The 72,089-nt window shown below is 40.8% G+C and overlaps 3 protein-coding genes and 1 pseudogene across 3 annotated transcripts; 1 reads left to right on the forward strand and 3 right to left on the reverse strand.

Annotated features, from left to right (window-relative positions):
• Positions 1–16,046: 16,046 nt before the first annotated feature.
• Positions 16,047–16,961, reverse strand: LOC139152962 (olfactory receptor 14A16-like; annotated as a pseudogene).
• Positions 16,962–26,571: 9,610 nt separating this feature from the next.
• On the reverse strand, positions 26,572–27,480 carry LOC139152877 (olfactory receptor 14A16-like). Its single transcript, XM_070726232.1, has one exon. The coding sequence runs from the start codon at positions 27,478–27,480 to the stop codon at positions 26,572–26,574; it is 909 nt and encodes a 302-aa protein (XP_070582333.1).
• A 17,891-nt stretch (positions 27,481–45,371) lies between these two features.
• LOC139153204 (olfactory receptor 14A16-like) lies at positions 45,372–46,283 on the reverse strand. Its single transcript, XM_070726839.1, has one exon. It carries the CDS (start codon positions 46,281–46,283, stop codon positions 45,372–45,374), a length of 912 nt encoding a protein of 303 aa, XP_070582940.1.
• Positions 46,284–65,322: 19,039 nt separating this feature from the next.
• Positions 65,323–66,237, forward strand: LOC139153463 (olfactory receptor 14A16-like). The gene has a single exon (XM_070727425.1). The coding sequence runs from the start codon at positions 65,323–65,325 to the stop codon at positions 66,235–66,237; it is 915 nt and encodes a 304-aa protein (XP_070583526.1).
• Positions 66,238–72,089: the final 5,852 nt, after the last annotated feature.

Consider the following 72,089-nt stretch of genomic DNA (forward strand, 5'->3'; position numbering starts at 1 on the left):
TAAGAACAAATAATAAAATTCAGGGATTATCTATAGGGAAAGAAACATATAACGTACAAGCTTTTGCAGATGATTTGACTTTTATAACTGAAAATCCCATAACAACAATACCTAATTTGATTCAAATGATAGAAGAATATGGTAAAGTCGCAGGCCTAAAAATAAATAGGAACAAGACACAACTTGTACTTAAAAATATGACAGAATCACAGAAAAGACAATTGGAATGTATCACAGACATGAAGATAGCTAAGAAAGTAAAGTACTTAAGAATTTGGATTACATCTAAAACTATATCTCTAAAAAATGATAATTATATAAAATTGTTTGATGAAATTAAAAAAGATTTAGAAATATGGAACAATTTGAAATTATCTTTCTTGGGAAGAATTTCAACGATCAAGATGAATGTTTTACCTAAGATCTTTTTAAAATATATATATTTATATATATATTTATTAAATTTTTCCGTTTTTTAAAAAAACAGTACATAATCATATTTACAGATGAATCTACATCATATAAACATTCCTATCGACATTGTCTTTTAATAGCTTTTAGATTTCTTAATATTTTATTTCAATGTTTCTTTTAAGTTTCTTTTTTTTTTGTCCATTGGTACCATTTTGTCCAGGTTCTATAATAGTCCGATTCTTTTCGATTATTAAGCTCCATTGTCAATCTGTCCATCTCTGCGCAGTCGTATATTTTCTTGATGATCTCATTGTCTTCAGGTATTTGCGGATTTTTCCAGTTCTGTGCAAATACAATCCTTGCAGCTATTGTAATATGCAAGCTTAAATATTTTACATTTTTAGGATGAGTCCCTCTCATAATACCCAGTAGAAAAAACTCTGGCATATATTCCATTTTTGTACAGTATTTGTTATTTGACACAACCAATTATTTATTTTTTTCCAATATTTTCTTGTCTCTGGACATAACCACAACATGAGGGAAACCATGTTGGCTGTCACATCACAGGTCCCTGTTCTTACAGAGTCAACTTAGAGGATGGATGAACCTGGTAGCATCACATCAACCAGCAACATGGGTGCTTACAGCTGGATGACACACCTCCCCCTGTAACCACCCTCCTGAAATAGCTCCAAGACATGTGTTCACCTAATGTCAGTTCATTCATCTCAGTCATATCACTGGTCGATTCACTAGCTGTTGGCCTCCCAATACAGATTCCAAGCCCTGATACTCTATCCATCGCCTCTCCAGTGCCAACTGTCACTCCACAAGCTGTTCCCAATGCTTCCCAAGAGTTGTGCAGTTCAACTAGGTTGTGGAAGCACCCAGCTTATCTGGGTGACTATGTTTGTGCCTGCTGTGAAGGGAGTGGTGTTATGTTCCTTTAGCCACTGCTGCAGTTGCTGATTGGTTAGAACCAACTCAGCTGCTGAATGGGAAAACTTTTACTTCTCATTGTCTGCCATGTTGATAGCTACAATATAAATTGCTGTCAGACAAGGTTGACGTGATTCTGTTCTTAGAGACTCCCTTTGGGTTTCTGTTGTGCTGTTCTTCATTTGAGCCTTCATTAAATGCTTCAAGTTAAATGACACTTGCCTCATTATTTCCAGTATTTGGACACAACAAAACTGGCATTAAAATACCTTTTAAAGGGTATGGGCTCATTCCCAGATGCCACACAAAAATATGAATATGAAGTACTTGAATTACAAAGTGATGCCCAGACAAATTATGCCCGACCATGGTATCCTTCTGCGCCGACTGGAGGGATTAGGGATTGGAGGGGTTGGGAGTGGAAGGCACCATCTTATGGTGGTTCTCCTCCTACCTCTCCAGTCAATCACAGTCAGTGTTAGTGGGGTGTCGGAGGTTGACTCCTAGATCCGTCCCTTGTGGGGTTCCTCAAGGGTCATTCCTCTCCCCCCTGCTGTTTAATATCTACATGAAACTGCTGGGTGAGATCATCCAGGGGAACAGGGTGAGTTATCATAAATATGCTGATGATATTCAGCTTTACTTCTCCACCCCGTGTCCAATCAATGAAACAGTGAATGTAATGTACCGGTGCTTGACGGCTGTTAGGGTCTAGATGGGTGCTAACAGGCTTAATCTCAATCTCAACAAGATGGGGTGGCTGTGGGTTCTGTCCCCCATGGACACCTCCATCTTTCCATCCATTACCTGGGGGGGATTTTTGATCCAGTCAGACAGGGTCCACAACTGGGGTGTCCTCCTCAATCCACAGCTGACAATGGAACATCGTCTTACGGCTATGGCAAGGGAATGTTTTCCCAGGTTCACCTGGAGCACCACTTGTAGCCCTATTTGGACAGGGAGTCTTTGCTCACAGTCGCCCATGCTCTTTTCACCTCGAGGTTCGACAACTGCAATGCTCTCTACATGGGGCTACCTTTGAAAAGTGTTTTGAAACTACAAATTGTGCAGAATGCAGCTGCATGTGCAGTCATGGACCTCCCAAGGTATACCCATGTTTATTCAGAGATCTGTAGACTACACAGGCTGCCAATTGGTTTTTGGGCACAATTTAAAGTGTTGTTTTTGACTTATAAAGCCCTACATGGCATCAGACCAGATTTCTGATGGGACCGCCTTCTGCCACATGAATCCCAGCATCCAGTTAGGTCCCACAGAGTCGGCCTTCTCCAGGTCCCATCAACTAGATAATGTTGCTTGGCAGGGCCTAGAAGAAGAGCCTTCTCTGTTGGGGGGCTCTGTCAGCTCCCCCCGAAGATGCGTACTGCCCCCACCCTTCTTGCCTTTCATAAGAACTGGAAAACTTATTAATGACATCATTAGACCCCAGCCTCTGACCATTGAATGTTTAGTATGCTTGTGGTTGTAATTGTGTGGATGATTTTTAATGTTTAGCCTTTTTATAATGTTTTAATTAACTGCTTATATTAAATGGATTTAGCTATATTATTGTACACTGTTTTGGTCACTGATATGTTGTTAGCCCCCCTGAGTCCATGGAGTAGGGCAGCATACAAGTCAAATAAATAAATAAATAAATAAATAAATAAATAAATAAATAAATAAACAAACAAACAAACAAACAAACAAACAAACAAACAAACAAACAAACAAACAAACAAACAAATAAATAAATAAATAAATGTTGAAATATTTTATTGAATAAAACTGTGCAATTGCAGAGCATACTTTACACAGGAAATTATACAAATAAGCATGTAAATAAGACTAATCAATATAGGCAGTAGTGGGATTCAAATAATTAAACTGGTTTGCTCAAGGTCAGGTTAACTGTTTTGGGAGGTGTGGCCCATCCCGCAGCTCCACTGCATATGTGGGGATGAGCCTCCTGCAATGGCCAACCTGACCCTGGGCAAACTGGTTGTTAAATTTCCACTCTTTTCTGAGGTGAGGTTTCTGAGGAATGAGGAGGGTGCTTACCATAGAAGCAAAAAAATGATGATATCGAGAGCTTGCATGGGAAGGTAAAGAATTGTGGCAATTATAGAAAGGGTTGGCACTGCATATAGGAGTTGTTGGTCAGTCTGCAGGCAAAAGTGAAGGCAGGCAATTAAATTGTCAGCATAATGGAATCTGGAAGGTAGGGGAGACTGCAGAGTTAGTATGGCCAGGCAAATTATCCCCCACACTCACACTATAAAATTGGATCCTGAACTATTAGCTAACAATTGATTCCCTATTTTTGTATATTTTTTATGTTTTAATTTTTATGCTTACTGTTTTTAGTTAATTTAATCTGGTTTTTTTTAATTGATGGATAACTGGGGTGGGTGTAGCAATATGTTTGGAATGAATGATTGGTATGGGTGAGATGGGTGGAGTGGGTGGTATTATGATATGGATGAGTGAATGGGAATGGTATGAATGACATGTTTGGCCCACCTGACGTAGGAGAGGCAGGAGGGGAGAAGGCACCTATCTCTGGGGTGGCAGAGTGTCAGAATATCTCAGTGCTTCTGGGGAGAGGCAGATATGGCAGGAGCCACAGAGCTAGCCATTCCTGGGGAAGGAGGGATCGCTGCTTAATAGCGATCCCTTGTTCCGGCTCCATGAGCTCAACCCAGAGTACTGGTGACAGGTGTAATCTTGGCCCTGGGCTCAGACTGCTGCTACTCAATGCCAGGTCAGTGGTAAATAAAGCTCTCCTCATCTGGAGGAGGAGACTGACATGGCATGTGTGACTGAAACCTGGCTGGGCCCAGAGGGAAGAGTTCCTCTCTCTGAAATCTGCCCAGTCAGGTTTCAGGTATGGCATCAGCCTCGACCCCAGGGCAGGGGGGGAGGAGTGGCTATAATAACCAGGGAGAGCCTTTGCCTACATAGACTCATTCCTCCAGAGATTGCGGGTTTTGAGTCCCTACTAGTGAAGTTGGACTAAGGGGTTCAGGTGGGCTTGTTGCTCATGTACCTGCCTCACAGCTGCGTGTCAACAGCCCTGCCTGTGCTGCTCAAGGAGGTAGCCAGGCTGGCGGTAGGGTTCCCCAGACTTATTGTCTTGGGGGATTTTAACCTACTGTCACTTGGTGAAACCTCTGGGCTAGCGCAGGAGTTCATGGCCACCATGACAGCCATGGACCTGACTCACATAGTAGAGGGTACGACTCATGAGGGGGGGCATGCACCAGACATGGTATTCATTTCTGAGCAATCAAATAATGATCTGAGACTAAGGGGCTTAAAATTGTTGCCTTTGTCGTGGTCAGACCATTTGCTACTGTGGCTTGACTTCCTGGCTCCAATCCTTCCCTGCAGGGAGGTAAAACCAACTAGGTGGTTCCACTCCAGATGCCTGAAGGACCCAGAGGGCTTTCGAAGGGCGCTTGGGTTTATTCCAGATGCACTCGTCCACAGTTCGGCAGAGTCTTTTGCTGTAACCTGGAATAAGGCTGCAACAGAGGCTCTTGACCTGATTGCGCCATTGCAACCTTTCTGTGGTGCTAGACCCCGGAGAGCTCCTTGGTTTACCAAGGAGCTCCAGGAGTTGAAACGCCAGAAGAGACGTCTAGAGAAGCGATGGAGGAAGAGTAAGTATGAATCCGATTGAACACTTGTAAGAGCTCATATTAAGACTTACAAAGTGGCGCTCAAGGTGACAATACGCGTGTATCATGCTGCCTTGATTGCATCAGCAGATAAAGTCGCTCAGATACGGGGGGACCTCGACTTCGATTGGATAACAGAGTCAACTGGCAATGAGTCAGTGAGTTGACTGGGGCCTGCACTTGTCCATCTGTCTGGGAAGAGTTTGATCTGGTGACACCTGATGAAGTGGACAAGGCCACTGGAACTGTGAGTTACACCACCTGTTTACTGGATCCGGGTCCCTCTTGGCTGGTTTCAGCCAGAAGGGAGGTGACATGGAGCTAGGTCCAGGAGATTATCAATGCTTCTTTGGGGAGGGGGTCCTTTCCAGCTCTTTACAAGGAGGCATTTGTGCATCCCCTCCTCAAGAAGCCTTCCCTGGACCCAGCCATTCTCAACAACTATTGTCCAGTCTACAACCTTCCCTTTATGGAGAAGGTTGTTGAGAAGGTGGTGGCGCTCCAGCTACAGTGGACCTTGGAAGAAGCTGATTATCTAGGCCCTGAACAGTCAGGTTTCAGGCCCGGCTACAGCATAGAAACTGCTTTGGTCGCATTGATGGATGATCTCTGGCGGGCCCGGGACAGGGATTTATCCTTTTTCCTGGTGCTTCTTGACCTCTCAGCGGCTTTCGATACCATCAACCATGGTTTCCTTCTGCACCGACTGGAGGGGTTGGGAGTGGGAGGTACTGTCCTTCAGTGGTTCTCCTCCTAGCTCTCCGTTCGGTTGTAGTCAGTGTTAGTGGGGAGTCAGAGGTCGACCTCTAGGTTTCTCCCTTGTGGAGTGCCTCAGGGGTCGGTCCTCTCCCTCCTGCTGTTTAATATCTACATGAAACCACTGGTGAGATCATCCAGGGGCATGGGGTGAGGTATCATCAGCACACTGATGATACCCAGCTGTACATCTCCACCTCATGTCCAGTCAATGAAGCAGTGGAAGTGATGTGCCGGTGTCTGGAGGCTGTTAGGCTCGGGATGGGTGTCAACAGACTAAAACTCAACCCTGATTAGGTGGAGTGGCTGTGGGTCTTGCTTCCCAAGGACAATTCCATCTGTCCATCCATTACCCGGGGGAGAATTATTGACCCCCTCAGAGAGGGTCCACAACTTGAGCGTCCTCCTTGATCCATAGCTCACATTAGAAAACCAACTTTCAGCTGTGGCAAGGACGGCGTTTGACCAGGTTGGCCTGGTGCACCAGTTGCAGCCCTACTTGGACCAGGAGTCACTGTTCACAGTCACTCATGCCCTCACCACCTCGAGGTTTGACTACTGTAATGCTCTCAACATAGGGCTACCTCTAAAAAGTGTTCGGAAACTTCAGATCGTGCAGAATGCAGCTGCGAGAGCAATCATGGGTTTCCCTAAGTATGCCCATTTTTCACCAACACTCCACAGTCTGCATTGGTTGCCGATCAGTTTCCAGTCACAATTCAAAGTGTTGGTTATGACCTATAAAGCCTTTCATGGCATCGGACCAGAATATTTCCAGGACCGCCTTCTGACACACAAATCCCAGTGACTGGTTAGGTCTCACAGAGTTGGCCTTCTCCAGGTCCTTTTGACGAAACAATGTCATCTGGCGGGACCTAGGGGAAGAGCCTTCTCTGTGGTGGCCCCAACCCCATGGAATCAACTCCCCCCAGAAATTAGGATTGACCCCACCCTCCTTGCCTTTCATAAACTCCTTAAAATCCACCTCTGTCATCAGGCATGGGGAAATTGATTCCCCTGGGCCGTTTCTGTTTTATGTATGGTTTATATGAGATGTGTGATTGCTTTTTATATTATGGGTTTCTAAATTGTTTTAATCAACTGGATTTGTACTGTTTTATTGTTGTGAGCCGCTCCGAGTCTTCGGGGAGGGGCAGCATACAAATCTAATAAATAAATAAATAAATTGTGCCGCCATGGAGAAATGGACAATGGAGCAGCTGGCCTGAGGGAAGGAAGAGAAGGATGAAGAAGGAAGAAGGAAAACAGCCTTCTCCTTCCATCTTGCCAGTCACTCTGTTGTCCATTTTTCCATTCAAGCGCAGTGCAGCACCCAGTGTCCACTTTGATAGCAGGATGGGATTTAACAACTGAAATAACCGAGAAACACGGTTGCTAACTTTAAATCTTTATGCTCTGCAGGAGACTAACTAGACGCGGATACACTTTCACTCAGACGCGAGCTAGAGAGAAGCGCGTAAGCCCAGTGGCACTTTCCTTTTATACAGTTCGCCCGGCAACAAGCAATGCCTGACAGCTCTACAAAGATTGGCGCCAAACCGCAGCAGCCAATGAGAAGGAGGTAAACACTTCTATTTAAACACAGCCATTTCTGCTTAACAACTATACTTTAAAATTTTACCCAGTTACAGAATATTATGGAATCTTCTGGTCATAACACCCCTCCCCCTTCTGGATGGATTATTACAGGTTTATTCGGACAAACAAGTAATGAAGTCTTCGAGCCGAGCAGGCTTCCTAGGGGTGCGTTCTGACTGGCGTGGTTCATTCAGGACCTGGACATCTACTGAGGACGATGGTTCTTCTGCAGGTGAAGAATTTCCACGGCTGGAGCTTGGCAGAGCTGGGGCAGCGCTGGAATGGTCACTAAACCCTGGTAAGTCCCAGTCTATTTATTCCTGGGCACGGCTGGGTCTGGTATAACTCCCTGTGGGGAGCGAAGGATTAGAAACCCCATTACTATTGTCAGCCATTTTTTCTCTGATGCTGGCTGTTTCCAGTCTCCCCTTTACATGGTCTATGTGCGTCTGCCAGAGGCGTCCATCACTTAGTTTGACAATATACGTTTTAGGACCTGTTTGCTCAGTCACTATCCCAGTCTCCCACTGTTTGCCCCTGTCAAAATTTTTCACATACACATTTTGACCCACAAACACTGACCTTTCAGGGGTTGTTACACAATCTGGCTTCATTTTAACATAAGCTGGGTGCAGCCTATCTAAAGGAGACCTCAATCTCCTCCCCATAAGTAGTTTAGCTGGGCTCCTATTGATAGTTAGGCTCGGTGTTATGTGCTGAGTTAATAGGAAGGTGTCCAGTCTTTCTTGAATCTCCCCTGGCGATGACCTTTTTATGGCCTTTTTGGCCACCCTAACATACCTCTCCGCCATACCATTAGCCCAGGCTGCGTGGGGTGAGACCAAGGCATGTCTTACTCCCAATTGGGCTAAGAACAGCTCCAGCTGTCTCGAGGTGAATTGGGGCCCATTGTCCGAGACTAGGACATCTGGACACCCATGGGTTGCAAACAACCTCCTCAGTACATGTATAATTGCAGAAGAAGTGGTGGACCCTAACAATATAACATCTAACCATTTGGAGTATGCATCCACCACTATCAAAAACATATTAGTGCCCACCGGTCCAGCCAGGTCTATATGTACCTTGACCAGGGCCCTTGGGGTGCATCCCACTGTGCAGGGGTGGTTTTAGGAGGATTTGGCCTTGTTTCCTGACAAGGGCTACATGTGGCCACCCAATCTTCAATTCCCTTGTCCAACCCTGGCCACCATAGATACCCTCTGGCCAGAGCTTTCATCCTGACCACCCCAGGGTGTCCTTGGTGCAGCATGTGCATGACTTGAGGCCTTAGTGCAGTGGGTATAACTACCCTGTCACCCCACAAAATACAATCCTGCATCACAGAGAGTTCCAGCCTCTTGGTCTTAAAGTCCAGCACCGAGTGGTCTTCGCCATTTGGTGGCCACCCTTTCAATATGTATTGGAGGACCTTCCCCAACATCAGGTCCTTTCTAGTTTCAATGGCCACCTCTTTGGCAGTAATAAGTGAAGGTGCACCTAAATCAATGAGGAGAACATCCCCTGCAGGGGCAGGGGCCTCCACCCTTTGCCCTAATGGACAGCGACTAAGACCATCAGCATGATTAATCATTGAGCCCCCCTTATGTACAAGGATATAATCATATCCTGCCAAAAAAATAGCCCAACGGGACATGCGGGGGGACATAAACGGTGGAGTTGGGCGCCCGGTGGCTAAGAGCCCTAACAAGGGTTTATGGTCAGTGACCAGTTGAAATGGCCTCCCCAATAAGTAGTTGTGAAACTTTTTTACCCCAGCTACCAATGCCAGTGCCTCTCTATCTATCTGGGCATAATTACATTCTGCCAGGGACAATGTCCTTGAAAAGTAGGCTACTGGGGCTTCCTGGCCATTTGGCAAGATGTGGGCCAGAACCCCTCCTACTCCACAAGGGGAAGCATCGCATGTAAGCCTAAGTGGTAAGGTGGAACTATATTGTACCACGACACTTTGCCAGGTCAAGAGGTCTTTGATATCATTAAAAGCCTGTTGTTCTGTCTCACCCCATCTCCATGGCGCTCCCTTGTGGAGAATTTGATGAAGCGGGTCAGCTACGGAGGCTTTCTGTTTCAGAAAAACAGAGTAAAAATTTAATAGCCCCAAAAATGCTTGCAGCTCTGTTCTAGAGGTGGGGGCAGGGGCATCCTTAATGGCTTTGATTTTCTCCTCAGTGGGGTGTATGCCTGCTTCATCTATCCTAAAGCCTAGGAAGTCCACTGATGAGGTGCCCCACACACACTTTTCTGGCTTTAGCCTTAATCCCTTAGCTTGTAACCTAGCCAGAACCTGTCGAATTCTACAGTGCAGTTGGTCTGGAGTGTCCCCTGATATTAAAATATCGTCAAAGTACAGGACCACCCCCCTAATTCCCCAGAGCAATCGTTCCATGAGTCGCTGAAATATACCCGGGGCCACACTGATTCCAAATTGTAGTCGAGTACATTTGAAAGCCCCCCTGTGAGTAACAATTGTTTGTGCCAAGGCTGTGGCATCGTCCACAGGGAGCTGCTGGTATGCCTGTGCAAGGTCCAGCCTTGCAAAAATTTTCCCAGACCCCAGGGTATGCAGCAACTGCTGCACGACAGGTATCGGATAGGAGTTGTGCTGTAATGCCTTATTCAAGGTAGATTTATAATCTGCACAAACTCTCAGAGAGCCATCAGGCTTCAGGGGGTGGCAAAAGGGGTCTCCCAGGGGGCATGTTCGACAGGAACCAAGATACCCTGAGCCTGGAGTTTCTGCAATTGGGCATCTAATTTATCCATTAGGGGTAGTGGTACCCTGCGAGGTTTTAACCAAAGGGGGGGAATAGCCGGATCCAAAGAAAAAGAAATGGGAGGCCCCTTATAGGTACCTAACCCCGTTTTTAAAACCTCTGGAAATTCTTGGACAAAATCAGGCTCCTTCACGCAAGTCACTTTATGAAGACCAGTGACAGCTAACCCCAAAGGAGCCATCCAATCAAGTCCCAAAAGGGAATGATTAGCCCCCTCAATAACTAGAATAGGCAACATACAATGTACATTTCTAAAAGCTATAGGCACCCTAGTGCTTCCCAAAACCCGGATCGGGTGCCCCTGGAAGTCTTTGATGGCAATGTCCAGTGGTTTTAAAGAGTCCAGGGACAACGAAGGCACATATAGTCTCAGCTTATGTCACGGCATTAAAGTAAATTTAGAGCCTGTGTCCAGCTCCATGTGGCATGGTTGATGATTTAACAGGAGAGGGACAATAATTTTATTAGGGGCGGGTGGGTATGTGCCACAGTCCGTGGATGTGCGGTTACCTCGGTTGCTCCATGGTCTCCGGTTCCCCCTTCCTTGTTGTCTGAATGGCCGGTATGCTCGTTGAGAAGGAAAGGTGGGCAGCAGGTCTTGATTGAAGGGGATGTCGTCGGGTAGGATGGCTTGGCAGACGGCGGCAATGTGGCCTCGTTTGTCGCAGTGGCGGCAGAAAGCATCCTTAAAGGGACATCTCGAACGGGCATGCTGACCCCGGCATCCGGCACAGGCTGGAAATGATGGGCGAGGTTGTCTTGCAGGCGGTCATCGTAGCTGGCAGCAGTGGTCTTCATATGGGTCGAATTCAGATGTGTTGTAATCGTGTTGATGATTAGCAGGGGCGCGAGGAGCCTCAGCGATCTTAAAAACTGTGGCCAGCTTGTCGTTTGACTTAAGGTCAGCTGCAGCGGCTTCAGCGACTTCCGCGGTTTGAGCTGCCTTAATTACATCTTGTAGGGACGAGTCGTCAGCTGCCAGCAGTTTATTCCGGATAGAAACATTTCTCATGCCAAATATGATGGCATCAGTTAACCTAGCCTCAGGATTGTCAAATTGACACTTGGCTAAAATAGTTCTGAGGCGAGTGGCAAACTGATTAATAGTTTCCCCCTCAGCTTGAGCCATCCGGGAGAACTGGTGCCTGAAAACCCTGGCAGGTTTCGTTGGTTTAAAATGAGCTGCCAACTTAGCCATCAAAGTGTCCCAAGGAACCGAATTTGCAGGTTCTGGGTCGGTCAAGGTCTCTGCCAGATCAAAAATTTGAGTCCCGCAGTAGTTCAGAAATAAAGCCCTTTTCCGGCCGGTGTCAGCATCTTTTATGCCGGCGGCTTCAAGGAAAATTTCAAATTTAGCCATATAGGCTGTCCACGTTGACCTCTCAGGGTCAAATAATTTGGGCGGCTGGATGATTGAAGGAGTTGCCATAATGATTTTTTTCCATTTAAAAAAATCGCCTCTAGACCCTCGTCGCCAGTGAAATAACCGAGAAACACGGTTGCTAACTTTAAATCTTTATTCTCTGCAGGAGACTAACTAGACGCGGATACACTTTCACTCAGACGCGAGCTAGAGAGAAGCGCGTAAGCCCGGTGGCACTTTCCTTTTATACAGTTCGCCTGGCAACAAGTGACGCCTGACAGCTCTACAAAGATTGGCGCCAAACCGCAGCAGCCAATGAGAAGGAGGTAAACACTTCTACTTAAACACAGCCATTTCTGCTTAACAACTATACTTTAAAACTTTACCCAGTTACAGAATATTATGGAATCTTCTGGTCATAACAACAACCACTTCACTTGAACCTGTGTGAAATGAATACCACCACCACCATTAATTATAGGTGCATAAAGATAGAAGAAAAAATTATATCCTTTTAATTTAAAGCTCCCCATTGTCAAAGAAAGGTACTGATATTGCCTAGGTGATACCACTAAGCATATGGCATCTTCCAAAATATACTTACTCAACTATTGGTGAGTCTTCATTTAAGTATAGATGTTACATGCATTTAACTAAAATAAAATTTTAAAAGTATTGGATAGATGATGGCATAGATAGCACAAACCTTGATAAGATATCTTTTCATGAGCTTGGATGAAATCCTTCTCAGGCACATTTCAAAAAAACATCATCCTGATGTACATTTATTTATATTCCTTTTTGTTATATAATAAAGCATGTTGTCATGCCAAAGTCCATCATTTAAGTTAGAGGCTTTGGCCTGCCACAATTAGAGTAGTACTGTGGGAATTGGGAGGGATGGTTGCATGAGGGAAACACACTAGCCACAACGAATTCCTTTCTTGAAGATCCAAGGTCATCCTTTGTTCAGCACCAGTGGAAGTATGAAAGATGTCCATGGGCATGCAGACAACTGGACTGATCTGCATGATGATCTTGTGGGTGTGGGAGGAAGGATGAACCTTTTGGATTTTGATTTACAATTTTGAATTACTCATTCTGCTTTTTCAATTCTGTTGGCTGTCAAAAATTTATGGTAGTTAGTACCAGCTTACTCAACCTGCCCACCCTGTATGGTTTCTCATTTTCCAAAGGAGTTATAAGGGAAAGAAAAAATGCTTTGGTGAATGTGTGAAAAATAGGTTGACATAGAGTTTATTTATTTAATTTTTTATTTATTTGTTTTGTCAAGTACATATTGGAGGTATGTAAAGATATCATACATAATACTAGTAAAAAGAAAAAATAAGAAAAAACATTAGATATAATAATATTCATATACATGATACTAGTAAAAAATATATAAAGAAACATTAGGACAGGGGATGGAAGGCATGCTGGTGCACTTATGCATTTCCCTTACTGACCTCTTAGGAATCGGGAGAGGTCAACAGTGGATAGTCTAAGGGTAAAGTTTTGGGGGTTAGGAGATTACACTATAGAGTCTGGTAGTGAGTTCCATGCATAAACTACTGGGTTACTAAAGTCGTATTTCTTGCAGTCAAGTTTGGAGCAATTTACATTAAGTTTGTATCTGTTGTGTGCTTGTGTGTTCTTGTGGTTGAAGCTGAAATAGTTGTTGACAGGAAGGACTTTGTAGCATATGATTTTATGGGCTATGCTTAGATCATGTTTAAGGTGACATAGTTCTAAACATTCTAAAACTAGGATTGTAAGTCCAGTTTCGTGGGGTATTCGGTTGTGAGTGGAGGAGTGAAGGGCTCTTCTGGTAAAGTATCTCTGGACATTTTCTAGAGTGTTTATGTCCGAAATGCAGTGTGGGTTCCAGACTGATGAGCTGTATTCAAGGATTGGTCTGGGGAAAGTTTTGTATGCTCTGGTTAGTAGTGTGGGATTACTGGAGCAGAAGCTACATAGGATTAAGTTATCAAATATTGAAGCCTTTTTGGGAATGTTGTTGCAGTGGGCTTTGGCATTTAGGTCATTTGATATGAGTATTCCAAGGTCTTTTACAGAGTGAGGATTGTCTGTAAGGTCTTGTTTATTCAGCTTGTATTTGGTATTCAGATTCTTTTTGCCAATGTGTAGGACAGCATTGGTTGGTTGAGATTTGGAGTTGCCAGATATTTGACCATTCGAACACAAAGTCAAGGTCTCTGGAGATTAGCAGTGGTTATCAGTGGTGTTGAAAAGTTTTACATCATCGCAAAGAGAAATAAAGCTTAAAACCAGAAATCAACAAATCAACGTTAAAATCAGGAGACAACGAGATCTACTCCTGTGTTAGGAAGCAACTGACTGTAAGCCAGTCGCACTCCCTCTCCTTCAGTGTCAGGAAGGAAACTATGGCAAACCCCTTCAGAAAAGCCTTAACAAGAAAAAAATACTTGTCCAGGTAGATCAGGCAGACGTTCCTACCTTTTGCCACTACCGGAATGCTCTTAGAGAACAGTGCAAACACATATGCATCCAGCGGTTGGGCAGGCACTGCCATGTATGAGATTTGGCTTCTAAGCCTGTGCCAGAAGCCAAACTTTGTGTGCACGTGCGAGTAAGATTTCAGTGATTTTCACCAATATTTTCCTTTCCAAACAAGCGCAGAAGCAAACAAACACCAAAAATGGGTGAAATCTTGCGTGCGCGAGCATTCTCATGAGATTTTGCTTCCAGCACATGCGCAGAAGCCAAATCTCATGCAGGCATGCACATGCACACCTCAGGGGCATGGAGATGCATGTGCATGCTTATTTCCACTAATGGATCGGTGATCCCATCCATACTGGCTGCAACCCACTACTGAGGCAAATGCCATGAATTAAGTCTGATTTAAAGGTACAGAATATCAAAAGAATGATAAGTCTGGAGAAACTAAAGCTTTCATTTGCCATATTATGAGCAAGCAATAAAGGGGAAGCCATTTAATACAAGGAAGCACAAAGAGAATAAAAACCTCTTCTCCATTACACTTCTTTTCCACAATTGCATTACTCCCCAATACTCACTTATGAACAGAATACAAACAATGTTAAGAGAAATTTTCAAATCTCCACTATTTGGAAAGGACATATTTGATATTTTTAATTTCTCATGCTACAGATAATTGGATTGAACAGGGATGGAAGAAGATAGTTCAGAATAGTCAACCCAAAACTAAATAAAAATGAGTGTTAGGAAATAGATTTCCTGCTTTTTCATATTGCTGTAGTTACAAAATGTTTATCAATATATAATATCATCTCTCTCATCTTGTGCATCATGCTATATGTCAGATTTTTCCATAGCACTTCTAAAGGAAAAGCTAAAACAAGCTAAAACCTGTTTTGTGTAGTGCTTCATGCACCACATTAGAGATCAGGACACAGCATAAGGTTCAGTTTTAGGCCCAGTAATTTTCAATATCTTCATAAATTATGTAGATTGAAAAATAGAAGGGGAACTCATCAAATTTGTGATTTCTTCTCCAAACCCCAAAAATTTAAACCTTACGCTATCTATAGTCAACCTCACCCCATGCCTAAGAGGTCTGTAGGGGGCATGCATAAGTACATCATTGTACCTACCATTAGTGCCCTACTGTCTTATTGCCTAATTTACCTGTACCTACTTTGCTAGTTGTGTTATCTGCTGAATGAATGAACAAATGAGTGAAAAAACGAACAAATAAACAAATAACAAACAAAGAAACAAAGAAATTTGCAGATGACACCAAGCTGGCAGAAATAGCCAACACTACAGTAGATAAACTCAAAATTCAAAAGGATCTTGACATACTTGAACACTAGGTCTATCTAATGAAATGAAATCCATTATAGATAACAGTAAGGTTCCACACTTAGGCAAGAAAAGCCAACTGTACAGGTATAGACTAAATCAAGCTTCCAAATCTGTTATTCTATAAAATTCTATAGATGTTAAAATCTCCCATTTATACTTAAAAGTGTTTTAGAAGGCAGCCTTTGACGGCATTACAAGTTTCTTTTCATTGGATGGGTGATTTTGATTTCCTGGAACTCTTGATGACCCCAGGAAAGTTTAATTTCCCAGTACTTATTGGCTCTAGGCAACCTCATTTTATCCTTGCTGGTTTTTTATCTTGTTCTTATTTTATGAGCCATTCTTAAACACAGCATGTTTTTAATATTCTAAAAGGCTAATTCCAGTTAAACTTCAGAAGTTGGTTTCTTGACTGACATATCTCACTGACATCTGCTAAAATTCAGAATAAGATTCTATATTACCACACTGTTATAGTATCAGTAGCATTTCATCACAAGAGTTTTACAAATAATATCTTGAGTTCCATGATTCTCCTGTTTGGGAGGCTGTATTTGCCTTCATCCCAACTCTCCATTTCTATCTTTATTACTTTATTAAGAGAAGGAAAATAATGAAAAAATGTATAAATATAAATAACATTAAACAAATTAATTAAAACATCCAAAGTTGAGAAAGGACACTTTTGATATTTTTATTTCTCATGCTATAGATGATGGGATTGAACATTGGTGGAAGAAGGGCATACACAACTGTCAACCCAAAATCTAAATAAGATGGAGTGCTAGAAGGAGGTCTCAGATTGGCAATGCATCCACTTAATAATAACATCCACACTACCGTAAGATGGGGAATACAAGTGGACAAAGCTTTCTGCCTTCCTTTTTCAGAAGGGATTCTTAATGCTGTCTTGAAGATCACTGCATAAGATACAATTATAAAAGTAAAGCAACCTAGCCCAGCAATGGCACTGGCCACAAGAATTCCAACCTCAAGTAGATTTATATCAGAGCATGATAGTCTTAGCAAATGTGGAATTTCACAAAAGAATTGATTGACCACATTAGAACAAAAAGGGATGGAAAAGGTGCCAGTGGTATGCAACATTCCATAGAGGACACCCATAACCCACACTATAATTATTATTTCAATACAGTATTTCCAATTCATCACCATCTCATAATGCAATGGATTACAAATAGCAACATATCGATCATATGCCATGACTGTCAGGAGGAAGAAATCAGAAGACCCAAAGGTGAGAAAGAGAAAGATTTGAGCAACACAATCAAAGTAAGAGATATGTCTGGTGTCTATCACATAATTTATCATGGATTTGGGGACAATGACTGAAACAATGCCCAAATCCTGCAGAGCTAAATTCATGAGAAAGAAATACATGGGGCTGTGTAGTCTATGGTCTAAAGCAATTGCAGAGATGATTAGAAGATTTGTTGTTACAGTTGTCAGATATAACACAAAAAAGAAAAAGAAATGCAAAAACTGCAGATGCTGATTTTTTGAGAATTCCAGAAGCAGAAAGTAAGACACTGTGGTTTGGTTCTACATGTTTTATTTATGATAGAGCTGGCAAAACTACAAACAAAGAAAAGAGGGAAATTTAGTTAAAGTTTTGGAGGCAGCATTTTGATATGTGATGAGAATACAAAACATCAAGAAGCATAAACATAATGAACAGAGGTTCAGAGCACTGAAAACAGGGTTGTAGAATGGGGATATTCAAATACATTATTTCCCATTTTTACCCATCTGCATACAGAAACAATCACCAAACTCAAACTCAGTTTGAAAAGACAGTATCCCATCCAATATAAGCCCAAAGTGTTTGTAGCAGAGTTTGAACAGAAAATGAGCCACATTTTTATTCTGACATCTCAGCATTTTTTTTCAACACATTCAACAATAATACCTAACTTATTTAAAAACAGAGAAATAGAAACAGATTTTACCCCACTTTTCTTTTTTTCAAATACAGATGGATGCCGAGATGATTTTGCCATTCCTAATTTAAGTGTTAGGGATTAGTTCATCCATGAAGTTTTGGTTCACATTTTTGAAATTATAACTTTTTTATTCTTCATAATGATCATGTGAAAAAGATAGCAAAGTTATATATTTGGTTAATTCATTATTTAAAGTCTACACAGAAATCTCTCCAAAGTTCTCTTCACCACTAAGTCACTGCTATCCAACTAATTTTCATATACTGAAACATCTATCTGCAGTCATATATATTTCTATTATGAATGTTTATTAATTTTCTTTTATTTCCCTCAAAAGTCTTGTACACCAAAATGAAATTGACTTATATGTGCTTGTTAACATAGTTAGCAAATGTAAATAAAACTGACTTCTCTATGCTCATTACCATAATTGGCCATTAAGAAAACAATAGCTTCCTGGAGGACCAGTTATAATATCACACAGAATAATAATATCTCAGATTCACTGTTCTACAGGTAAAAATTGTGAGCATGAAAACAGCTATTCTTACATAATTTTGGGGTGCTAAAAATGAAAATAACATTTTAAAATGTACATTGGCTCTAGTTTCCATGATATAAGTAATCAACTAATGAAGTATGAAGTTTATAAAATGAATGATGCAACTTATACCATAGATTACATAGTCAGTATTGGTGACCAATAGAAAACCACCACACGTACTAAGATGATGGAATATTAGCTAATATTACATCACCAAATTCTATAAAAGTCATAGTATCTGTTACTTGGTGAGTTAAATGACGTCTTTAAACATTGTTTTATGCTAGTAAATTTAGTTATTCATTGAATCTGTTTAAATAAAGCAGATCATTTCTGCTATATTTGTGGTGAGGTTACTTTTGCATCTCAAACGCAAGGAATCACAACCGTGATTAAGAAAGCCTACAACTTCATTTCGCTCCCGCTAGATTTGTCAAAATATATACATCACTAGAGCTGGGAGGAACCTCCTAGGAAATTTACTACCCCATCTTATCAGGAGGCTTTAAACTAGATCGGAGATGGCCAGGTGACCAAACTAAGAGACTGAACAATGCACAAAATAAGGAAGGGGAGCAAGTCAAGCCTATAAATCAGTCAGAGGATTAAAAATGTCCACCCAGAATCAGACACAAACAACTAAAATGCCTGTACACAAACACATAAACCCTGGGGAACAAACAGGATGAACTGGAATTACTAATGCAAGAGGGTGAATATGATCTAATTGGAATAACAGAAACCTGGTGGGACAAAACACGTGGCTGGAACATGCAGATAAAGGTTTACAATCTCTTCAAGAAAAATAAGTCAAATAAGAAAGGAGGTGGAGTTGAACTATACATAAAAGACCACTACACTGTCACAGAACTGTATCCAACCAAGGAAGATAATCCTCTAGAAAGCATATGGGTTAACATAAAAGAAAAAAAGCACAACACTACTATAGGAGTATACTACAGGCCACCAAACCAAACTGATACAATGGACAACCTCTTTACAAGGCAACTAACAGAAATATGCAATAAGTACAACACAACAATAATGGGGGACTTTAACTACCCTGACATTAACTGGAAAACCAACTCAGCACCAAACAGAAAGTCTAATAGATTTCTCACCAGTCTTGCAGAAAACTTTCTAGCCCAAAAAAGTGGAAACAGGAACCAGAGGGTCTGCAATACTAGATCTAATACTAACAAATAGGGATGAAATGATACAGGGAATCAAAGTAGATGGGACGTTGGGTGAGAGTGACCATGTCATCCTAAAATTCAATATAATACAATCACTAATTGCTGAACCCAACACCACTACAGTCTCAGACTTCAGAAAAGCGGACTTCAACAAGCTTAGAGACAACCTGGAAAATATCCCCTGGAAGGAAGTTCTAAAGGGCAAATTCACGCAGGAAGCCTGGGAGGTCCTCAAAAACTCAATCACAGATGCCCAACACAATACAATCCCTGTGAAAAAGAAAAACAGGAAAACTAAAAAGAAACCAGCATGGCTAAACAAAGACCTCACAGACAACCTTAAAAAAAAAAAGGCCAAATACAAAAAATGGAAAGTAGGACACATAACTAAGGTGGAATTTCAACAAACAGCAAGAATCTGCAAACCAAAAATAAGAACAGCAAAGGCCCAACATGAACAATACCTAGCAATGAAAGTCAATGACAAAAAAGCTTCTTCCACACATAAACAAAAGAAGAAAATCAAGGAAACAGTCACTACACTAAAAAATGAAGACGGTAAAGAAATCACAGACAACAGAGATAAAGCACGGCTGCTCAATGCCTCTTTTACATCAGTCTTCACACAAAAAGGAACCAACTAACCAATAAACAGCCACGGAACTGAACTCAACATAAATAAAAACAAAATAAGGGACCACCTGTGGGAGTTCAATGAGTACAAATTGCCAGGACCAGATGGACTATATCCCAGAGTCCTGAAAGAACTGGCACACACCATCGCAGAACTACTTCTCCTCATCTACCAAAAATCCTGGACCACAGGAGATCTACTGGAAGACTGGAAATGAGCCAATGTAGTCCCCATCCACAAAAAAGGTAAAAAGACTGACCCAGGTAACTGCAGACCAATCAGTCTGACTTCTATACCTGAAAAAATACTGGAGAAAATAATCAAAAAACAACTTTGCCACTACCTAGAAAATCCTCCCCAGTCTGGGGGGAACCCTACTTAGCAGTAGTGACTGTGAAAGGGATCTCGGAATCTTGGTGGATAATCAACTAATCAATGTGCAGCAGCGGCTAAAAAGGCCAACATAATTTTCATTCTCTCTTTTTTCTTTACAAGTAATGAATGGTATCTTAGCGGGAACTGTTGCTTGATAAATATAATAACACATATATTTAAGTCTCCATATTGAAATTATTTGTTAGTAATTATTTGTATTATATAGCATTATATACCATATTTATAATAGTATAGTATAGAGTAATAGTATACATAGGAAATAAGGCATATATAATAGTATACACAGAAATCAATATGTGGAATATATTCATTCATTCATTCATTCATTTATTTATTTATTTATTTATTTATTTATTTATTTATTTATTCGATATAGTCAGACTACTGGGGGAAAAATAAAAAAAAATTAAATGCAACCAAGATAAATTGAATACAGAGATACATTATTAAATGTTTAAATATTATTTCAGGAAATAAGAAGCTACCATGTTAGAACGCATTTTTACAATTGTATAATTAAGTTTAATTGATAATAGAATCAAAATTAAGAATATGAAAAGCAATACAGGTAATAAAGAATTGAAAAGCAACCTTCAAAATAAGACAGGTAGATAAAGTTTTACGAACATTATTGAATAGTAATTTGGGGGAGAATATTTAAAATATTAAGGGAACAAAGTAAAATAATCAACAAAATGTCTACCATAACTTCTACAACCTTAAAAACCGGAAAAAAGCAGCCTCCAATCCAGCTATATCTATACCTTCCCTATCTAACCAACATTCCACTGATGATGCGCTAAGTAATAAAAAAGTTAGTAATGTACCCCTTATTCATACCATGAACACCACTCTAATTATGATGCAGGAGACCATTATAAAACTCCAGTAGACAATGTCTCTGAACCATAAAGAGTTAAATACAAATATTCAAAAGTTAAATGAAAAATTAATACAGGGAACAATTTAAAAAATGAGAATACAATTAATGGAAATCTAACTGACTGAAAAGGTGGAGAAAAAGTGGAACATCTGGATAAGAAGGTTGGGACAACCAAAAAGGAGTTGAATAATTCGATTATAAATCTTGAAATGTCTCTGCACTACATCCTACAACATCTTCAATCTCCAAAGACCTAAACTAGGGTCCTTTTTGTAGACTTTAGTTCAGCATTCAACACCATCATACTGGACATTCTTTTAACTAAAGTAAATCAGCTAGCGGTACCTGAACACACTTGTAGGTGGATCACAAGCTTCTTAACAGACAGGAAGCAGCAGGTGAAGCTAGGCAAAATCACATCAGATACCTGTAAAATTAGCATAGGGGACTCAAAGGCTGTGTACTCTCACCACTTCTCTTCTCTCTATACACCAATGACTGCATCTCAAATGATCAATCTGTCAAACTACTCAAGTTTGCAGATGATACAAAAGTAATTGACTTCATTTGAGGCAATGATGAAACCTCATACAGATGGGAGGTTGAACAACTAGCCTCATAGTGCAACCAGAACAATCTAGAACTAAACACACTCAAAACCATAGAAATGGTGGTAGACTTTAGTAGAAACCCTTCTATCCTTCCACCTCTCACAATACTAGACAACACAGCATCAATAGTAGAGACCTTCAAATTTCTAAGTTCTATCATATCTCAAGACCTAAAATGGTCACCTAGCATCAAAAACATCATCAAAAAAGCACAACAAAGAATGTTCTTTCTGTGCCAACTCACGAAGCTCAAACTCCCCAAGGAGCTACTGATACAGTTCTACAGAGGAATAATTGAGTCTGTCATCTGCACCTCTATCACCGTCTGGTTTAGTTCTGCAACCCAACAAGATGGACACAGACTTCAGAGGATAATCAAAACTGCAGAAAAAACAATTGTTGCCAACCTGCCTTCCATTGAGGGTCTGTATACTGCACAAGTCAAAAAGAGGGCTGTGAAAATATTTACTGACCTCTTGCATCCTGGACATAAACTGTTTTAACTCCTACCCTCAAAAAAGCACTATAGAGCACTGCACACCAAGACAACTAGACACAAGAATAATTTTTCCCGAGTGCCATCACTATGGTAAACAAATAATTGCCTCAGCACTGTCAAATTATTTACTAAGTCGGCACTACTATTAATACTAGTTTTCCCCTCTCATCATTCCTATCACCCATTTCCTCCCACTTATGACTGAAGAACTGTAACTTGTTGCTTGTATCCTTAAGATTTTTATTAATATTTTTTCTTGATTGCTTATTTGACCCCTATGACAATCATTAAGTGTTGTAACTCATGAGTCTTGACAAATGTCTATTTTCTTTTATGTACACTGGGAGCATATGCACCAAAGACAAATTCCTTATATGTCCAATCACACTTGACCAATAAAGAATTCTATTCTATTCTAAAAAAAAGGGGGACCGTTTCTTATTTTATCTATGCTTCCAAAATGTCTCAGAAATAAAAGATGAAGAGCCGGGAGAGTTGATGACTGGAATAGTGACAGAGGTACTCAAGAAAGACATAAAAGATGCCATTAATGAAATATGCATTTCATTAATGGTTTACTGGGTGCACACTAATTATGCAAAATGCCACAGTCTCCACAGGAAAATCCATGTTAGATTCGTGAGGGAAAAAAATCAGAGATCTAATATATATAATCACAAGAGACCTCCATCCCATTCGGTACCACTCCTTGTTTTGGTCAAGAATCCATTTCTGAACTGTAATGATTTAACCCTCTGTGCCCAGTGACTAACCATAATTCTGACAACTGCAGATTCTCCATAAACTGTACACAAAAATTTGTGAATGTTCCCAACAGTTCTTTATTTGCAGTGAGAAATTCAATGATGACACACTGCTTGTAACGTACATCACTTACAGATGCCATTTCAAAACACTGTTGCAGCAATTCTATCTGTCTGAAGAAACACAAAATTTACACACGCACTTCTGACCATTCAGATAATGTATATCTAAAGTTTCGCATTAATACTATTACTGTAGGCTGAGAAAAAACGTGGTGCATTACTTTCTGGGCAACCCTCATATAAAATTGGCTTATATCCCATTAATAAAATTCATTCAATATACTTGTAAAGTTTCCTCTAAATACATGTAAGTGTTAACAAATTTGACAGTTTTATTACCTCCAATAATACTCAAAACAAATATGGAAAAAAGGGGAGGAAACCCAAATTATTATATATTCATCAAATTCCCATTACCCATTTTCAAACTTCCAATCCTCTTTTCTAAACTCTCCAATTTTCTTTCTTGTTGTTTTGTACCATTTTTCCATTTCATCAGGGGGAAGTTGGTTCCATTAAAGCCGGGGCAGCAACAGAAAAGGCTCTCCCCTGCAGTTCTTCCAATCTATACTGTTTAATCAACAGGACCTGGAAGAGGCTGATCATGTGCAATCTAATCGGCCTCTGGGAGGTATGTATATTTTTCCTGTGCCTCTGTTTAGTATGTATGAACATGTATGGCATATATACATAGGATTAAATAGTATATTTTGGATGTTCAGTAGTAGTAAATAGACAGGGAAATTGTATCTTGTTGAGGCCTTTGAGGTGAGGCCAGGCAACCTAGCCCTAACCCTTGATGTGAGTGATGTCAAGTTGGCCAAACACACTCCAGTCACATGACCACCCAGCCACATGACCACCCAGCAATGGTAGTTTTCCAAGATTGTTTCAATTTAGTTTTTGAACATTTCTGAACAACAAAGAGCTGTGGTGGTGCTGTGGTTAGAATGCAGTACTGCAGGCTACTTCTGCTGACTGTTGGTTGAGTGTAATTTGGCAGTTCAAATCTCACTACGCTCAAGGTTGACTCAGACTTCCATTCTTCCAAGGTGGGTAAAATGAGGACCCAGATTGTTGGGGGCAATGTGCTGAATCTATAAACTGTTTAGGGGGGGACTGTAAAGCACTGTGAAGTTGTAAATAAGTGCTATTTTGTTACCAGACCAGGTAACATCAGCAGCAGAATTTTCTTATCCTATTCTCTTTGGCTTATAAATGTCTTTTGTGCCAATTGGTCATTTGAATCATTGTTTGTTTGAAGCTATATTTAATTTCTGAGTAACTGATTGGTTCTCCTGTTGATTGGTTGTTCAAATGGTTTGGCTTTTTACATATTCACATACTTGATCTAGATCAATATGCTTGGATGGATTTGGTTGACAAGAATTATGTTATGAAATGTTTGGGATAGACATTGTGGAGGAAAATGTCATAATATGATTTTGTCATCCAAACCTCAATAAAATACACAACCAACCACAACACAAAGACAAGCTCTGGCATATATCAAAGGAACATCCAGAATGGCTGCCAGAATACTGTAACTTCTAGGAAATATGATAGCTCACAAATCCACAATTACATTCAGAAAAGATCTATCTAAAGTCAAAGACAAAATAGAGAAGGAAAACAACAGTAATTTAGAATACAAAAGAATTGCAATTATTGTAACCAATTCTGCTGGGACAAACAGGAAGGGAATTAAAAGCAAGGGTTCATGCACCCAAATAGCACTTTTTGTAGGGTATAGTTCATATTCTTACTTCTTGTGTTGTAGATGGATTGAAATGGGATGAATGAATGGGATATAACCAGTATATATATAGATAAAACTAAATAGGATGGGGTGCTAGAAGAGATCTCAGATATGCAAGAGGTTGATGGATTAGAATGAAACAACCACACACAACAAGAAAAAACCCCATAAAGTTAAGTTTATTTAGCAAAGCAGAGCAAAATCATAATGTTAGCAATAAGTATAAGGTAAACAAGAAATATCATCAAAAAAGCACAACAAAGAATGTTCTTTCTGCGCCATCTCAGGAAGCTCAAACTGCCCAAGGAGCTGCTGATACAGTTCTACAGAGGAATCATTGAGTCTGTCATCTGCACCTCTATAACTGTCTGGTTTGGTGCTGCAACCCAACAGGACTGACACAGACTTCAGAGGATAATCAGAACTGCAGAAAAAACAATTGCTGCCAACCTACCTTCCGTTGAGGACCTGTATACTGCACGAGTCAAAAAGAGGGCGGGGAAAATATTTACTGACCCCTCACATCCTGGACACAAATTGTTTCCACTCCTACCCTCAAAACGGCACTACAGAGCCCTGCACACCAAGACAACTAGACACAAGAACAGGTTTTTTCCGAACGCCATCACTCTACTAAACAAATAATTCCCTCAACACTGTCAGACTTTCTACTAAATCTGCACTTCTATTCTACTAGTTTTTCTCATCATTCCTTTCACCCATTTCCTCCCATGTTGACTGTATGACTGTAACTTGTTGCTTATATCCTAAGATTTTTATTAATATTGCTTCTTCATTGCTTATTTGACCCCTATGACAATCATTAAGTGTTGTACCACATGATTCTTGACAAATGTATATTTTATTTTATGTACGTTGAGAGCATATGCACCAAGGCAAATTCCTTGTGTGTACAATCACACTTGGCCAATAAAAATTCTATTCTATTCTATTCTATCCACAGATAAAGGGAAAGGAAGAAGTCAAGGTATCAGGCTAAACACCAGAGGACTGAGAGTTCTATTCCATTTTAGGAATGTATCCAGCTGTATACCTTGTATGCCTGTATCCAGTCCCTTTCTCTCAGACCTTGAAAGGAGGTAATGACAAACCTCTTCCAAAAAAAATGTTGCTAAAAAAAATATAGGGACTTATCCAAGCAGTTGCCAGGACTTGAGGCTGCCTGAAAGAAGCAGAGTATCAACGTTTATGAGAAATGACAATTTCAGGAGGGAAATGTTTAAAAGGATTATTTTGTAAACTCTGAATGTTTAGCTAGCCATATTATGGATTAATCAATCAATCCAAAAAGAATTGGAAAGGAACTTGGAGGTGTTCTAGTACCCTAGCTGCTGTGGCTAGAGGTGGAGCTCTTGCTTTACAAACAAGAGGTTGTGAGTTCAATCCTAAGTAAAGGCAGATGTAGGGTCTTCTGATTCTGCAGGTGTTGGACTAGATGACCAATAAGGTTCCTTCCAACTCTGTTAATTTGATATAGTCCAACCTCCTGTTCATGCAGGAGTCTTCTTAAAGCATTAGAGGAACTAACATTAGAGGGAAGCTGTTTCATATAGGAAAACAGTATGAAAAATAAAACACAAGTAAATCTCCTCTGCATTTCAGTTGTTATCCCCAATTGCATTACACTGTGATACTGACTTTATTTAACAAAAAGAATTGTCAGTGTGTAGAATACTACAGTTTCCAAATATCCTTATTTAGCATCTGTAAAATATATTGACAGTAATTAGAAGTGCAGGACATTGGATAAGCTTGCCTCCATCCCAACCATCCCTTTCTACCATATTTTCATGTAAAAAAAATGCAGTGAATAGAATATAAAAAACATTAAAAAAATTGTCACAATCACCACAGTTTAGAAAGGACAGATTTTATATTCTTATTTCTCATGCTATAGATGATTGGATTGAACAGGGATGGAAGGAGGGCATACAGAACAGTCAACCCAAAATCTAAGTAAGACGGAGTATTAGAAGAAGGTCTCAGATTGGCAATGCATCCACTTAGTAATAATATAGATACTACTGTAAGATGGGGAATACAAGTGGATAAGGCTTTTTGCCTTCCTTTTTCAGAAGGTATTCTTAACACTGTCTTGAAGATCACTGCATAAGATAAGACTATAAAAGTAAAACAACCTAGCCCAGCAATGGCACTGGCCACAAGAATTCCAACCTCAAGTAGATTTATGCCAGAGCATGAAAGTTTTAGCAAATGTGGAATTTCACAAAAGAATTGATTGATCACATTAGAACAAAAAGGGACGGAAAAAGTAGCAGTGGTATGTAACATTCCATAGAGGAGACCTGTAACCCACACCAAAATTATTATTTCAGTGCAGTATTTCCAATTCATCACCATTTCATAGTGCAATGGATGGCAAATGGCAACATACCGATCATATGCCATAACTGTCAGGAGGGATAAATCAGAACCTTCAAAGCAGAGAAAGAAAAAGTATTGAGTAACACAACCAAAGTAAGAGATGTGTCTAGTGTCCATGAGAGAATTTATCATGGATTTGGGCACAATGACTGAAACGATGCCTAAGTCCTGCAGAGCTAAATTCATGAGAAAGAAATACATGGGGCTGTGTAGTCGATGGTCTAAAGCAATTGCAGAGATGATTAGAAGGTTTGTTGTTACAGTTGCCAGATATAACACAAAGAAGAAAAAGAAATGCAAAAGCTGCAGATGCCGATTTTTTGAGAATTCCAGAAGCAGAAAGTGAGGCACTGTCGTTTGGTTCTCCATGTTTTATTTATGACCAAGTCAGCATAACTGCAAGGAAAGAAGGGAGAAAATTCAGTTAGATGAATTTTGGAGGTGGCATTGTGATATGTGGTGGCAATAAAACACATCAAGAAATGTAAAGCATGGACCGAATGAACCGGGGAGTGGGGGAAGTTAGATCATGTAAAGACAGAGTTATAGGATGGGGATATTAGAGCACACACTTGTCATTTATTAACATCCATACTAAAGAATCAACTATCAACCACACAATTCTACAGGAGAATTCCAATGTATGATGCTTTGTGCTTCTAGGAAAAGGGGAATGTAAATCTACCCAATAAATATAAAAACATTTTACTATATCTCTGACTGGGAAATCTTGAGAACACATATTTTCTTTTTGTATAATATCTCTGTGTGTGTTTATGTAAGTGATGGCAATACTTTTATTTCAATTTCTATACAGATATTAGGCTAAAATAATAGCATAAAAACCTTTTAAACTAATATATAAATAGAAGATAACTTACCTGCACTCCTACAGAATTGTGGTAGGGTTGAAAATTGGACAATCCTATGTATGGTGCTTTGTGCTTCCAGAAGAAATGGATTAGCCAATAAATATAAAAATAATTAGCTCTGTCTGCTATTTGGAAATATGGAGAGCAAATATTTTTACTTTTATAATTTCTCTATATGTACAGTGATACCTTGTCTTACGAACCCCTCATCATACAAACTTTTTGAGATACGAACCTGGGGTTTAAGATTTTTTTGCCTCTTCTTCCAAACTATTTTCACCTTATGAACCCACCGCTGCCGCTGGGATGCTCCACCTCCGGACTTCCGTTTCCAGGCAAAGGCTCCCCTCATTGGGAAACCTCACCTCCGGGCCTTCCGTTGCCAGTAAAGCACCCATTTTTGCGATGCTGGGATTCCCCTGCTGGGATTACTGTGGTAAATCCACAGTAACTGAATTTAAACATGCCTGGGATAAACATATATCCATTGTAAGATAAAATACAGGAAATAGTATAAGGGCAGACTAGATGGACCATGAGGTCTTTTTCTGCCATCAGTCTTCTATGTTTCTATGTTTCTATGATTCCTCTGCAGTATCGCAAAAACACGGAAGTCTGGAGGTGGGGCGTTTCGGCTTGCAAAAGTGGTGAATTTTGGGCTTGCATGCATTAATCGCTTTTCCATTGATTCCTATGGGAAACATTGTTTCGTCTTATGAACTTTTCATCTTACGAACCTCGTCAATTAAGTCCATAAGACAACATATCACTGTATTTATGTAAGTGGATTGGCAATGGTTGTTTTTTTCAATTTTCCTACCAGATATTATGCTAAAATATTAGCATAAAATCATAAGCTAATGAAAATTCAGTTTGAAAAGGCAATATCCCATCCAATAGAAACCAATATTTGTAATAGAGTTTAGAAAGAAAATCTCAGCATTTTTTTCAACAATGTCAAATGCTATGCAAGTACATTTTTAGCAATATTATTTAACTTAAAACAGAGAAATAAAAAGAGGTTTTTTCATATACAGATATAATATCAGACAATTTTGCTTTTGCTAATTCACCTATTAGTGATCAGTTCATGCATGATGATTTGGTCCAAATTTCTGTAAATTCTGTAAATTGTTTTTAAATGTTTATAATTATGTGGAAAAGGTACCGATGTTAAATATGTAGTTAATTCAATATTTAAAGCCTACACAAAATTCTTTTCAAATGGAATTCTATATCTTTAGATATACTGAGTTTCAATTTCTGAAAAACAGACCATAAATTAACCTTTGTTCTCTTATTTATTTATTTATTTATTTATTATTTGGATTTGTATGCCGCCCCTCTCCGAAGACTCGGGGCGGCTCACAACAAGTGAAAAACAATCCAATACAATCCAATTAATTAAAATATTATAAGTTTAAGAAAATCCCCAATACTAACATACACACATACAGGCATACCATATATAACTTCAACGTGCCCAGGGGGAGATGTTTAGTTTCCCCATGCCCGACGGCAAAGGTGGGTTTTAAGGAGTTTACGGAAGGCAGGAAGAGTAGGGGCAGTTCTGATCTCCGGGGGGAGTTGGTTCCAGAGGGCCGGTGCCGCCACAGAGAAGGCTCTCCCCCTGGGGCCCGCCAACCGGCATTGTTTAGTTGACGGGACCCGGAGGAGGCCCACTCTGTGGGACCTAATCGGTCGCTGGGATTCGTGCGGCAGAAGGCGGTCTCGGAGATATTCTGGTCCAGTGCCATGAAGGGCTTTAAAGGTCATAACCAACACTTTGAATTGTGACCGGAAACTGATCGGCAACCAATGCAGACTGCGGAGTGATGGTGAAACATGGGCATACCTGGGTAAGCCCATGACTGCTCTCGCAGCTGCATTCTGCACGATCTGAAGTTTCCGAACACTTTTCAAAGGTAGCCCCATGTAGAGAGCATTACAGTAGTCGAACCTCGAGGTGATGAGGGCATGAGTGACTGTGAGCAATGAGTCCCGGTCCAGATAGGGCCGCAACTGGTGCACCAGGCGAACCTGGGCAAACGCCCCCCTCGCCACAGCCGAAAGATGGTTCTCTAATGTCAGCTGTGGATCGAGGAGGACGCCCAAGTTGCGGACCCTCTCTGAGGGGGTCAATGATTCCCCCCCCAGGGTAATGGACGGACAGATGGGATTGTCCTTGGGAGGCAAAACCCACAGCCACTCCGTCTTATCCGGGTTGAGTTTGAGTCTGTTGACACCCATCCAGGCCCCAACAGCCTCCAGGCACCGGCACATCACTTCCGCCGCTTCGTTGACTGGGCATGGGGTGGAGATGTAAAGCTGGGTATCATCGGCATATTGATGATACCTCACCCCATGTCCTTGGATGATCTCACCCAGCGGTTTCATGTAGATGTTAAATAGCAAGGGGGAGAGGACCGACCCCTGAGGCACCCCACAAGGGAGAGACCTCGGAGTCGACCTCTGACCCCCCACTAACACCGACTGCGACCGGCCAGAGAGGTAGGAGGAGAACCACTGAAGCACAGTGCCTCCCACCCCCAACCCCTCCAACCGGTGCAGAAGGATACCATGGTCGATGGTATCGAAAGCCGCTGAGAGGTCGAGGAGCACCAGGACAGAGGATAAACCCCTGTCCCGGGCCCGCCAGAGATCATCCATCAACGCGACCAAAGCGGTTTCCGTGCTGTAACCGGGCCTGAAGCCCGACTGCCGGGGACCAAGATAATCGGCTTCTTCCAAGGACCGCTGGAGCTGGAGTGCCACCACCTTCTCGACAACCTTCCCCATGAAGGGAAGGTTGGAGACTGGACGATAGTTGTTAAGTACTGCTGGGTCCAGGGAAGGCTTCTTGAGGAGGGGGCGCACAAGCGCTTCTTTATAGAGTGATGGAAAAACTCCCCTCCCCAAGGAAGCGTTGGTAATCTCCTGGGCCCAGCTCCGTGTCACCTCCCTGCTGGCCGAAACCAACCAGGACGGACACGGATCCAGTAAACAGGTGGCAGAACTCACAGCTCCAATGGCCTTGTCCACTTCATCAGGTGTCACCAGATCAAACTCTTCCCAGACAGGTGGACAAGTACGTGCCCCCTGCAAATCGTTTAACTTCTTATTAAACATTATATCAGAAAACTACAGTATCTTATAAAATTATTAACTTAAATTCTCCTCCAGCAGAAAGTTGTAAAACCAACCCTGAAATATAACACATAAGATATATTGTAATAACAATTTGCACCAGAAAAGATGGAAATACCCTTTTTTCTTAAACATTCAAAATAACTAAAAAATTGTCTCTATATAGATGGTATATTCCATGCTTTTAAGAGTTAGATATCTTACCACTAAGTAAATGCTCTCTCGTTATCTGCAGTTGTAGAGATTTCTGTTTTGATTTATATTAGTCTTTCTTTTGTTTCCCTCAAGAGATTTGTACACAAAAATAAAACTGAGTTATATGTGCTTATTAGCAGAATTGGTCATTAAGAATACCATAGCTATATCTCATGATCCTTGACAAATGTATATTTTCTTTTATGTATATTGAGAGCATATGCACCAAAGAAAAATTTGTTGTGTATCCAATCACACTTGGCCAATAGAGAATTCTATTCTATTCTATTCTAATTATTACTATTCTCTGAACTGGCCACTATCAACTTGCCCAAACCAGGTGAACCAGGAGTATTTCACCCATGGTTTTATTGTTGTTTATAGAAAAATTAGATATTGGAAATATGGTAGAACATTGCATGATATTTAAGATATAAAAATTCTATTCTATTCTATTCTTTGCTGATAATTGATAGTTGCAAAATTGATCTCGCCTTCCCACTTGACCACTTCACCAGAAGAACATCAAGAAGCAATTTTCAGTATTTTTCAGCATCCTTTATCATATTTCAATATCTTTTAAATATCTCTAAATTGGTAGGATTACTAACTGTCTCTATGCAATTCAGGCAATTCAGTAGCTTTGGTTGGTTGAACAAATAAAAGTCATAACTGGAAAATGCAGAACATCCTACTGGAAGGACACTGCATGTAATAAAAAGTACAATATTTTTATTCTCTTCTAAGTTAATAGAAAGGAAAGCTACGGTATTATAATATGTAGGCAATGACAATGGTGGGTTCTTACTTACCTTGCCACCAATTCACTTCATCTCATGCCATGCCAAAAACCAATGTTTTGCACATCTTCATGAGCAAAAAATAACTCCCTCCCCCCAATGTCCATACTGCTCCCACCTTATTGACTTTCCGTAAGGCCACAAAGACCTGGCTTTGCTGACAGGCCTGGGGGCCATGAACCAATAACAACTATGGCCAAATTGGATGAATGTTTAGTATGCATGTTGGGTTAGTTTATCATGTTTATTAGTTTTTTTAATTAATGGTTTTATAACTTAGTTTTATATTTGACTTCTTTTTATTGTTTTGTATTTTATAGAAACATAGAAGACTGATGGCAGAAAAAGACCTCATGGTCCATCTAGTCTGCCCTTATACTATTTCTTGTATTTTATCTTAGGATGGATATATGTTTATCCCAGGCATGTTTAAATTTAGTTACTGTGGATTTACCAACCACGTCTGCTGGAAGTTTGTTCCAAGGATCTACTACTCTTTCAGTAAAATAATATTCTCTCATGTTGCTTTTAATCTTTCCCCCAACTAACTTCAGATTGTGTCCCCTTGTTCTTGTGTTCACTTTCCTATTAAAAATACTTCCTTCCTGAACCTTATCTAACCCTAAAATTGTTTGATCATGTCCCCCTCTTTTCCTTCTGTCCTCCAGACTATACAGATTGAGTTCATTAAGTCTTTCCTGATAGGTTTTATGCTTCAGACCCTCCACTATTCTTGTAGCCCGTCTTTGGACCCATTCAATTTTGTCAATATCTTTTTGTAGGTAAGGTCTCCTGAACGGAACACAGTATTCCAAATGTGGTCTCACCAGCACTCTATACAGCAGGATAAAAATCTCCCTCTTACTGCTTGTTATACCTCTGACTATGCAGCCAAGCATCCTACTTGCTTTCCCTACCGCCTGACCGCACTGTTCACCCATTTTGAGGCTGTCAGAAATCACTACCCCTAAATCCTTCTCTTCTGAAGTTTTTGCTAACACAGAACTGCCAATACAATACTCAGATTGAGGATTCCTTTTCCCCAAGTGCATTATTTTACATTTGGAAACATTAAACTGCAGTTTCCATTGCTTTGACCATTTATCTAGTAAAGCTAAATCATTTACCACATTACAGACGCCTCCAGGAATATTAACCCTATTGCATACTTTAGTGTCATCGGCAAATAGGCAAACCTTCCCTACCAAATTTTCCCTATGTCACTCACAAACATATTAAAAAGAATAGGACCCAGAACAGACCCTTGTGGCACACCACTTGTAACCTGTCTCTGCTCAGAGTTAACAATAACTAATAATAATAACTAACTAATAATTAACAATAACAACAACTCTTCAGCCAGCTGCAAATCCACTGAACTATCCAGGGATTAAGTCCAATCTTCACTAATTTATCCATCAGCTCTTTATGTGGAACCATATCAAAGGCTTTGCTGAAGTCCAGATAGGCAATATCCATGGCACCACCTTCATCCAACACCTTTGTGACATAGTCAAAGAAATCAATGAGATTAGTCTGACATGATTTTCTTTCAGTAAAGCCATGCTGATTTGGGTCCAATACATTATTTTTTTAGGTGCTGATTTATCCTCTTTTTGAGTAGAGTCTCCATCATTTTAACTACAACTTATGTCAAGCTAACTGGCCTGTAGTTACCAGCTTCTTCTCTACTCCCCTTCTTGTGGATAGGCACAACACTGGCCTTTCTCCAATCCTCAGGAACATCTCTTGTTAACAGGGATTGGTTAAATAAATCAGTCAGGGGGGCAGCAATGACAAATCTGAGTTCTGGGGTGGATGCCATCTGGATCCATTGCCTTATTTATCTTTAATTGTTCAAATTCTTCCAAGACATCAGCTTCTAAGATCACTGGAACTGAATCCGTACAGCTGGAAGCCATGCTATATCAACCTCATTTTGTAAAATTTGGTACGGACCCGAATTGTGTGGGTTTGGTTTGCCCGTCACTAGTTGGTAGGTATAATTGGGGTTCTTTGCCCTGATATGTATAACTTTACATTTGTTTAGATTAAAATGCATTTGCCACTTTGTTGCCCACTCACTCAATTTTGAGAGATCCTTCTGGAGCTCCTGACAATCAATTTCACTTTACCCAAAACAATTTAGTATTGTCAGCAAACTATGCAACCTCACTATTTACTTCTACATCCACATCATTAATGAATAAATTAAAAAGTAAAGGTCCCAAAGCTGAACCTGGGGTACACCACTTCTCACTTTTTTCTATCCAGAGAATTGTCCATTGATTGCCACCCTTTGCTTCCTACAATTTAGCCAGTTACCAACCCAGGACAAGACCTGTCCTGTAATTCCATGGCTGAGGAGCTTTTTTAGGAGCCTTTGGTGAGGGACTTTGTCAAAAGCCTTTTGAAAGTCAATATATACAATATCAACTGGGTCCCCTTTATCTATGTGTTTATTTACACCCTCAAAGAATTCTAACAAGTTAGTAAGACATGATTTGCATTTGCAGAAACCATGTTGATTTTCTTTCAGCAAAGACTGTTTTTCTATGTGCCCAGTAATTTAATCTTTAATAATGATTTCCATCACTTTACCTGGAACTGAGGTTAAACTGACTGGTCTACAATTTTCTGGATCATCTCGGGATCCTTTCTTGATGATCGGGGTTATATTTCCTCCCTCCAATCCTCAGGCACAGTGCCTGATCTTAGAGAAAGATTATATATTTTAGTTAGAAGTTCAGCAATTTCAAACTTAAGTTCATTGAGAACTCTAGGGTGGATGCCATCTGGACCTGGTGATTTGTTGACATTTATTTATCTATCTATCTATCTATCTATCTATCTATCTATCTATCTATCTATCTATCTATTTATTTGTTTGTATGTATGCCACCCCTATCCCTAGACTTGGGGCGGCTAACAACAATAGTGAAACAACATATAACAAATCTAATATTTAAAATAATTTTTAAAACCCTAATTTAAAAACCAAACATACACACAAACATACCATGCATAAATTGCATAGGCCTAGGGGGAAGAAAATATCTCAGTTCCCCCATGCCTGGCGACAGAGGTGGGTTTTAAGGAGCTTACGAAAGGCAAGGAGGGTGGGGGCAATTCTGATCTCTGGGGGGAGTTGGTTCCAGAGGGTTGGGGCGACCACAGAGAAGGCTCTTCCCCTGGGTCCCGCCAAACGACATTGTTTAGTTGACGGGACCCGGAAAAGGCCAACTCTGTGGGACCTAACTGGTCGCTGGGATTCGTGCAGCAGAAGGCGGTCCCGGAGATATTTAGTTTAGAAAGGCATGCAAGAACATTTTCCCTGTTTATTTATATCTGGTTTAATTCTTCTAATTCCCTCCCTGAGAAAACTAATTCAGTGGCAGGAAAATGCTCTCTATCCTTGTCAGTGAAAACAGAGGCAAAGAATTTGTTTAGCCTCTCAGCAATCTCCTTGTCTTTTCTGATTATTCCCTTCTGACCATTGTCATCGAGTGGCCCAACTGTTTTTCTGGTTGCGTTCCTGCTTCTGATGTACTTACAAAGGTTTTTAGAAGAACAAGAGGAAAAAGAAAAAAGTATAGGGAAAACAGTATTAAAAGAAGAAAGATAATTCAGATTTATGTTAAAGCTATCCACAAGCAGTAATCAATGATCAATAAAGAGTACTTAATCAATAAAGAGTACTTAGACCCCAAGCACAACTTAGAGAAGTTCCTTGTTGTTGTTGTTGTTGTTGTTGTTGTTGTTTTCTCTTCCCTTCTGTTATATACAAGTCACTGGGAAAGAGCCACAAAGACCAAATAGATCAATAAATCAGGGATTCTAAGTCAATAAGTCAAAGCTGCATCAGTCAATCTTTTATCTTTCTCTAGTCCGTTCTAAGAAATTAAGTTAAATAGAGAAGGGTCCTCTGGTTTTTCTGCTATGTCACTAATTCAATCCACTGTGTTTAATCTGACTGAATTACTTCTGCCCACCATCTACACATGCGAAGACTCACTTATCTGTTGCCATCAGATGTTTATTCCAACTCTGTCACTGTGTCCTTTCGATCTGAGTACAGTGGAGTTTCAGCTCGATACAATAATCACCTTAGAAACAATAGTATCCACTTATTCTGCCTGTTTCCATTAGTTCTCTGCTGCCATCAGCCACCAATGCAGCTGCTGTTTCTCCAATGATCTGGCACAATCACTTACTCTCAGCCAAAGTGCAACAGCAGGGTTCACCATTGATCGGTCCCAAATTAATATTTCTACTATAACAGTCCCAATCTGTCTCAATCACCTTCTCCTTACTTCCTTTGATAAAGTCAGATCACCACATCTCCAGATCAGCAAAAAAGCTGATTTCTTAGCAATTTAAGGATTTCCCCCACTATCTGGTGGGTCTGCTGACCTCCCTTGGGTGCCCTGGGGTGTCCCTTTACAAATCACTGGCTCTACAGGTCAACGATTACCCTAGAGCCACAAAAAAAGCCACAAAAAGCGAAAGCAGGCCCAGAGAAACCAAAGGCTGCCCAGGACCAGTTTGGTGTCAAAACCGGGAGTCCATTAAATTAAAATAGATAAACAAATAAAAAGAATAAAAATAGAAACAACAACATGAAGAACCAGAAATCAGGAAGATAACAATAAAAACAACAGCAACATGAAGAACCAGAAAAAATGATAGAATGCATCCAATTTAGAAATCTTAACTCTAGGTTGCATACCAACGAAAGTCAACTGGATAGTCAACATAGATGTTCCCTTTCCTTTAAAAAAAAATGAAATAGTGGCACAGACTCTTACACACACCTAAGCATATCTGGAATAAACTGAGCTTTAAATTTCAAACAGTGACAACATAAATGAGGAAAAACTATTTATGTGCTACCTAAAAGATGATCTTTTCTAACACACTATTTGTAAGTGTGAATTATTCATTTGTCCATTTATCTTTCCCTTTCTTCTCTCCATCCTTTCCCCTTTTCCTTTCTTTCTTTTCTTCTTTGTTGCATATTGTATATTGTAGTGTTTTTAAATGTATATATTCAGCCTCATATTTAGTATCTTTAACTAAAGGTGGTTTTTTTTGCAAGGATTACAAAATAAATCTAAAACCTTGTCCAGGCAGTTGCCAGGAGGTGAAGTTTACTGAAATACACAAATGATCAAAGTTTGTGAGAAAATGACTGTTTCAGTTGGGGTTATAGGAACCCATGTTCTTTGGGAAAAGTTGAAACTTTAACTATTTTTATTATGGGCCAGGATTACATGATATTTTTTACAGGAAATCATAGGGAAAAATAGGCAGCAGCATTTAAATCTCCTCCAGATTTCCATAATTTTCCTCATTCACATTAAACCCTGACCTTCACTTCACTAAACATCAGGAATTGTCAGCCTGTGGAATTCCAGAGCTATCAAACATTCATATTTAGCATCCATAAAATGCTTTGGCAATAATAAAGGATGCAATACAGGGAGTTCTATTCTATTCTATTCTATTCTGTTCCATTCCATTCCGTTCCCAGAGGGCTTTCAGACAGCATTTGGGGTTTTGCCGGATTTCCTTGTACACAGTTTGGCAGAGTCTCTTGCTGCAGCCTGGAATATGGTTGCGGCAGAGGCTCTAGACCGAATCGCACCTTTGCGACTTCTCTGTGGCAGTAGATCCAGGAGATCTTCTTGGTTTACTGAGGAAGTCTAGGGGATGAAATGCAAGAAGAGGTGTCTAGAGAAGCATTGGATGAGAAGTAAATCCAAATCTGACCGAACACTTCTTCAGGGGGGGATGCATTTCCTGGCTCCCTACAAGGAGGCACTTGTGCATCCCCCCCGAAGAAGCTTTCCCTGGATCCAGCTGTATTTAACAACTATTGTCCTGTCTCCAATCTTCCCTTTATGGAGAAGGTTGTTGAGAAGGAGATGTTGCTCCAGCTCCAGTGGTCCTTGAATGAAGCCAATTATCTAAGCCCTCAACAGTCTTGATTCACGTCAGGCTACAGCATGGAAACTGCTGTGGTCATGCTGATGGATGATCTCTGGGGGTCCGGGATGGGGATTTATCCCCTATCCTGGTGTTCCTTGACCTTTCAGTAGCTTTTGATACCATCAACTGTGGTATCCTTCTGTGCCAACTGGAGGGGTTAGGAGTGGGAGGCACCATCCTAGGGTGGTTCTCCTCCTACTTCTCCAGTCAGTTGCATCAGTGTTAGGGAGAGGTCAGAGGTAGACTCCAAGTCCTTCCCTTGTAGGGTTGGTCCTCTCCCCCTGATGTTTAATATTTACATGAAACCGCTGGGTGAGATCTTCCAAGGGCATGGGATGAGTTGTCATCAATTGCTGATGACACCCAGTTATATATCTCCACTCAGTGTCTACTTGGTGAAGCAGTAGAAGTGATGTGCCAGTGTCTGGATGCTGCTAGGGTCTGGATGGGTGCTAACAGGCTCAAACTCAATCCTGACAAGATGGAGTGGCTGTGGGTTTTACCTCCCAAGGACATGTCCACCTCTCCATCTATTGCCCTGGGGGTGGAATCTCTGACCTCCTCGTTGTCATTGTCTTATATAGTTCTGGTTTACCCTTTGACATATTACACATTTATTTACCACCTGTTGTGTTGTGGTATATATTTTTATCCCGGCAATATTTTTTGATACTGTGTCTATCAATCCTTGAGTTCCACAATGACTCCCCTCATGTAATCTTTCCACTATTCTCTTAAGATAAAGTTGGTTCAATACTTGTCTTCTACCAGGGAAGAATCATTTCCCATCCTTCCCCTCCTGTCCTCCTATATGCTTTAATTTTTCCTGTTCAGCTTCACTAAATAGCAGAACTCCTTCAGGATCTAATACGTGAGGAATCAGAACAAACACTCCTTCCTCCTCTCCCTGGCCCACTGCTTGAGCCTCTATATCTGCTAATCTGTTTCCTTTTTTATCTTCTTCTTCCTCCTTTTGATGTGCTCACATATGAATTATAGCAATTTCTTGTGGCTCTTTTAAGGCTTCCAAAACTTAATTTATTAATTCAAAATGTATTACATTTTTCCCTTGACTTGTCACATATCACCTTTCCTTCCATATTTCCCCAAAAGTGCGTACAACTCTAAAAGCATATTTTGAATCAATATACAGTGGTACCTCTACTTATGAACGCCTCTACTGATGAACTTTTTGAGATAAGAACCGGGTGTTTAAGGTTTTTTTTACCTCTTCTTATGAATAATTTTTCACTTATGAACCCGAGCTGACACTACTGGGATGCTCCAACTCCTGACTTTTATTGCTGGCCGAGGTGTCTGTCATTCTGCTGCAGGGATTTCCCTTTGCTTCCTCCCTTTGCGAGCACCACTGGGATGCTCCGTCTCCAGACTTCCGTTGCTGGCTGAAGCACCTGTCATTCTGCTGCAAGGGTCCCCCTTTGCTTCCCCATGCTTGCCAGTGCTGCTCTGCCTCTGGACTTCCATTGCTGGCCAAAGCACCAGTCTTTCTGCTGCAGGGATCCTCCTTTGCTTCCCCCAGCGGAGGTGCACCTGAAGACGCTCCTCCCTGGACAGCCAACAGGATGGAATCCTGGAAGAGCCCACAAGTTGTGTGCTGAAATTTGATGAAAAAGTTCACACAAGCCATTTGGACAAGAAAACAGAAGTGTTTATTCTCTCTGGGTATACCAAACACGATTTGCAAAGCATGGTACTCTTCCACTTAGAAGAGACACCAGATAGAAGCAAAAAAGCAGGTTAATACCTATCACAGAGATACACACAATTCCTGCATAAATATAGCCTACATCATGTTTCCTTTCTCCTAAAGATGAATAGTACCTTATATGATTTATCATATGCCCTAAACAGATACAAGTTGGGTAAACAGTACCTTCTACAAGAGCAGCCGATTCTTGTCTTCTTAAAACAAAACCTAAACAGCAGACACTTATCTTCTTAAAACAAAACCTAAACAGCAGACACTTACCTTCCTAAACCAAAACTTAGACTATTTCATACATAATGGGTTTTCCCTTCATGCAGGATTATTAGGAAGTATAGTGGCAATGCGGAAGACCATTATATTTTGAGAAATTCAGCCATATGTTTTGATTTCTCCTTCATATTTAAAAAAGACTAAAAGTTTATAGCCCATTCTGAGCTAACCTATTTGCTTTTTACTATTGCATGCTGAATAAAGTTCTCTTCCCACCCGCAGGTGTCTGCATAGGGTGTAAATCTTGCCTTAGTTGTGTAGCTTTTCTCATCTGAGAATTTCTCAGACTTTCAATTCTCATCCCAGATTTATGTGCTACCTGGTCAAGGTAGGGTTTGTAATCTCATGACCATAGAATGAAAAACATGAAGTCATCATGCCAGATTTTAATAAAAACCCTAGTACTGGCCTTTAAGGTGGGAGCCTCTGCAGAGAGCCAACTGTTGGGTAATGCAGAAATTAGCCATGTTTTATGCATGTTTTTTTTGGAAAAGAAGGTAAATATATGTATCCCAAGATAATGTTGCCTAATCAAATTTGAGTTGATCATCAGGAGCAATGTTTTATTCTTCCAAGCATTTGGGCTTGTGCTGAAGCCCATTGCCTGGGAACTTCTCTGTCTAGAATATGTGCATTCAGCTGTTGTAGGCATTGTATTTATATGATTCTTGGTAGTGTGTAGCCTTAAGTTGTTAACCAGGGTCTTGATAGTTAACCAAGGAATCAAGGTGGCACAAACAAAAAACCAACTAACAACTTAATAGTGAGGCATCAACATTCTAGGTAACAATTAAAAGCTACACAAAACCAGGAATCCTATGAATATAATGCATTGAACAGCCCATTGCAACATTTCTGGAGAGAGAGTAAAGTTCCCTGAGGATGAGCTCCAGCATGAGCCCAATTCTAGTAGAATAAACCTTTGGTGCTGTTAACCAACTTATTTTGGATTCTGTATGCTTTTTATTTCATACTTTTAAATCAGTTTTCATGGATTAATAATGAAAGTTAATATCATCTCGTTATTAATCTCTTTATTCACTATAGTTCCATATCCAAAAGAAAAATTGTTTGGGCACCTTGACCTTTGGCAAAAGATGAAAAGGAAATAAAGAGCTGTGAAGGAATTTGAAGAATGATTTGATAACACAACCAAAGTAAGACAGATTTCATTTATCTGTGAAAAAAATGCTATGGTATTGGAAAATGCATGAAACAGAGCCAGGTCCCACATAAATCAAATTGTCAGAAAGAAATTCATAGGGTTGTACAATTAATTATCCAAAGTTACTGCAGAAATAATGATAAGATTTATTATTGCAATTGTAAGAAATAGTACAAAACCAACATGTTGAGTTTTGAGAACATAAAACACTATGTTCATGTTTGCATGTTTCACTGATAACAAAGATGAATGGTGCACCTAAAAAGATAGAAGTGGGCAATAAAATTAAATATGTTGTGGGAAGCTACAACTTGATCTTAGAAAGAAAAAGAAAGGGACAGGAGGAGGACGAAAACAGAGATATGTTATAGTTTGCATTTTGGTACTTGTATGTATATTGAGGAAACATTGCAACCAAACACCAACTCTTTTTTCCTCGTCCCTCACAATCTTACTTTTTGCTATAGTTGCAAAAATGTTTGTCTAGTACTCAGAATATCCTTTTCAGAAATGTCTACAATCAAATGTGGTCAAACTCCTAACAATTACATAGTGAGATTTCCATGACATTACCAGATTTATTCAGAAGTCTATAATCCAATATCTCATCTAATATTCTTCAAATAAAGAAATGATATTTTTTTCTTTTTTTGGACAATAATGCCATCACATACAAACATGAATGCATAAAATAACCTAGTACAGAAGTAACAATGCTAATTACTTTTCTGTTAAAACTTCTTTTTTAAAATAATGATGATTTGGAAGTTATTAGTTGCATAACACAATCAGCTAAGTATTATTGTTTCATGATTTGAATGTTTGTATTCTAGTATGATTTGAATGATAGTATGCTATTGAACATTAATAGGCTAGTTATAATTAACTAATAACTTAGTTAATTATTAACTAAATAATTAATTATTTAGTTAATATCTTTTATAATTGTGATTTATGACTTAGCTTACTTTGACAATCCAGCAAATTGTGGTTTATTGCACAATAAAACCATTAATCATCATTTAGTTTGAAATATGGCAGTATCTCTGTTAATAAAATATCCCAAGCAATTACTTTGGTTAAGTTTTTGAAGAATTAAATAACCCAGCAAAGGCATGAGGAAAAATCTTAATTAACAGATTTTCAGAAATCTAATATTTACTTATTTTTATCCTTCATGGAATTCTGGCTTCTTTAATCAAGTGAAGGGCTCATATGGTATCTCCAGATGGAACTAGACATAGAAAGATTCTTAAAGAGGTATGGGCTCATTTCTTTTTGCTACGAAACATGGGAATAGGAGGTTTATGTATTAGAATAGAATAGAATAGAATAGAATAGAATAGAATTTTTATTGGCCAAGTGTGATTGGACACACAAGGAATTTGTCTTGGTGCATATGCTCTCAACGTACATAAAATAAAATATACATTTGTCAAGAATCATGTGGTACAACACTTAACGATTGTCATAGGGGTCAAATAAGCAATGAAGAAGCAATATTAATAAAAATCTTAGGATATACACAACAAGTTACAGTCATACAGTCAACATGGGAGGAAATGGGTGATAGGAATGATGAGCAAAAACTAGTAGAATAGAAGTGCAGATTTAGTAGAAAGTCTGACAGTGTTGAGGGAATTATTTGTTTGGTAGAGTGATAGCGTTCGGGAAAAACCTGTTCTTGTGTCTAGTTGTCTTGGTGTGCAGTGCTCTGTAGCGACGTTTTGAGGGCAGGAGTTGAAACAATTTGTGTCCAGGATGTGAGGGGTCAGTAAATATTTTCCCCGCCCTCTTTTTGACTCCTGCAGTATACAGGTCCTCAATGGAAGGCAGATTGGCAGCAATTGTTTTTTCTGCAATTCTGATTATCCTCTGAAGTCTGTGTCGGTCCTGTTGGGTTGCAGCACCAAACCAGACAGTTATAGAGGTGCAGATGACAGACTCAATGATTCCTCTGTAGAACTGAATCAGCAGCTCCTTGGGCAGTTTGAGCTTCCTGAGCTGGCGCAGAAAGAACATTCTTTGTTGTGCTTTTTTGATGATGTTTTTGATGTTAGGTGACCATTTTAGGTCTTGAGATATGATAGAACCTAGAAATTTGAAGGTCTCTACTGTTGATACTGTGTTGTCTAGTATTGTGAGAGGTGGAAGGGTGGAAGGGTTTCTCTTAAAGTCTACCACCATTTCTACGGTTTTGAGTGTGTTCAGTTCTAGATTGTTCTGGTCACACCACAAGGATAGTTGTTCAACTTCCCGTCTGTATGCGGATTCAACAATCTGTATGCGGAAACAACCATCTGTATGTATCCGTCTGTATGCGGAAACAACCATCTACAAAAAGATCTCTAAAGGTTGAAACAGTTTATTGAGCAAAACAGAGGAAAGGGTTAAAATTTAACATCAAAGTGGACAAGAAATATCCCCAATAAGGCAAGAAAATAAGACTGCAAAATTCAATAGTTAATAAATATAGGACAATATTTCATATCCCTTTAACTGAAAGCCACTCACTCACTCTCATGAAAGAAATTACCCGTGTTGCTATGTTTCAATAAGTATATAGCACTTTCCCAGGTACAATTATACTGTATCCCAAATTATATAGTAGTAAATTATATAGTAAATCTTCCATTTTTATACATTTTAAAAAGTATTGTGAGGACATTTGCAGGGATATCATAAAACTGTAATATATCAATAGCTTGGATAAAATGTATAATTTCTCCAGCACATTTCAATGAGATATCATCCTTTGTGTAGTAGATCTATCTACCTTCATTTCTCCAAATATTAGATCAAGGAACATGACTTATCTCTTCTAATTTGTTTCAAGTTCTAAGATCTGTGATGTGGGAACACAGGAACTAGTGTCTTGGAATGTGCGTGCGAAAAGCATAGACCTTGAGCATGACACGTATGATGACCCAGTTTCTCTAGCAACATTCTCCTTCCCAGCACTCTTATCTTGCCTTCTTTGCTGCTAGCCTAAGAAAAATGCAACATTATATATCATGAGGTGGGTTGATGGGGCCCTTCTCTCGCTCTCGCTTTCTTTTTCTCATGAATCAGCACTCTGAAATATAGCACAAGTTGTGTGATTTTTATTGGTTATAGTTTGTACGCTTAATACGTTATAAGTTTGAATTGGTGTAACAGACCCATGTGAAATGTAGCATCACAGAAGCCTGCCTTTCTTTGTTTGCTTTCAATAAAAGGGTCATCCTGGATTTAATCTAGGTTGCTTCACCAAAGAGAAAATCCAGGTTGTCTCACCAAAGAGATCAAGTTTCTTGTCCGAGTTTTTTTCTCTCCATTGGATTTGTGAGTAACCCGCAGTTAGTTGCCAGCTGCAAGCCCCCATACTCTGAAAGCTTTTTTTTTGGTCTTCTATTAGAATTATAAATTACAGTACTCTAATTTAATTTCTTGCCTGTTTCATTTCTTGTAATTTGAAAAGGTTATGTGAGATAGTACATAAGTGCACCATTGTGCCTACCGTCCCTGTCTTACTGTCCTATTGTCTAAATTTACCTGTACCTACTTTGAGTTTGTTTTTATATTCATACCAATACCTGCTATCTTGTAGGTGTTTTGATAAATAAATAAAAATAAATATATAAATAAATATATTTCCTACCATGCCAGCTATCTCTAGTGTTTTGCCAAAGCACTTCTACAGGAAAGACATAATAGTCTGAGGTAAAGATCTGAAAATTTGTTTGATGTTGAGATATCAGAAACCAGGACTCTTGGATTTCAACTGAACCTTAGAAATGTACCTGAGTGAATGATTTTGGGCCCCTCTCTCTCTCACACTCAGCAAGCCAGGAGGCAGTGATAAACACATTCTGAAAATGTTGTCAAAGCAGAGTTGTCAAACATGCACATTTAGCATCTACAGAATGCATTGACAGTAATTAGAGATGCAAAAAGATTGCTAAGCAACCTATGAAGCTCAAGTGTTTTCCAAGTTTAAGAGGTTGGATTTCCTCATCTCAACTATCCCTTTCTGCTATATTCCTTTACTCAGAAGTAAAAGAAAGGCCAGGAAAATGAAAAACTATGGTGAACAGGATAGAATTTTTTTTTCAGAATCTCCACAATTGAGAGAGGACATGTTTGATATTCTTATTTCTCATGCTATAGATGATTGGATTGAACAGAGGTGGAAGAAGGGAATATACAACTGTTGATCCAAAATCCAAGTTAAATGAATTGTTAGAGGGAGGTCTTAGATAGGCAAAGCATACACTTAATACTAATACAGACACCACTATAAAGTGGGGAATGCAAGTGGATAACGCTTTCTGCCTTCCTTGTTTAGAAGGGATTCTCAATACTGCCTTGAAGATCACTGCATAAGATATGAAAATGAAACTAAAACAACCTAGTGCAGCAATTATGTTGGCCACAACAATCCCAACCTCAACTAGATTGAAGCCAGAACAGGATAGTTTTATCAATTGTGGAATTTCACAGAAGAACTGGTTGACAACATTAGAACAAAATAATATTGAAAAAGTGCCAATTGTATGTAAGATTCCACAGAGAAGACCTGCAGTCCACACCAGAATGATTATTTCAGTGCAGGCTTTCCAATTCATCACCATCTCATAGTGCAGTGGATTGCAAATGGCAACATATCGATCATATGCCATGACTGTCAGGAGGGAGACATCAGAGGCTTCGAAGGTCAAAAGGAGAAAGACTTGAGCAGCACATCCAAAGTAAGAGATCTGTCTAGTATCCAAGAGACAATTTAACATGAATTTGGGGACAATGACTGAAACAATGCCCAGGTCCTGCAGAGCCAAATTCATGAGAAAGAAGTACATGGGGCTGTGTAGTCGATGGTCTAAAGCAACTGCAAAGATGATGAGAAGATTTGTTGTTAAAGTTGCCAGATATAACACAAAGAAGAAGAAATATAAAAGCTGTGGATGCTGATTTTTTGATAATTCCAGGAGCAGAAAATAAGACATTGTAGTTTCATTATTCATACTTCATTTATGACAAAGCTGGGTTAACTGCAAAGAAACAGAGGAGGAAGATAAAATTGAATACAATTTTGGAAATAGTATTTTGATATGTAATTAGAATATAAAATATAAAGGATGAACAGAAGTTCACAACAAGGTAAACATAGATAAAGAATGGAGATGCTAGAGCATGCTTTTGTCAATTTACATCAGTCTGTGCTAAAGGACCAAGCACGAACTTCATTTTCCCCCTTCTTTCCTCCTTCCAGGTCTATTATTTCATGTAGTGATCAAACGCATTCCTAGGAGAAGATTCACTTTCATCAATGAAAAATTATTGGGGATAATTTGATCAACTGTAATGTCTAATTACTCAAACAGGTTAATGTTGGAAAATTAGAGAATGTTTGATCATGCTTTGAGCTTGCAGAAGAAAAGCAATGTAAATCTAGCCAATAAATAATACATACTGTAATTTGCTATATTTTTACATGAAAATCTTGAGAGCAAAAATTCTCTTCTTGTATCATCTCTCTCCCTCTCTCCCCCCTCTCCCCCCGCCTGTGTGTGTGTGAGAGAGAGAGAGAGAGAGAGAGAGTGAGAGAGAGAGAGAGAGAGGGACGGACGGACGGACATACAGACAGACAGGACAGGGACAGAGAGACTGTGAGAGAGAGAGACAGACAGACAGACACACACACACACTCAGAGAGAGAGAGAGAGAGAGAGAGAGAGAGAGAGAGAGAGAGAGAGAGAGAGAGAGAGAGATGGAAATTTTTCCCCTCAATTTCTTCAGCAGCTGTAATTCTAGATTCTTAAACATATGTTTAATGATATATTCTTAAATAAAGAAAGATACAACTTTATTTATAACATAACTGGTATATTTTAATATTCATTTGGTGATATTATTCACAATTATCTCACTGTAAAATATATTTTAAATTTAATTTAAATAATTTAAAAAATCAAACTTTAGCAGAATAAATGAATAAATCCCTTTGTCAAATAATAAAAAGCTAACATGCTGTTATGTTAAAAGGGCATTATAAATAAACCATTATTATTATTATTATTATTATTATTATTATTATTATTATTATAGTGATACTTTGATTTGAAAAAACCCTGTGTCTTATCTAGTGTAAGCCATCTATTGCAACTATGAACTTTTGACTTCTCAGAATTTCTTTATTAAGTGTGGAATGCCATATAAGCACATTTTCAAGTATACTAGTTAAACTTTTAAAACTGAATAATAAAAGGAGATTTAGAAATCTTTATCATCCATTTCTTTTATTTCTATCCAGAGATATCAGTTCATGCATGAAAGTTTGGGCCAAATGTCTGCAATTTCTAATTGTCTTCTATTCTTTGTAATTATTTTATTGAAAATATATCAACATGTCAGATATGTAATTAATTCATTATTTAGCATTTAGAATGAAATCTCTCCAAAATATATTCTGTTTCAAAATACTTTTAACCCTGCTGTTCTGTTTAAGAAAAGTAACAAATCTTATGTTCCCGGGTCACCCTGACCCGGACCGAAAACTCTTCATTTGCAGTGCTTATGTTTGGTCTTTTTGAAAGCTTTTTTCACTTGGAAAGTAGTCTGAACATTTCTGCACACAATGATATGAAAATTGAAATGAAAAAAGTAAATCTTATTGGTTTATTTTGCGGATATAATGCACGCCCCCCCCTGTTTTTGTGAAATTTTTTTCAATTTATGGATAGTTTTGCTTGCAATATGCATTCTATTTTACTAAAGTTGGTATGGGATTGGTAGCTTGAACATTTCTGAACATAATGATATGAAAATTGAACTGGAAAAATTGCTGCATATTGGTTTATTTTGTTGATGAAATGCACGCCCCCCCGTTTTTTTTAAATAGTCTTCACTTTATGGATAATTTTGCTAGCAAAATACATTCTATTTTACTAAAGTTGGTGTGGGATTGGTAGCTTGAACATTTCTGAACATAATGATATGAAAATTGAACTGGAAAAATTGATGCATATTGGTTTATTTTGCACATAAAGTATGCCTCAATTATTTCAATTTATATAAAAATTATGCTGTTAATTTCAAACTTACATACTTTTTTTTAGTAAAATGGATTTGTTTCATAAAATTAGTTCTCTGGCTACAATGTGGTTGATTTTCAAAAGGATATTCCAAATATTTCTAGACAAATATGTATAAACAGTGACAATAATGGCACACAGCAAGGCCGAGGGGGGGTGGCCCTTTTGTGGCAAAAATAAACCAATAAGAACCATTTTTTTCAGTTCATTTATATTTTTCTTATATTCAGAAATGTTCAATTTAGTATATCAAACCTTTTGGGGGAAAATTCCTTAGGGATTTGTAGCCTTAAAAAATAGAAATTGACACGAAATTAAAAAAAGGATGGGGGGAGGGGCTTTTTGATCAAAATAAAAATATAAGTCTCAATTTTTCCAGTTCAATTTTCATATCATTATGTTCATAAATGTTCAAACTAGTTTTCCAGTTGAAAAAGTTTTCAAAAAGATCAAATTCAAGTACCTAAAAAAAATATTTTTGGTCCGGTCACATACGAACAGAAACAGATTCAAAGTTATGATTTTTTTTTGCCCAGAAAACAATTAGCCACCCCCCCAAAAATATTTTTTGATGATCAGCATTGTTAAATTGAGTAAATGAATGCCTAAGATTTTAAAGAATATTTCGGATTTGGAGCATAAAAAAATAAAAAGTGAAAATGGTTGCAAGCAGCCAAGGGGGGGGGGGGAGACCTTATTTCTGATGTTAAAAAACCAATAAGAATCATTTTTTTCAGTTCCTTTATATTTTTCTTATATTCAGAAATGTTCAAGCTACCAATCCCACACCAACTTTAGTAAAATAGAATGCATTTTGCAAGCAAAACTATCCATAAATTGAAATTTTTTTCACAAAAACGGGGGGGCGTGCATTATATCCGCAAAATAAACCAATAAGATTTACTTTTTTCATTTCAATTTTCATATCATTGTGTGCAGAAATGTTCAGACTACCTTCCAAGTGAAAAAAGCTTTCAAAAAGACCAAACATAAGCACTGCAAATGAAGAGTTTTCGGTCCGGGTCAGGGTGACCCAGGAACATAAGATTTGTAACTTTTTTTGCCCAGCAAAAACTAAGGCCCCCCACCCCCCAAAAAAAATTCTCATAGAGAGAACCCCTGAAATGATGAACCAACATGAAATTTCAAGTTTCAGATATGCAGGGAAAATTTTTTACAGGGACTCAAACTTGGCTTCGGGTCACATACGACCCGAACAGAACAGCAGGGTTTTAAATCTTTTTTCCTTTTTGTCTCCTTCCCAAACTAGCATAACTTATTTCATTAAACCAGAAGATTGTATCATGAAATTATTTGCCAAAATTCTCTTGTTGTAAACTTTTGTAAACTTTTGATAAAACACACGAGACATATTTGAATTTCTACCAATGCCGCCGGCGACTCACCGCTGGCGAGGGTTGCGGCGTGGGCCGGGGAAGGAGGCCGCCATGTTGGGGCGGAGCCTGCGGCCCCCACGTCATCCCCGGGGGGCCGCAGCGTGTCGCCTGGGTGCATGGTCACCCAGTGAACCGGGCAGGAGGGAGGCAGCCCTATAAAAGGGGGCTGCCTCGTGGCGCAGTGCCTCCTGCCCGCCGGCGCTGGACATCTCTTGCTCCCGAGCTCGCCGCAGGCCGGATCAGCGAGGAACGAGCAGCGCGCTTTTCTCCCCGACGGGAGGACTGGGGTGGACGGTTTGTAAGCCCCCGGGATCGATGGCGATCGCCGGGGGCGGCCCTGGTCTACGGGGGTGGGGGTGTGGCGGCGCCCAGCGCCCGTGCACGGGCCGTTCGTGGCGTCGTCGCTTCTCCTTTGTTCGTTGCCGGCGGCGCGCAGGACGGCGCCGGCCGGAAAATTGCAGGATTCGCCGGCGGCTTGCTTGGGAAAGGGAGGAGGGGGTCAGATGGCTGCTGTGCCGGCGCCCCTCCTCCCCCCCACCCCCGCGGCATCGTGTAAATGGCGGCAGGGCGTGCGGGGCGTCGACGGCTTGCCGGCCGGGTTTGCCCGGCCGGTGTGCCGCCGGGTGGTTGCTCTGACACCAGAGCATGGGAACATTGTCTCCAAAGGTTCCTTCATTTTATGAAGGGAATGATGATGAATTTGTTGATCTTCTCTAGCATGAAGCTAGAAACTTATGGCAAAAGCAATATGATTGCAAGATGATACATATTTATGGAGAGATGATTTGATTAAGTTAACATGAAGCATGCAAATATAGCTTGTCACACAAACCACAAGCAATGGCCATTCGTTCCATAATTAAACTGCCATAAACATGAGATGTAAACTTAGAGCTATACTTCCCTTATCTTATTATAGTTTGTAGAAATTTTGATCTATTTTTTATTTTATTTTAATTATTTATTTATTTGTCAAACATGTATAAGATAGTAGTTTGTATAAACATAACAAGTAATGATAAAATAAAGGACAATAGGACAGTGCTAGTAGGCCCGATAGTGCGCTTATGTATGCCCCTTGCAGACATTTTAGAAACAGGGAGAGGTCACCTATAGACAATCTAAGGTTAAAGTTTTTGGGTTTTGGGGAAGAAACCCCAGAGTCAGGTAGTGCATTTCAGGCATCGATCACTCGACTGCTGCAGTCGTATTTTCTGCAGTTGAGTTTAGAGCAGTTTACATTTAGTTGACTCTATTCCATGCTCGTGTATTGCTGTGGTTGAAGGTGATTCCAAAGCCATTCACCTGAATTAAGCTGTTTCTGGATATATCTTTAGCGTAAAGCCTTTCACCAATGATCTGGCACTATCACTATTCTCATTGGCATAAAGGCTGTACTAATACATCTATTTTATTTCTTTATTATTAACAAGAATTGGGCATAACCCAACAATCAAGTGCTGACCATACATGAGCAGGGACCGATTCTGTCCTGGATTCTATCCAATAACCTGACTCATTTGGTGCAAAGAATTCGGTGAGATCATTTGTCCCAATTTTCTCCCTTGGGAAACTTTCTTCAGACCGGATTCAAAGTTCTGTATATCCATGATAACATTAGAGGATTTTCTTGGAGTCAGTCTTGCTCATTCAACTAAGATCAGCTGGGCCATTCCAGACCTTCAGGGATCAAGTGGTCCACTGGTCTACCACAGAGCAACCATTGTGCCTCTGATAGTTTTCATCCTTCAAGTATTTATGAACTATACATGCTGGTTAGGAATGCTGTAATACAGCAACATCTGGAAAGAACAAAAATATGGATAGGTCCTACATCCCTTTCCTATTTTATAAAACTCCTCTCCAACTTGAAATTTATTTAAAAAAAAAAAAATGATTACTGCCTAAATCCATTCTGAAATGGTCACTTTTCCCATATGAATTACCACATAGGTTCTATTGTTGGGAAATGCATTGTAATATTGCTTGGTTTTCTAGCAACGACGATTAAAAGTAGAAGTAGTCGGTGCATAGGTTCATGGGGACACAATCTGAAGTTAGTTGGGGAAAGATCAAAGGCAACATGAGAAAGTATTATTTTACTGAAAGAGTAGTAGATCCTTGGAACAAACTTCCAGCAGACGTGGTTGGTAAATCCACAGTAACCGAATTTAAACATGCCTGGGATAAACATATATCCATTGTAAGATAAAATACAGGAAATAGTAACAGGGCAGACTAGATGGACCATGGGGTCTTTTTCTGTCGTCAGTCTTCTATGTTTCTATGTTTCTATAAGCTGTACTTAAATTCTTAACTATTAAAGAATTAGCAGATAAACTAAATTTCTAAGCCAATCAGTGGTCTTGTGACAATTGAATAAAGTTCTACTATAAGATTTATTCCAGCTTTCTGCTGCTGCGACAGAGAAGACTTCTTAGAACATAACTTGGATTACAGTTCAAAAAATGGACAGAACTGTACTCCAATAGAACTATAAAGCATGATATTGGGAAACACTGGAGAAGATTAATTTAAGCAGAGGTGACTCAGAACTCAAGGCATGGTCCATGACTTACAACCGTTCATTTAATGCCTGTTTGAAGTTACAATGATGCTTAAAAAGTGGTGTATGGATCGTCCCCACACTTAAATCCATTGCGGAGTACACCGTGATCATTTGATCAAATTTTGGGTCCTTGGCAACGACAAAACATTTATGCTGGTTGCCGCATCCTGGGGTCATGTGATCACCATTTATGACCTACCCTTGATATTCTAACTAACAAAGTAAAGGTAGACAGCCAGATTCACTTAAGAACTCTGGCCAAAAGAAGTTGTACAATCAAATAGAACTCACTTAGCAGCAGAAGATCCAGCCTCACTTGTAGTCAGCTATATCGAAGTGGGGGTGTTAGGAGGTTAACATTAATACTATGGTTATAATGATTAAGTTAGGTTGGTCTAGCTAATGCATGCGCTAACGGTAAAGGAGGCATTTTCAGGGGCCTTTGCTTCCCTGCATAAAATTCTCGCTACTATTCTATTCCCTGGGGGAACGAGCAGGGCCACGGAGCTTATTGGCTCATCTCCCAGACAATTTAAGGCTGAAGAAGAGTGTGGTGACTGCCTGAGGGGAATACAGGAACATGGGGCTGCGACGGTGGCACAGCTGGTTCAGCGGCAGGGAAGCGAGACAGCAACAGAAGGCCCGGTTTGTTAGCAGGGAGTATGTGCGCATGGGCGGCTGGTTGGCAGCCACATGGCTTGGGCGGGGGCACAGGGTACCCAGAATGGTGGGCGGCGCCTTCGCTCCAGCAAAGGAGTGCAGGTGGGGGACCACACGGTTACACGCCCTCGTGTATGGGCAACAAGGGGGGGCTTAGCTCTCCTAACAAAAGACCCGGTGGCTAACTATTTGAAGACACGGGGAATGATCAAGGGATGGTCCTGGGAAAGGACGCAGATGGGGGAGAAATTAGTAAGCCGCTATACATTACCCAGTTTCAGGGGCAGCGGCATTGGGGGAGACCCAGCTTCTCACCCAGCGAGGCAAGGCCGTTTCACTCGACAGCCAAATCTATGGCCTTTGGGACACGGAGGTATGCCAGGAGCTGTCCTGGTCGCACAGTAGTGGATCATGTACGGTTCCCTGGGCCAGGAAATCGATGTTACATTGGGGGCTGTGGCAACCGCGTCGGTTGTGCTCGGAGTCTCCAGTAACGCAGATGGTGGATTGATCACCGGCCAGGCGTATCTAACAGGACAGAGGCCTGGGTGTGAGGGACCCAGGCCAGGTACAGCGAGGAAGCCAGGGAATGGTTCCCTTTGTACCGTAAGACGGGCCTCCAATGAGGGGATTGGATACTGTAGCCTAGAGGATAATTCTCTGCCTTACAAGGCAAAGGTTGCAGGTTCAAGTCCCAGTGGGACCCACCTCTGATACAGGGTATATCAAGTTGGAGTTGAAGATTAAGAATCTTACAAACAATTTAAGTTTGGATATTCAGAAACCAAGGTAGTGATTTTCAAATAGCGGTTGGGGGCCGTTACAGGAGCATTGGCAGGATATCGGGTGGTATTCCCTCAGCAGTACTGATTGCGGTTTTCAGCAAGTTCTCCGCACAGTAATGAATACGGTGGCGGTTCAAAGTCAGTGGGTTTTCGTGGCGTTGACTCAAGCACCCGAGTACAAGCGTTTTTGTTCTTGTTTTGTTTTTTTGGGAGCGGGTGGATAACACTGTCTTGTTATTCTTATCGTTTCTCTAGGTCCTGGCCCTGCTCCACCGTGTTACGCGCAAAGTGCGAAGGAGCCGCCCTTTCCTTTGCCCACAGTGGCAAACTGCGGCCACTGCGTGGCATGTCGGCTGGATCTACAGCTGCAACATTATCTTCAGGAATGTGGAGGTTGCTGAGTCACTGGGGCTTCAGTGGAAGGGGCTTGAGCTCGGAGGTCTCCGTTGAGACGGGCCTCTCCCGTTTGGAAAGTTGGGAGCTATGAGGGGCCGGACCCAGATTGTTTGGTGTTGCACACTGGTGGCAACCACCTGTTGCTGGTGAATTGGGAAAGGTGGCCTGACACACGCGTGTGTACCATATATTGCCACGGAGGTGCTGGAGGTATGCCAAGAGCCCAAGGCGGTGGAGGATGCCAGGTAGAGAGTTAACAGGGCAGCGAAGGAATGGGTACTCCAGACGGGGGGGTGGAGTGTTAGGTCACCCCAACATCAGAGCATCCCAGCTAGCTTTATTCAGAAGGGACAGGGTACATTTGACAGTCGAGGGGAATGACAAATTCATAACGGACCTGCAGAGGTGCCTGCATATTCATGTGCAGGGGGGGGAGCAGGGGGAATAAATTTATAATTTCACCCCCTGCTGTGGCCGAAAGGGGGCGGAAATGGGCGTAAGCAGCAACTGTGTGATCTCCTTTAGGGGCACCTCTACTGAGGTGAGGGGCGATCTCCTTCTCGGATTACAGGGCTCGACCGGCTTGGGTTCGGGGAGGGGGTCGCTCCTGTGGCTCGCTGCCTGTGGCGTATCAGAGACCAGTGGCGAGCCATCCCACACGCCGTGGGGGCGTGTCATTGGGCAGGGGGCAGGTGTAATTTTACCTGACCCTGCACCCGGGCAAGGAGCTTTCGCCCTAGAGTTGCTCAAGTGAGTTTGTTGCAAAGTTAACTCCGCCCCCATTTGATTTATGCACCTTTGCAGGTCACGTGGTTAATTGGCTAAATAGTTAATTTGAATTTGTTTAATAAAAGTGACCCTATTTATACCCACACCTTTGTGTCCGACTGTTACTCCGCCTGCGCCGCAATGCCGCCGGCGACTCACCGCTGGCGAGGGTTGCGGCGTGGGCCGGGGAAGGAGGCCGCCATGTTGGGGCGGAGCCTGCGGCCCCCACGTCATCCCCGGGGGCCGCAGCGTGTCGCCTGGGTGCATGGTCACCCAGTGAACCGGGCAGGAGGGAGGCAGCCCTATAAAAGGGGGCTGCCTCGTGGCGCAGTGCCTCCTGCCCGCCGGCGCTGGACACCCGCCCACCCTCCCTCTGTTACAGGGTGCATATGATGGGTCGCCCTCGGTGGGGCCGAGTAGGAATTTTTTGCAGTCACAAGGAATTGGCCGAATTGTGGCTGTTTTTTCGCCTACTCCACTCTGTGCGTGGGAGTGTGTGGTTAGGGGGTGGTCTAACCAACTAGCGCCCCCCCCCTCAAGGTCACTGGGGGGGGACGGCCGAAAAGGGGGCGGAAATGGGCGTAAGCAGCAACTGTGTGATCTCCTTTAGGGGCACCTCTACTGAGGTGAGGGGCGATCTCCTTCTCGGATTACAGGGCTCGACCGGCTTGGGTTCGGGGAGGGGGTCACTCCTGTGGCTCGCTGCCTGTGGCGTATCAGAGACCAGTGGCGAGCCATCCCACACGCCGTGGGGGCGTGTCATTGGGCAGGGGGCAGGTGTAATTTTACCTGACCCTGCACCCGGGCAAGGAGCTTTCGCCCTAGAGTTGCTCAAGTGAGTTTGTTGCAAAGTTAACTCCGCCCCCATTTGATTTATGCACCTTTGCAGGTCACGTGGTTAATTGGCTAAATAGTTAATTTGAATTTGTTTAATAAAAGTGACCCTATTTATACCCACACCTTTGTGTCCGACTGTTACTCCGCCTGCGCCGCAATGCCGCCGGCGACTCACCGCTGGCGAGGGTTGCGGCGTGGGCCGGGGAAGGAGGCCGCCATGTTGGGGCGGAGCCTGCGGCCCCCACGTCATCCCCGGGGGCCGCAGCGTGTCGCCTGGGTGCATGGTCACCCAGTGAACCGGGCAGGAGGGAGGCAGCCCTATAAAAGGGGGCTGCCTCGTGGCGCAGTGCCTCCTGCCCGCCGGCGCTGGACACCCGCCCACCCTCCCTCTGTTACAGGGTGCATATGATGGGTCGCCCTCGGTGGGGCCGAGTAGGAATTTTTTGCAGTGACAAGGAATTGGCCGAATTGTGGCTGTTTTTTCGCCTACTCCACTCTGTGCGTGGGAGTGTGTGGTTAGGGGGTGGTCTAACCAACTAGCGCCCCCCCCCTCAAGGTCACTGGGGGGGGGACGGCCGAAAAGGGGGCGGAAATGGGCGTAAGCAGCAACTGTGTGATCTCCTTTAGGGGCACCTCTACTGAGGTGAGGGGCGATCTCCTTCTCGGATTACAGGGCTCGACCGGCTTGGGTTCGGGGAGGGGGTCGCTCCTGTGGCTCGCTGCCTGTGGCGTATCAGAGACCAGTGGCGAGCCATCCCACACGCCGTGGGGGCGTGTCATTGGGCAGGGGGCAGGTGTAATTTTACCTGACCCTGCACCCGGGCAAGGAGCTTTTGCCCTAGAGTTGCTCAAGTGAGTTTGTTGCAAAGTTAACTCCGCCCCCATTTGATTTATGCACCTTTGCAGGTCACGTGGTTAATTGGCTAAATAGTTAATTTGAATTTGTTTAATAAAAGTGACCCTATTTATACCCACACCTTTGTGTCCGACTGTTACTCCGCCTGCGCCGCAAATATGCTACCAAAAAAGAGGAAAGTACCTTTTTTGTTGAATTTTCAATTTATAATTGATTATTTTTCTCCATTAATTTTGTTCTGTTGTATGGTTTTAAGAGAGTTAAATATCATGCTAAATAAATGGTGTCCCACTGATTCTAATGAAGTGGAACTGCTGTCTGCAATTAAAGAGCTTCCTATTCTGGATGTGACTAATATATGTTTTGTTTCCCTTAAGAATCTTCTACACTAAAATAAAACCACTTAATGTGGGCTCATTAACATAATTAACACAACAAAACAAAACTTGCTTCTGTGGACATTAACATAATTGGCCATTAATAACTGTATTATTGTACCTCCAGATGCATGTACTTCCAAATCTTCACTACAGTTATCACATAGAATAATAATATTGCACAATGTTCTTAAGAAAATTGGGGCTGCAATCATGCCAGCAGTGCAAATTGTAAGACGTAAAACATAAACCAAGTGAGAAGACCTCCCTGAAACATATTTCACCATTTGAGATTCATTTTTTAAAAATAGTTTTCAAGAAATCACATCCCCTATTCAACTTGCCAGTTCAAACTGGATTAGTTAAGGCCAGAGCAATAATACAGAGGTAGAATATTTAAGTCTTTCTGTAAAAGAAAAAGTGAAAGACAGAACGGATGTCCAAGAAATAGAAACCTACAGAATGTGGTTTTTTTATGCATAATCCAATATACCAACTAGCATTATCCAAATAAAGAGCTTCCTATTCTGGATGTGATTTTCTTATTAGAATATAGAATTATAAGATTGGAAGGGATGTCAGAGGTCTTCTTGTCTAAACCCCCATTCAAGGCCAATCCAATTAGGATGCAATCTATTCTATTGATTGGTTGTACTCATTGACACAAAATTTCTCCTTATTTCTATACTGGATGTCTCCTTTAACAAACTTCCATCCATTATTTGTCCTGCCCTCAGGTTCTTAATGAATAAGTCAATCCCCTCTTCTTTATGACAGCCCCTCAAATTTTGGAATATATTTATCATATTCCCTCCAATGCATCTCTTCTGTACTCGGGACATACAAAGTTTGCTCAACCGTTCATAATATAATTTATGATCCAGATCCTTATAATTTTTGTTGCTTACTCTACACACTTTCTAGGATCCCAGCATCAATTTTGTACTGTGGTGATCAGAACTGAACACAATATACCAAGTGTGACAAGAATAGGAAAGCGTGCCCCTTACTTCCTCAATCCAATACAAAACCAATCTTGAATACAAAACCAATCTCAAATGCAAATTAATCAATGCAAGAAGCGTAGTTAACAAGATATCTGAATTCCTACTACTACTAGATCCTGGCACCTTCAACATTATTTTTCTCTGTGGAACATGGTTAAATGCATCCTACCCTGACTCCATCATAACATCAAGAAACTAACTTAATGTTCCGATCTGACCGTGAATCCTGCAGATGAGGCTGAGTAGTTATATTCTAAAATAGTCACTAAACCTAAAAGACCATCCAAGTTGCCCATTATCTCACCCTTCCTAAATGCCACACTTTGCTTCCTACTTTGTTATTGAGCTCCTGACTGTAACATCACCCATGCAAACAAATTAACCGCACTACTAATGTGGGCAGCCTCCTGTCCATACCCCCTTATCTTCCTTGGCGACATCAACCTACCCTACATTAACTGGACACTAAACGAATGTACAACAGAACACATTCATACCACCCTATACAATGCTCTTACCAATCTGGGACTTGATCAACTAGTAACAAACAATACTAGACTCAAGAGCTGCCTGTACCTCATATTCTGCAATAGCAAAAGCACAATTTATCGACTACAAATTAAAGAACAATTTTCCAACAGTAACCACAGCATGATTAACTTCAGCGTCAACCTACGCCACTCCAAGATTCACCCTATTAATGCAACACCCAAGTACAATTTTTAAAAAGCCAACTATGAACTCATAGATGCTGATCTCTTAACTCTTGACTGGCTAACTCTATTCTCTGGCTGTAACACTGCCAATGACCTCTACAACATATTCTTGCTTGAAGTCAAAAGAATTATCAGATTACATGTACCATTAATAACTACTATAAGCAATAAAAACAACCTATCCATCTCAATAAGAAAACTACAAACAAAAAAAATTATCTCTGGTGGAAAAACAAAAAAGTGTACCCAACTTCAAAAGCTACAAAAATATATGCCACCAAATAAAGACAGAATGCTTCAATTATCACAGCAAACAAGAGGAAAACCTGCTGTGTACCAAATCCAACCGTGCCTTCTACAATTTTGTAAATAACAAGGACTCAAGACCCATCCCATCACTAAAGGGACCCAACAACAAAGAAGGCTATGATGAATCAACCAAAGCTAACTTCTTCAACATATCCTTTGGCTCAGTCTTTGTGGCTCATCCCCAAAATTCATTAATTGCACCTCAAACATTCAAAATTACTTAATCCAAATAGACTTCACAGAAGATAATGTTGAAAAATCACTATACGACCTTCAACCTTCTCTATCAATTGGGCCTGGTGGTCCAATGCATACTTCCCAAAAAAGCTCTCCACAAACATAGCTAAACCACAAAGCATAATCTGTGAAAAATCACTCAGGACTAGCTCACTACAAAGCTATGGTCACAAGCAATGGTCATCCCCATCTTCAAAAAAGGAGATCCCAGTCTAGTTGAAAACTACAGACCAATCTCACTATGCTGCATCACATGCAATGTCATGAAATCAATCAGAAACCAATCAATTACTCTCTGCCTAGAAACTTGCAACCTACTCTCTAACAAACAATTTGGTTTCAGAAAAAATTATCTTGCAACCTGCAACTCCTTCACTGCAAAAACATGTGGACTACATATCTCGATCAGGGCAAATTAATAGATGTAATTTACATTGACTTCTGTAAAGCATTTGACTCAGTGGTTCATGACAAACTACTTTTAGTAGTAGTAGTAGTAGACAAAATTCAAATATTACGGCATCTTAGGATCCATCCATAGTTGGAAACTGCATAATCTTCTCTCCAGGTTCTGCAGACAGTTTGCCTGTGAGTCCTACTATTGTAGTGGTTCCCAACGTGGGGTCCATGCCCCACAGGGAGCAATTTAATTTTTTATGGGGGCAATTGGAACCTTTTAAAACCAAGTTAATGGCCTTTTAGGCTTCCTCCACATGAGTAGAAGTTTACTTTTTGTATAGTAAAAATTGCATGCTATAGAAGCAGGGCATTAAGACTTTAGAGCTGCTTAGGCGAGGCATGCCAAAAAAGGTTGGGAACACTCTTCTATAGAGATGTTTCCAAATCATGTCCAATTAACTTAATTACCAGATTGACTCCCATAAAGGTGTAGAAACATGTCAAAATTCCAACTAACTCCAGTTAACTCATTAAATTTAGATCACTCTCTCTAAGTTAGCCTCATAGAATATTTTTTTCTTTTTGTATAATTTTTTAAGACTATATATATATATATTAGTCTAAAACACTTTTTCTTAACTTTCTCTTAACACATATATTTTAAAATACACTTTCAATAATGTTTTAGGAATTATTTAAGCATTTTATATATAAATGGAAGATATACTTTCAAACTTTCTTTCAATTACAAACATCAAACTGATGAAAGTCTATCCTAGTTCCAATTGACTAATTAAGTTTATGTCACTCCCTTCCAGCTTGTCCTCATGGAATAAAATATTTTTTCTTCTCTAGGATGTTTATTAAGTAGTTATGAGCCAGTGTTTTTCAACCCAAGGGTTCTGCAAGGGCCAGACAGGGGTTCCGCGACTTAATAAGAAGGCAAGGCAAAATAGTTCCCCCTTCAATCCTGCCCGCTTCTGTAGTGGGGCAGCTTCTTCCTCCATCTTGTGTCCAGCAGATCAATCATGCTCAGCAGCAGCAGCTGCCAAGCAGGATGAGGAGTTGCAGCGGCAGCAGTGTTGGTACCAACAGCAGCAGACGTTCCCCTCTAGCCCCTCACTACAGCAGCAGGGCCAAAGCATGGGCTGCAGTGGCAGGAGGAGGAGGAAGAGGAGGAGGTGTGAGCAGTTGCCTCTCCAGCACCTCCAACATGGAGCTTCCCAGTCCAGGGCTGAAGTGCACCAGGTGGCTCAAGGTTCCTTCCCATGCCTACATACATGCTGCCATGCTCGGCCAAGTGCCAACTCATTATCTCCCTTTTCCCTGTGCAGAGCACTGAAAGAGAATGCCCTACTACTCCCCTCACACTCGGGGGCCTGAGAGGACAGGAGGAGCAGAAGGTAGAGTGGGAGGCATCTGCTCCAACTTTGCCTTCACTCCAACCCTCCCACCGACCCCCGCAGAGATGGGCAAGGAGGTCCTCTAGCCACCTCCCATTTCCTCTTCACTGCCATTTTTTCCTGTATGGCTTCTCAATGTCGGTCCACGCCAGTGTAACTACTGATGGAGGGGGTAGGAATTCCCCCCTTCCTCCCAACCCCCACCCAAGAACTGCTGTCACTTCTGGCATTTAAAAGCCTCGGAGAGAAGGGCGAGCGAGTAGGCATCACCATTGATTGTTAGAGGGGCCAGGGATGCACCCTGGCAATAAAAGACCAGACCATGCCCCTTAAGGGGAATGGTTGGCAATTACGAGTGAAACAGAAGATGAGGCCCAATCACACAAAGTTGGATTGCACAGCCTGGAGTCTAGCCGACATTCAGGCGCAGGTTAAGGGGAATGGTGCAGGACTGGCGTCAGGTCACCAAAGGGTGTTTAGAGCTGCAAAGAAGGCCACATTTTGAACAGACCTGTATTCTTGGTTCCTAGGAGGGACCAGAAGTGATTGTGTTTCCGGCTTGGTCTTAAGTAACAATAAGGATGGCTTTTGTTTTACCACAGTTATCCTGGGCAAGTTGGAGCCTAGACCCCATTGTTTGAAATGGATTAGGGGGCCAGACCTCAAAGGATGAACCAGATATTTCAGCATAGGCTGGCAATGCAGGAGTGAGTCAAGAGTTGTGGAATTGAGCACTGATCCAGCCACAAGAGAACAGCTTGACCTTGATGGGGGCAAGCAGAAGTGGACTGGCAAGTCACACTGTCAGATTGCCTAGAAAGGGGCTTGGCCCCAAAGTTTGTGGCATTCAGTTTGAAATTGTGGACATAAAGACGAATGTGGTTAATGAATATAAATTGTGAGAACTGATGGACGATGGGATAGGGTTAGAGCATACATGGCTAGTAGAATTTGAGACCAAGGTACAAAGAATAAATTGGAATTACATTATAATATATAATAGACAAATTGATCTTGGTTTAAAATGTTGTATATACAGCATACCCTTGTTTATTTTATTTATTTACGATTCCTTGTTTCTTTTAAGTTTCTCTCCTGTTGTACTGGAAATACTATGCATAGTTAATGTCAGAAGACACAAGAATAACATCTATTAATGTAAATGGACTTAATAATCCTAATAAAAGAAGATTGATATTCACAAAATTAAAAAAATTAAAAATGGACGTGATTGCTTTGCAAGAATTACATATACGCAAACGAAATGTAGACCTATTAGTAAATAAGAAACTAGGAATTCTTTATACATCTTTAGCAGAAAAAAAAGGGGGGTGGCAATATTTGTGAAAGAAACGATTAATGCAAAAGAAATATACAAGGATAAGGAAGGCAGAATTTTAATAATAGAATTAGAAAAGAATCAGAAATTGCTAACATTAATAGTAATATATGCACCGAATGAAAATCAATTAGAGTTTTATAAAAAACTACATATTCTATTTATTTATTTGTTTGTTTATTTGTTTGTTTGTTTGTTTGTTTGTTTGTTCGTTCATTCATTCATTCATTCATTCATTCATTTATTTATTTATTTAGTCATTCATTCATTCATTCAGTAACTTATTTATTTACTGTTGTGATTCAGCCTGAGGCTCCTCAGGGAACGGCTGGAACTCTGCCGGATCCATGCTCAGAGGGGGAGGATGCTGAACAGGAGGGGGAGGACCAGGCAGAAGAGGAAGAGGAGGAGGGAGAGCAGCCTGAGACCCCCGGGGGGGCCTCTCCCCAGCGAGTAGCCTGGATTCATTAGATGAAGATGCCCAGGCTATCATAGATATGAGGCAGAGATGGGCAGCCCAAAGAAGGGGCCAATTAGCAAGGTATTTCCATCCCTGAATTGGTAACAGCTGGGTTTGGGTGTGGTTCTCCTCAGCAGGGTTGAAAAGGCAGGCCCGCCCTTACTGTATTGTGGAGAGTTATCAATTGGGATTCCTGTGACCTTGCTTCGCTTTTTGGAGTCTCTGATCCTGGCTTGTGGCTTCAAAGGCTGAAGACTTGGGGGAGGCGTGGGTTTTATTACCTCCAGTGTTGTTTTTGCCAGCAAGAATCCTGTTTTATTGCCTGGCCGTTGTGAAACCTCTGTGAAGCTTCATAACTTTCCTGTCTGTAAGAACAGTTTTTGTTACCTGTGTTTGCTTTCAAATATATAAACTGCCTTTGCTTTTTACCAGTGTGTCTGGATACTCTTTTTAGTTGGTGTTGGCGTCTGGGGGGACCCAGACAGAACAATTTACTTACTTACTTACTTACTTACTTACTTACTTACTTACTTACTTACTTACTTACTTACTTACTTACTTACTTAGACCGCTATGCTGCCAGTCCCAAAGGTACTGCCACTCAGACACTATACTTTTCCGCCCACACCAAAAAAAATTTAGAGGGAACATTACTTGGGCATGCACACTGGGTGAATGTTGAACAGGGAAAATTAGCTTAACATTTTGCACAGGAATCTTCAGACTCCACCTGATTCTATCAATAAAAGTTTGAACTAAGATTATTTTTTCAAGAGTCATGATTTCTTGAGAAGATAGCTGAGGCAGTGAAGCTCTTCCCCTTAATGTGGCATGTAGGATAGAGGATAAAGTTTTTTTTTTAAAAAACCCAAACAAACCTGAAGCTCATAGAGAATCACAAATGATGAAATATTTGCCAGGAAGGTTTTCTCACTTGATTGTTTTTCATCTCTCACAATTTACAGTGCAACCCTCATTCTCTTAATAATGTGAGATATAATTCTTCTGTGTAATATGATAACTGGTCCCAGAGAAAACTATTGTGTTCTTAATGGTCAATCATAATGAGCATAGAGAAGTCAGTTTTATTTACATTTGCTAACTATGTTAATAAGCACATATAAGTCATTTTTATTTTGGTGTACAAGTCTCTTGAGGGAAACAAAAGAAAATTAATAAACATTAAGAATAGAAATATCTATGACTTCGGATAGATGTTTCAGTATATGAAAATTAGTGGGACAGCATTGACAGTGGTAAATAGAGATTTGAAAAGATTTCTGTGCAGATTTTAAATAATGAATTAACCAAATATTTAACTTTGCTACTGGTGACCTTTTCCACATGATCATTGTGAAGAATAAAAAGTTATAATTTGGATAAATTTGGACCAAACCTTCATGCATGAACAAGCAATGGCAAAGTCATCTCAGCATCTATCTGTATATGAAAAAAAGAAATGTATGGTACAATCTGATTATGTTTCTCTCTCTTTATGTAAGTTAAGTATTATTGAGGAATATATGCTAACATGGATTTTGACATTGTTGAAAAAATGCTGAGATGTCAGAATAAAAAGGTACAAAGGGTTGTGTCTCATTTTCTGCTCAAACTCTATTACAAATATTTTTGGTTTGTATTGGGTGGGTTATTTAAATTGAGTTTTCATTTATTTCTGATTGTTGGATAAGTGAATTTATTAATTTACTCTTCTTATATTTGTGGTCCTTTGATTAAATATATTTAATAATGATATAATTTTGCGTTTATTACCAAGTGAATACCAAAATAGCAGTTATGTTGTAATTTAAATTCTATCATTTTCTTTTTAACAATGTGCTATTAAATATACGTTTAATAATCTTGTATTCATGCGTTAGTTTAAAAGCTTCTTATGCAATTATTTTAGGCTAATGTATGGTAGGAAAATTAATCACTTACATAAACACACAAACAGAGATTATACAAAAAAGAAATGGGTTTTCTCAAGATTTCCAAGAAAGAAACAGAGGAAATTATTTTTATATTTATTGGATAGTTTTATATTCCTTTTTGTCCTAGAAGCACAAAGCGTCATATATTGGAGTGCTCCAATTTTCCAACACTATCACAATCCTGTAGGAGTACAGACATATTATGATGAAACCAATTATTCCAATTAATCTTCAAATGATGAAAATAGACTTTTGTTCTACATAAAGCAACTGTTTTGATCATTACATGAAATAACACTGCTGAAAAGAAGAAGGAAGGGAAAAAATATGAGGTTAGTAATTGATCCTGTAGTGCAGATGGGTAAAAATGGGAGATAGTGTATTTTGATATTCATTCTTTATATTTCTTGATGTTTCTCTATTCTCACCACATATCAAAATGCCATCTCCAAAATTTTATCTAACTCAATTTCCCTCCTTTCTTTCTTTGCAGTTATGCAAGCTTTGTTATAAATAAAACATGGAGAACCAAACCACAGTGCCTTACTTTCTGCTTCTGGAATTCTCTAAAAATAAGCATCTGAAGTTTTTGCATTTCTTTTTCTTCTTTGTGTTATATTTGACTACTGTAACAACAAATCTTCTCATCATCTCTGCAATTACTTTTGATCATCGATTGCATAGACCCATGTATTTCTTTCTCATGAATTTAGCTCTACAAGACTTGGGTATTGTTTCAATCATTGTGCCCAAATCCATGATCAATTATATCACAGACAACAGATGCATCTCCTACTTTGGTTGTGTTGCTCAAATCTTTCTCTTTACTTCTTTTCTCTCTTCTGATTTCTTTCTTCTCACAGCCATGGCATATGATCGGTATGTCGCCATTTGCCACCCACTGCACTATGAGATGGTGATGAATTGGAAATACTGTATTGAAATAATAATTCTAGTATGGGTTACAGGTCTCTTCTGGAGAATGTTGAATGCCACCAGTACCTTTTCCATCCCTTTTTGTTCTAATGTTGTCAACCAATTCTTTTGTGAACTGCCACATTTGCTAAAACTATCCTGTTCTGGCATAAATCTAATTGAGGTTGGAATTCTTGTGGCCGGTATCATTACTGCAGTAGGTTGTTTTACTTTTATAGTTGTATCTTATGCAGTGATCTTCAAGACAGTGTTAAGAATCCCTTCTAAAAATGGCAGGCAAAAATCTTTATCCACTTGCATTCCCCATCTTACAGTAGTGTCTATGTTAATATCAAGTGGAAGCATTGCCAATCTGAGACCTACTTCTAATACTCCATCTTATTTAGATTTTGGGTTGACTGTACTGTATACCCTCCTTCCACCAATGTTCAATCCAATCATCTATAGCATGAAAAATACAAATATTAAAAGTGCCCTTTTCCAATTTTGGAGGTTTTAATGAATGAATCAATGTTTTTTATTTTTATGTATATACACTACTCAAAAAAATAAAGGGAACACTTAAACAACACACTATAACTCCAAGTAAATCAAACTTCTGTGAAATCAAACTGTCCACTTAGGAAGCAACAATCAATTTCACATGCTGTTGTGCACATTTAACTTTATACAGAACAAATTATTCAATGAGAATATTTCATTCATTCTAGGATGTGTTATTTGAGTGTTCCCTTTATTTTTTTGAGCAGTATATTTCATTCTTTTACTTTCCCTTAATAAAGTAATAAAAGTAGAAAGGGATTATTGGAATGGAAACAAATCCAACCTCTGTAGTAGAAGAACCATAGAACTCAAGATGTTATTTGCAAAAATCTTGCATCACTAATTATTATCAATTTTGTTTACCGCTCCTAAATATGGATGTTTGTAGGTCTGAAATTTGATAGGCTTGGAAAAGATACTTGGGGAAATGACATTGTGAATTTTACAATTATACCTTGTGATGAAATGCTACTGATACTGTGACTGTGTAGTAACAGAACCTTATTCTAAATTTGAACAGATGTTAGATATTTGAGATAGGGCAGTCAGTATACCAACTCCTCAAGTTTAACTGGATTTATACTTTTATAATATTAAACCATGCTGCATTTAAGCATGGCTTGTAAAATAAGAATAAGATAAAATACCACCAAGGATTAATGAGGTTGTCCGGAGCCAATAAGAACTTGGGAATTAAATCTTCATGAGATCATCAAGAGTTCCAGGAAAACAAAACACCCATCTAATGAAAGCTGACTTGCAATGTCATCAAAGGCTCTTGTTTAACCCTTTTTATATAAATGGGAGATTTTAATACATAAAGAATTTCATAGAATAACAGATTTGGATGTAACACAAAGGAATCAAATTTGACTTTGCCTATAACTATGCAGTTGGCTTTTCACACATGCACCAGAACATTTCTTTTTTTCCATTAGAACTCCTTTAGAAAATGAGAAACAGGACTTCCGGTTTGGACCGGGGCTGCAGCGGAGGCTCCGGGGCAGGGCTCTGTCCCTGAGACTCCTTCACCCCTCTAAAGGTTGCTATTTGCGATTGGATCAGAATCTATCGCTGAAGCTCCAGAGGGAAGGGTTCACCCCGCAGCTTTAGAGATGGGAGAAACGATCCTCGTCTCTTCGGGGATCTGGCCATTGCAGTCCGACAATACAAGTGGGAGGTGAAGGAAGTTAGAAGAAGAAGCAGAGCTCAGAAAAAGAAGACAAGAAGAAAAAAAGAATCTATGGTACAAGTTTTTTCCTGATAATTTTGAAAATGACTAGAAAAAAAGATAAACTTTTTAAAAATAAAAGGCGAAAAAGAAAGCAGTAAGAGAAAAATCGTACCCTTGGGCCAAAGTGAGCTTACGGACGGAACTTCTTTTTTTATTATTAAATAAAATATCTAAATTTACAAGAATTGAAGAGTGTTTAAGACCGTGACTTGATATAAATCTCACATTCCTGAAGAGGATTCTAGGGAATGTGAGTTAATCAAGATTAAAAGATTAATAATTCCAAAAATTCTTGAAAGATGAAACTTAAACTGACTGCAGATTCCGGGTCCTTCTTTCTTACGCTATTTGCGGAAGGATTACGCTTTGTATTTCTTTTTGTGCTCTTTTTGAAAATAAAACAAGGAAAAAAGAATTAAGATTGAGGAATGAAAGTGATGAACATTAAATAGAAGAGAACTATTGTTTGATTACTTTGCTAGTATTGGAAATTGGGATATACTTTCTGCACCTCTGTTTCTGCAAGAGCACAGGAAAACTTTTTTCTTTTCTACATTGTCTGGAAGAAACCATTGAAAATCATAATCATCACAAGGAATTAAATTCGGAATTGGATTACAATTGATTCTTAAAACATTGGATTACAATTATATTATGTGGCTTTAAAGACAAACTGGATTACAAAGAATTTGTTATAAAATAAAACTTGAAATTTGGCTTGGTACTATCTTTTTTGGAACCCCTTTGGAATATAATTAAATTTTGGTTTCGTGATTTGCCTTGGAACTATTTTTTTTAATTTTTTTAATTTTTTTATTAGATTTGTATGCCGCCCCTCTCCGAAGACTCAGGGCGGCTAACAACAATGAAGAAAACAATGTAACAAATCCAATATTAAAAAGCAATCTAAAAAAAACCCAATTTAAGAGACCAATCATACAAACAAGCATACCATGTATAAATTCTATAAGCCTAGGGGGAAGGGAAAAAAATTCAATGCTCCCATGTCTGACGACAGAGGTGGGTTTTAAGGAGCTTGCGAAAGGCAAGGAGGGTGGGGAAAACTCTGATATCTGGGGGGAGCTGGTTCCAGAGGGTTGGGGCCACCACAGAGAAGGCTCTTCTCCTGGGTCCCGCCAAATGACATTGTTTAGTCGACGGGACCCGGAGAAGGCCAACTCTGTGGGACCTAACCGGTCACTGGGATTCGTGCGGTAGAAGGCGGCCCCGGAGATATTCTGGTCCGATGCCATGAAGGACTTTATAGGTCATAACCAACACTTTGAATTGTGACTGGAAATTGATCGGCAACCAATGCAGACTGCGGAGTGTTGGTGTAACATGGGCATGACTTGGGAAGCCCATGATTGCTCTCGCAGCTGCATTCTGCATGATCTGAAGTTTCCGAACACTTTTCAAAGGTAGCCCCATGTAGAGAGCATTACAGTAATCGAACCTCGAGGTGATGAGGGCATGAATGACTGTGAGCAGTGAGTCCCGGTCCAGATAGGGCCGCAATTGGTGCACCAGGCAAACCTGGACAAATGCCCCCCTCGCCACAGCTGACAGATGTTTCTCTAATGTGAGCTGTGGGTCGAGGAGGACGCCCAGGTTGTGGACCCTCTCTGAGGGGGTCAGTAATCTCCCCCCCAGGGTTATGGATGGACAGATGGAATTGTCCTTGGGAGGCAGAACCCACAGCCACTCCATCTTATCCGGGTTGAGCTTGAGTCTGTTGACACCCACCCAGACCCCAACAGCCTCCAGGCACTGGCACATCACTTCCACTGCTTCATTGACTGGACATGGGGTGGAGATGTATAACTGGGTATCATCCGCATACTGATGATACCTCACCCCATGCCCCTGGATGATCTGACCTAGCGGTTTCATGTAGATATTAAATAGCAGGGGGGAGAGGACCAACCCCTGAGGCACCCCACAAGGGAGAGGCCTAGAGGTCGACCTCTGACCCCCCTCTAACACCAACTGCGACTGACTAGAGAGGTAGGAGGAGAACCACCAGAGAACAGTGCCTCCCACTCCCAAACCCTCCAGCCGGCGTAGAAGGATGCCATGGTCAATGGTATTGAAAGCTGCTGAGAGGTCAAGAAGCACCAGGACAGAGGACAAGCCCCTGTCCCGGGCCCGCCAGAGATCATCCATCAACGCGACCAAAGCAGTTTCCGTGCTGTAGCCGGGCCTGAATCCAGACTGCTGGGGACCTAGATAATCGGCTTCTTCCAAGGACCGCTGGAGTTGGAGCGTCACCACCTTCTCGACAATCTTCCCCATAAAGGGAAGGTTGGAAACTGGATGGTAGTTATTAAGCACGGCTGGGTCCAGAGAAGGCTTCTTGAGGAGGGGGCGCACAAGTGCCTCCTTATAAGGAGCCGGAAAGGACCCCCTCCCCAAGGAGGTGTTGACAATCTCCTGGACCCAACTCCGTGTCACCTCTTGACTGGCTGAAACCATCCAAGAGGGAAACGGATCCAGTAAACAGGTGGCGGAACTCACAGCTCCAATGGCCTTTTCCACTTCATCAGGTGTCACCACATCAAACTCTTCCCAGACAGGTGGACAAGTACGTGCCCCAGTCACCTAGACTGACTCATTGTCAGTCGACTCTGTTATCCAATTGGAGTCAAGGTCCGCCCGGATCCGAGTGATTTTATCAGCGAAAAATGTGTTAAAATCCTCAGCACTACTCTGCAAGGGCTCCCCAACTCCCCCCTGGTTAAGAAGAGAGCGGGTCACCCTAAACAGAGCGGCCGGGCAGGATTCCGCTGATGCAATAAAGGCAGCATGATATGCGCATCTTGCCGCCTTGAGCACCACTTTGTAAGTCTTAATGTGAACTCTTACAAGTGTTTGATCGGATTCGGACTTACTCTTCCTCCATCGCTTCTCTAGACGTCTCTTCTGGCGTTTCAACTCCCAGAGCTCCTCGTTGAACCATGGAGTTCTAAGGGGTCTAGCGCCATGGAGAGGTTGCAACGGCGCAATTCGGTCCAGAGCCTCCACTGCAGCCTTGTTCCAGGCCTCAGCCAGAGACTCTCCCGAGCTGTGGACGAGTGTATCTGGAATAATCCCAAGCACCGTCTGAAAACCTTCTGGATCCATCAGGCGCCTGGGGCAGAACAACCTAATCGGTTCCGCCTCCATGTGGGGAAGGATTGCATCCAGGAAGTCAAGCCGCAGCAGAAAATGGTCCGACCATGACAAAGGCAATACTTCTAAGCCCCTTAGTCTCAGACCATTACTCAATTGCTCAGAGAGGAATACCATGTCGGGTGCGTGCCCTCCCTCATGAGTCGGACCCTGTACTACTTGGGTCAGGTCCATGGCTGTCATGGTGGCCATGAACTCCTGTGCCAGTCCAGAGGTTTCGCCAAGTGATGTCAGGTTGAAGTCCCCCAAGACAATAAGTCTGGGGAACTCCACCGCCAACCCGGCTACCTCCTCGAGTAGCACAGGCAGGGCCTGTGACACGCAGCTGGAAGGCAGGTACATGAGAAACAGGCCCACCTGAACCCCTAAGGGACTTGCAACCCGCAATCTCTGGAGCAATGAGTCTACGCAGGCCAAGGCTCTCCCTGACTATAATAGCCACTCCTCCCCCCCTTCCCTGGGGTCGAGGCTGATGCCATATCTGAAACCCAGCTGGGCAAATTTCAGAGAGAGGAACTCCTCCCTCCGGGCCCAGCCAGGTTTCAGTTACACAAGCCAGGTCGGCCTCCTCATCCAGGATTAAATCCCGGATGAGGAGAGCTTTATTTACTACCGACCTGGCATTGAGTAGCAGCAGCTTGAGCCCAGGGCCAGAATTACATTCATCACCAGTACCCAAGGTTGGGTTCACAGAGCCAGAACAAGGGATCATTATTAAGCAGCGATCCCTCGTTCCCCTGGAATGGCTAGCTCTGTGGCCCCCACCAATGTTCCCTCTAATTTTTTTTCAGTGTGGGCGGAAAAGTATAGTCTCTGAGCGACAGTCCCTTTGGGATTGGGCGGCATAGAAGTATAAATAAATAAGAAAAAAATTCCCTTATTTATTAAAAGAAATTAATAATAAAACAAAACCAAAATCTATTACTATTATTACTATCTTCTCTTTTTCCATCCCTGTCTCCTCCCCCCTTGTGTGTGTGTGTGTGTGTGTGTGAATTCTTGAACCATTTCCAATAACAGGTGAGCTATTGGAAATAGTTCAAGAGTTCATACACACACACACACACTTTCTTTCTCTTCTCTCTCTTGCTATCTCTCCCCTCTTTCTCTCTCTCTCTCTTTCTCACTTACTTCCAGGGGGCTGCGAGAGCGCTTTCTCTGAGTGCTTTGGGAACGCCTGCCCTGCCTCTACTGCAGCCCCCTTGCTGGAAGTCTGGGACGAAAGCACTCCCAGCGAAGGGGCTGCGAGAGGGGCGGGCATTCCCAAAACGGATGGAGAAAGCCCTCTCTCGCAGCAAAAGCGCTCCCAGCCAGGGGGCTGCAAGAGACGGCTTTCTCCGTCCGTTTCAGGAAAGCCTGCCCCTCTCGCAGCCCCCTGGCTGGGAGCACTTTTGTCCCGAGAA

Source organism: Erythrolamprus reginae, chromosome Z (genome assembly GCF_031021105.1).
Source record: "Erythrolamprus reginae isolate rEryReg1 chromosome Z, rEryReg1.hap1, whole genome shotgun sequence".
Classification (NCBI taxonomy): Eukaryota; Metazoa; Chordata; class Lepidosauria; order Squamata; family Dipsadidae; genus Erythrolamprus; species Erythrolamprus reginae.

Excerpts from the sequence above, each read along its gene's own strand:
- LOC139153463 (XM_070727425.1), top strand. The coding sequence starts at position 65,323 with ATGGAGAACCAAACCACAGTGCCTTACTTTCTGCTTCTGGAATTCTCT.
- LOC139152877 (XM_070726232.1), bottom strand. The coding sequence starts at position 27,480 with ATGGAGAACCAAACGACAGTGCCTCACTTTCTGCTTCTGGAATTCTCA.
- LOC139153204 (XM_070726839.1), bottom strand. The coding sequence starts at position 46,283 with ATGAATAATGAAACTACAATGTCTTATTTTCTGCTCCTGGAATTATCA.